This window comes from Neovison vison, chromosome 7 (assembly GCF_020171115.1).
Source record: "Neovison vison isolate M4711 chromosome 7, ASM_NN_V1, whole genome shotgun sequence".
Taxonomy (NCBI): Eukaryota; Metazoa; Chordata; class Mammalia; order Carnivora; family Mustelidae; genus Neogale; species Neogale vison.
In genome coordinates, this window is record NC_058097.1 from 49,026,829 (window position 1) to 49,098,917 (window position 72,089).

General features: G+C 46.7%; 2 protein-coding genes and 1 pseudogene across 2 annotated transcripts; all 3 read right to left on the minus strand.

Annotated features, from left to right (window-relative positions):
* Positions 1-2,580: 2,580 nt before the first annotated feature.
* PPP2R1A (protein phosphatase 2 scaffold subunit Aalpha) lies at positions 2,581-43,342 on the minus strand. The gene is made up of 15 exons (XM_044256688.1): positions 43,169-43,342; positions 28,324-28,414; positions 23,195-23,295; positions 18,897-19,129; positions 17,809-17,956; positions 17,540-17,695; positions 15,316-15,430; positions 15,138-15,208; positions 14,547-14,681; positions 8,308-8,481; positions 8,013-8,073; positions 7,224-7,378; positions 6,107-6,249; positions 3,228-3,319; positions 2,581-3,073 (listed from the first exon to the last, which is right to left on the minus strand). The coding sequence occupies exons 1-15, from the start codon at positions 43,244-43,246 to the stop codon at positions 3,057-3,059; spliced, it is 1,770 nt and encodes a 589-aa protein (XP_044112623.1). The 5' UTR covers positions 43,247-43,342; the 3' UTR covers positions 2,581-3,056.
* Positions 43,343-63,534: 20,192 nt separating this feature from the next.
* Positions 63,535-64,009, minus strand: LOC122913348 (annotated as a pseudogene).
* Positions 64,010-67,071: 3,062 nt separating this feature from the next.
* Positions 67,072-68,094, minus strand: LOC122911723 (vomeronasal type-1 receptor 4-like). Its single transcript, XM_044256710.1, has one exon. The coding sequence runs from the start codon at positions 68,092-68,094 to the stop codon at positions 67,072-67,074; it is 1,023 nt and encodes a 340-aa protein (XP_044112645.1).
* Between the last annotated feature and the right edge of the window lie 3,995 nt (positions 68,095-72,089).

Here is a 72,089-nt window from a genome sequence, read left to right on the forward strand (position 1 = left end):
GCCCTGCCCTTGCCCCCTAAGACCATCATCCCAGCCTCCTCCCCCGCACCCTGACCTTGTCTGACCCTGGAAGAATCTCCATCCCTATTCCCCACCACCAAGTCTTACTCGATCTTGTCCCTCAGGGTCACATTCAATCCTTTCGAGGTATATGGAGGCTCTTCAAGATCTGGCCCCTACATACTTCTCCATGCTTACCTATGCTACTCCGCCTCTTTCCGCACTCTCCATACTGAATTACTTTGGTTTCCCAGGAAGTGAGGAGGGAAAGCTTTCCAGGTAGATGTTCATGTTACATGTGAAAGGCTGGAGATGTTGAAGCACATGCAGGTTTACAGGAACCCTCCTTTCCCAGGGAGAAGCAGATGGTTGAGTCTCAGAAGACTTGAATCCTGGCTGCCAAGATGATTGCATCCTTCCCTTTACTCCCCTATCCAGGTGTCATCAAGTCCCAATCTGTCTTCTTGGGAAGCTTTGTTTCCCCTTTTTACCTACAACCTCCCCAACTCCACGGTACCTGCCTCCAGCTCAAAATTCCTCTTTTGCTTAGACCGTATCCTCCCAGGTCTCCTGGCCTCATGTCTCCCCCTTCAATTCTGATACTGTCAGTCCTTTACCAAAAACCCCTGTGGCTGCTCTGGCTTCAGGATAAAGTTTATATCTTCAGCTTGCTCCAAATGCTCTATACACTGTAATCAGCCTCAACTCCGTAAGCTGTTGATGCTCCACCTGTCTGTAGCAGAGCTAAGATGGAACCCAAAGTTTCTCTCTGGACCATGTGTGGCTGACCGTCACACTGGCATTCCCCAGTGAGCCACGTGACTTGTTTCAGCTTGTGATGCAAGCTCTCATAAACTGGGCCTTGTGCTGCTCAAAACTGCTTTGGAACCATAAGCTATCAGATAAAGAGATCCAGCCACACTGGAGAGGCCACAGTGAGAGATGCTGTACCAGGCCTCAGCTGAGGTGGTAACCCCAGACATGGGGGTAAAGAAGTCATCTTGAACGTTCCAGTGCCAGTAGATACCGTATGAAGCAGAGGAATCTTCCAACTGAGCTGAGCCCAGACTGCAGAATTATGAGGAATAATACATTTTCATTGTTATAATCACTAATTTTGGGGGGTGAGTTGTTATACAGTAAAATGTAAGTGAAACACAATGGGTCATTAACTCAATGTTCTTTCAGCCAATTAGTGGTAGACTGCCAAATGAACTTTAACACTCATCAAGCTGAAAGTGACCATACTGCCCCACCCCCCAACCTCATCAATTCTTCACTCAGGGAGTCCTTCAAATATCTGTATCCTAGGAAAGTACGGTCCATTTGTGTTGGGTGCAGGGTGGGGGACCGAACTTAAACCACAGGTCCTTCTCTTATGAAACGAACATAAGCCAATACTGGGAGGAATAGGATCTCCTTCACCCTCATCCCCCAGGACTCAGTTGGGCATAACAATCAATAGGAACTCAGTAACATGATGGCTGAGCTGGTTAAATCACCTTGCCACCCAGTACCAATTTCCCCTCCACCCTGCTGAGCAAAACTGTACTCAGTATCACGTCCTTTGTGAAACCTTACACGTACCACCATCCACTAAGTCTCCTGCTCCTCTCTCCGGGGCTCTTTGGCCCCTGCATCAGTTAGAATTCGGGTGACCTGCAAGTGATGAAACCCCAAATGAACAGTCACTCAAACAGTTTAACTCTCCCAGGTAACCAACATTGGTGTGGGTTTTCACAGCATCAGGGGCCCAGGCTCCTCTTATCTTGTTCTGCCACCTTGCTGGGCCTATGCTCCTAAGATTACTTCCTGGCCCAAAATGGCTGCTCCCACTCCAGCCATCTGGTCTACCTACTGTGCAGAGTGCAGGAAGGAGGAAAAACACGGGGCGTTTATCTCCTCCCTTAGGAACACTTCCTAGAAGCAGCCCACACCACTTCTGTTCATATATTATTGGCCCGAATTTAGTCACAGCACCACACCAAATGTTAAGAGACCTGGGAAAATGCCTTGAAGCCAGGCTGACATGTGCCTAGCTACACACTGCAGTGTCTCTATTAATTAGTGAAAAAATGGGAGAACACATGTTGAGGGAGAATGGGTTCCATCTTGCCAGGCCCCCTTCCATTCCCTGTTACAGCCCTGATTTTCCTGCGACTTCCTCAGGGACATAGCCTGACCTACAGGGAGTTCAAGTTACAGCTGACCCCGACTGCTTCTTGCATGCCATGCAGCACAGTTAGGCACTTTGCATGTTTTAACATTTAGTCTTCACGTTGCGATTTAGATTCCACCATTCTCTCCACTTGATGAAGTACAAAACAGAGTCAGAGAAACCGGGTAACCTACTCAAGGTCACACAGCCATTAACTAACAGAACGAGGATCTGGATCCTGGCAGTCGGGCTCCAAGGCACCTGCGCTGAACCACCACACACTCGACTGATGTCTGTGAAACTAAGCTGCACCAAAGGACTCTCCTGGCCAGAAACTGCATGGACCCGCTATCCTGGAGGCCTGCTACACTCCTGGTATGGCACCCCTCCTCCACGCTATTGACTAAAACCAGAGGACCAGCTATTTCTAGACCTTTATTTCTCTGTGAAAAGGGAAAACAGGAATAAAATAAAAACGGCACAGTTGACACACACACACACAAAAAAAACCCACTGAGGGAGAGGGGAAGAGGAGGGAGGAAGGGAGAAAGGAGGTGGAGAAGTAGATGGGGGAGGGGGTCCCCATTACAGCAGCAGGAACCAGTGACCTGGGATGCTCACATCTCTCCCCTGCAGACAAAAGTGGCCCCTTCCTCCCAGGGTCACTGCCCTGTTCCACCTTGTGCTCCCCCAAGCCTCTTGGGAGATGGATTCCCAGGTGAGAAGTCGGATTCCCAGGCTGGGGAGAGGAGGAACCGTGCTTAGGGAAGGGGCCTGGGGTTAGACCATGCACAGGGAGTGACAGCCAAAGTCCCCCCACTGTCTCCCTGAGGAAGGGATCTGGGTGGGGGAGGAGGGTGGGTGGACACCAGAGGCCGGCGTTGGCTCCTCTTCAGCATCAGGCGAGAGACAGAACTGGGGGAACAGGAACAGGCGGGAGTCAGAACCACAGCTAGCCCTCTGCCCACAAGTGCTCCTGCATATCCCCCTCCCAGGAGCTGCTGTTCTCAGGCCTAGGCCGATCCTTGCAGACCACCCTCCCAGTGGGGTCTCCAAGTTCATGCCTTACCAGTCAGAGCTTCCTGGGCAAAGTATTTGACATCCACGTCCTGGTCCTGGGTCAGCTTCTCTAGGATGGGCTTGACTTCGCTCTGCAGTGTGCTGGAAGGAGAAAGGGAAGGCAAAGAAAGGGATGAGCCAAGCTGGGAGGTGCATGCGAGGCAGGCAGGGGGCTCCTGGGCAAGGAGGGGTCCACATACACAGATGGCGTGTGAGCCCAGAGATGAAGTTAATTTGCAGGCTGGAAACAGAATAGAATAGACAAAGGGAGGTCAGCCAGTATGGGAGAATGGGGTACAGCATAACAGAATCCAAAAGTCTCTGAGGCTCAGCAAACAGATGTCTTTACTTATCGTATTTCCTGAGGCCTACTCTGCATTGGGTATGAGTAGAGTGGCAAACCCCAACACCTGATTCTTGCTCATGGAGAGCTTGGGCTAGGAGGAAGACACAGACCAAACTGACCCTAAGTGACAGAGAAGTCTCAAGAGCCAAAGGAGAAGTGCCTGGCCTGAAGGGAGCCAAGGGGGTTATCTGCTCTCAAGTAAGGAGCCCTAGGAAATCTACCCACACTGAAAGTCGGCTGTTGGGGGAAATGAAGACATGTCCCCTTCCAGTTAACAATCTGTTCCTCCACCCCACACAACTACCATTCTTAACTTTTACCATTTAGATCTGTTATGCCTGTTTCTGAGCTTGATATAAATGGAATCATGGACCCTGCTTTCCAGGGTCTGGCTTCACACCGGACACGAGGTTGTTGAGAATCATCTGTGTTGTGAAGCAGAGCAAGTCTTCATCACTGAACAGTCTTCCACTGCAGGAACAAACCCGTGTGTCCACTGCACCGTGGACAGGCACTTGGACTGTCTCTAGTTCACAGCTAGTATGAAGAAAGCTACCACAACCGTACTGGAAATAATTTTGCTAGAAATAAGCACTCACTTCCCCTGGATATACGCCCAGGAATGGACATGCTGTGCCGGCTCACAGCACACATACCCTTAGCTTCTCTAGATTCTACCAGTTTTCAGAGTGACGGCACCCATTTCGCACCTGGAGCCCCACCTGTGTATGAGAACTCCAGACATTCTACCAGCACCAAATGATCCTGACTTTTTTAGGATTAGCCATTCTGGAGTATCCTTTTCTCTTTTAAACATTTATTTGAGACAGAGAGAGTGAGGGAGAGTGCAAGTGGGGGCTGGTGGTGGCAGGGAGAGAGAAGCAGTCTCCCTGCTGAGGATCTCAATCCCAAGACCCCAGGATCACGACCTGAGCACAAGGCAGACGCTTAACCAACTGAGCCACCCGGGTACCCAATGGGGTATCTTTTCATTTACAACATCCCAATGGCTGATGACGCCGAGCATCGTGCCACATGCATATTGGCTACAGGAGATCTTTTTTTTTTTTTTAAGATTTCATTTATTTATTTGACAGACAGAGATCACAAGTAGGCAGAGAGGCAGGCAGAGAGAGAGGAAGAAGCAGGCTCCCTGCTGAGCAGAGAGTCCGATGCGGGACTCGATCCCAGGACCCTGAGATCACGACCTGAGCCGAAGGCAGCGGCTCAACCCACTGAGCCACCCAGGCGCTCCAGGAGATCTTCTTTTGCAAATGCCTGTTACAGCTGGATTCTGCCCATCTCTTTTTTTGGCCATTTGTCTTACTGATCGGTGGGAAAGTACTCTGGATGAGTCAGTCCTTGGTCAGAAATACAGATTACAAATAGGTCCTCCCCACCAATGTCTCACCATTTTACTCTCATAATGTTCACTCAAGGTGAACTCATCAGCCTTTCCGCTGGGGAGCTATTTAACAGATGAGCAATTTAACAAATCTTTGCAAGTCTTAAGAGTTTGTTCTGTTTTCTTCCAGAATCTTTTTTTATTTTTCTGATTCTGGCTGTTATCTCTAATTCACTTGGACAGAGAAGTGAGTGGTTCCCAATCACACCCCACCAGCACACCTAACTGACCCCGCTATCTATGAAAATACCTGCATTTCCCCCCAGAGCTGTAGGAGCACCTACTGCCCCTACTGTTAAGTACACACGGGTCTGTTTCTGTGTTCTTGACTCTGTTTTATTGGGCTATATTACTGTGCCAACACCTTACTTTTTAATTACTGTGGTGTCATTAAGTCTTGGTATCTGGTAGAAGTCTTCCAACTTTTTTCTTTCTTAGGACCATGTTTCCTACTCCAGATCTTTTCATTTCCATCTTCATTTTGGAGTTAAGCGGTCAATTTTTCAATAAGGAATCTGCTAAGACTGAGACTAGACTGAATCCATACTTAAATTTGGGGAACATCCCATCCATAAATGTTAAGTAGATCTTTAATTTCTCAAAGCAATGTGTCATAGTTTTCACTAAAGATGGTATACATCTTTCATTAAATTTATTCCTCAGTATTTGACGATTTTGGTGCAGTAATAAATTATGTACACACATATACAAAAATAATTTCTATTTCTTAATTTTATTTTCTTTCTTTTTTGAAAGATTTTATTTATTTGACATGGAGAGAGACAGTGAGAGAGGGAACACAAGCAGGGCGAGTGTCAGAGGGAGAAGCAGGCTCCCCACTGAGCAGGGAGCCCAATGTGGGGCCTGTTCCCAGGACCCTGGGATCATGACCTGAGCTGAAGGCAGACAACTGAGCCATCCAGGCACTCCTGCTAATTTCATTTTCTAACGTGTTGCTACCAGTACACAGAACTGCCCCCACTCTCCCCTCCTACTATGAGACAGGCCTTGAGAATTCTCATTCCACATTTGAGGAAACTAAGACTTTGGGAAGGTGAAGAGATGGGCCAAGCTCACACAGCAAGCGAAGAGCCACACTCAGTCTCAAACCCTAGACTCCCAACTTCAAAGGCCTCACCTGTTGTCCAAGATAGGCCCTATCTTCTGTAGGGACTTGGCCACGTTGAAGCGGACATTGGCGACAGGGTCCCCAGCCATACGCAGGACTGTAGGCAGCATGTGCTTGGTGGTGATGTCCTGCCCACAGACCTCAGACAGCACCTGGGGGTGGTGTGTGACAGAGGGGTGATTATACAAAGTTCATGGTTAACTCTCACTTCCCCCTTCCTCTGACCAGGCCACCTCAGAGAGGACTAGGCCTGAAGGTGACACTGAGCAATATGTAGACGTCTAAGCCCAGGGTGACGTGACCACCCCAGGGCCAGCTGATTCTCCTGAACGACCATCTCCAACGCCCTCCTAATGCCCTAATACCACTATCTCCCTGTCCTAGAAACCCCCAGTCCAGACTGTCCTGGTCCCATTTCCCCATCCTCACTCTTTAACTTCTGGGGATGCACTTGAATCCCAACCCTTGGGATGCCTTTCTTAGTGTGATGGTCTCCAGGGGGCAGTGTGGGAAGACATCATCAGAACACTCAGTTCTATTTATATGTTTTTAAATTCTATCTTTTACTTTCTAGTTCCGTGTATGGTTTACTTAAATGAACAGAAAGGAGTCCTTGCTCCGTATAAGATAATTGCTCTAAGCCCTTTGCATGGATGGCCAGATTACTCTTCACCACCTCCTGAGTCATACTGTGGTTACCAGCATGAGTGCTCTACTGGTTAAGTGCTTAAGTTAAAGCACTGAACAATTAGGAAATGTCCTAAGGTCCCTGACTAATACACGTTAGAGCTAGAATTAAAGAGAAAGTCTGACTCTAGAGCCTGCACACAAAACCAACTACCACAAACAAATACACACATACACTTTCTGGAGGAAAGGGATGCTTGGAAAGGTCTGGCAGTCACTGCCCAGCAGGTCAAGCCTCCCTCGTCCTGGGGTTCCCACCCACCATGCAGGTCCCTACCCTGTGGCCTGGAGTTCCCCAGGGACTCCTCTCTCCCCAGCTCAAACCTCACCATGTCCCCACTCCCAAGCCAGACGTCTTCCTCAGGACCCCCTCCCATCCCTCCTCTCCCAGGTACTCCCAGTTCCCTGCTCAGGCCAGCGGGCAGGCGGGTGTGCTCACATTGATGCAGAAGAGTGTTGTCATGCGGTGCAGGTAGTTGGGGTCCCCAGACATGGCCAAGACCTTGGGGATGATAGTGGCATGGGCCCACTCCTTCCCAAATTTCTCGACCAGCTTCTTCAGGTTGCTGGTGGCCGCCTCCCGGATGGCATAGACTGCAAAAGGGGAGGGATTCAGGAGGTGGAGGGCTGAGCAGGCAGGGACTAGCAGTCACTCGCGGACCCAGGCACTAGGCTGCAGGTGAACCAAAGGGTTCACTAAGTGCTACAGGTAGGCTACCTTACCAAGGGCTCCAAGACACAGGTTTTTCGATTGGTCTTCTTTTATAGATGGGCACACTGCAGCTCCCAGAAGCGATTTGCCCAAGCAAATCATTCAGTAATTAATACTTGGAAGAGTACGATACAGACAAATGTTAACTTTAATTTTCACCTGTCGGTGAAAGCAGTGAGTAGTTCTCACAATGGCCCTAAAAGACTGAGAAGCCCCCTATCTCAGAAAGGAGAAAGGAATGTGCCTGAGTTTCCACAGCCAGGGGGCAGGATTCCAGCCCAGGTCATCTGCCTGGTGGCCCTCACACTCTCTCCACTGTATCAGGCCACCCCTAGGTGATCTACTCTGGCCCCCTCCCATCCTGTACCTCTCCAGGATTCGAAAAAGCAGAGGAGTTGGTCCACATAAGCAGCATCTGGCCTGGGAGAGTGACTCCACACCCCTCCCGACCCTGGCCAATGTCCATCTATCCTTCCTAGAGCACCAACATCCTCCCCCATCCCGCTGGAGACTCACCATGATCCACAAGCCAGGCCATGCACAAGGAGTTGAGCTTCTCATCAAAGAACTCCACCCCCTGCAGGAGAAAATAAGGTTAACAAGCAACACTCCAGGGAAACACCCACCCAAACACACTGGTATTTCTCAGCTTCACCTGGGGGACTCCTCTCCCTTCTCTTTTCTCTTTTTTTCTTTTCTAGCTAAAGTCTACTCACCTTTACAGGCTCATGCCCCTTCCTCCTATTCCCCAGACAGCCTGACAGGCCCCAGTGACACTGTCAGAGCCCTGACCCCCGGCCACTGCACTCACCAGCTGTCCGGCCAGCAGGGGCATGTACTCGATGATGGCCAGCCGCACTCGCCACTTGGCATCTTCAGCCAGCTCCACAATGGCCGGCAGCAGGGACTGGGACAGCTGTCGGATGCCAATCACCTCATTCACGCAGTCCAGGTTGGAAATGATGTTCAGCCGCACCTCCGGGCACTGAGGAGAAGACAGGGGTCTGAGAAGATGCACCTGGCCTAAAACAGGGCTGAGAGAGTCACGCCGCATCAACTCTGCAGGAGCTGCACTTCCGGAGGGCCTGCTACTGCCCTGGCCAGCTCCACCGGAGCAAGCAACATGGGTTATTACGGGAGGCAGCTCTTCACATCTCCCCAGAGAGCACAGACATGTTCAGTCGTTCCGAAGAACCTGTGGGAATCACTGCAGAAACACGGCGCTCTGGAAAAAAGAGACGTGGTAACATTCCCGCTCTGCTCCGTGCCAGCTGGGAGCCCGTCCGCAAGGGACAGCACACCTCTGGCCATTCACCTGTGACAGGGAAGCACCCATCCAGCCTCCAGGGTGGCTGAGATCATTAAAGTGCCTGCTGGTGTCTGATCCCCAAGAGGCCTGATGTGTGGGAGCCCGTTAGCATCATATCTGTGACTTCTCTTCTCCCTGCTAGTCTCTGAGCCCTTTAAGGAGCACATGTCACATCCTCATGTCCCCATGGGACAGTATCTGGCCCACAGCAGGTGCTCAGCACATTTCTTCTTCTTCTCCTTTTTAAAAATATTTTATTTATTTGGCAGAGAGAGACACAGCAAGGGAGGGAACACAAGCAGAGGGAGTGGGATAGGGAGAAGCAGGCCTCCCGCTGAGCAGGGAGCCCGATGCGGGGCTTGATCCCAGGACCCTGGGATCATGATCTGAGCCAAAGGCAGATGCTTAATGCCTGCCTGAGCCACCCAGGTGCCCTGTCAACACATTTCTGCTGAAAGAATGCACAAAGGAATAAGGAAGTACTTCTGAGTCGCCAGGTGACTACCAGTATCATGAGCACTGACTTACTGTCATGTATACACATACATGTATGTTACTATACACGTATACACATGTACACACATATGTACCCCTACTTCCATAAAGCATGTGAACAACTTGTAAGAAAAGGCACATAAACTTAATGAGTTCTTGTTAATCATAACAGAAGCCCTACTAGATCCTTGTCTTAAATGACATACTCGTAGATGGCAGACATCACAGGTAGTTCTAGCTTTAACCAAGTGAGAAACCCATCACTGAACCAAGTAAACAAGTGTACTCTGCAATAAAGGGTTAACTCAGCAGGTCAAGGTTGCTCAAATTAGACACATTCCAAACAAGGGTTGGGCTTCTCCAGCTTCCAGGAGATCTCTAAGCCCCTGGTATATCCTGTCTGATGACAGTACATTTGTGGTTACCTGGGAGACTTGGGCTGTGCCAGACACTTCGCTAACAACCTGACATGACTTAGTAAGAACCGAGCTATCAACCTGACCTCTGGAGGGCGGGCAGACAGTCTACCTGGCTAACATGGCTCCAATCCATGGGTGTGTAACCAACCCCCAGTAAAATCCCTGGAAACCAAGGCACAGCTGGCAATTCTCTGTGGGTGCTGTCACATGTCATCCATGGGACTGCCCGGAAGAGGACACCTGGAAGTTCACCCCGAGTCTCCCCTGTGTAACTCTCCCTCACTGACTTTAACCTGTCCTTCCACTGTGACCAACAGCAACCCCATGTATAACAGCTGTCCCGAGAGGGATGTTCTAGCACGTCACTGAACCTGAGCACAGAGGTGGGGACGCAGATGCAGAAAGCAGCGAAGAGAAAGGCAACTGCTGAGAGGACTAGAGGGGCTCGGCTGGCATCTCTCTAGCAAAATCCCCAGAGTCCCGATGACGAGAGCCTCTTTCCTTCAGCAAACACAGTAAAGCTTTCATTTAGGAACAGAAGAGAGACAACTGCCTGCTGTAGTCCAACGGCTGAAGAAGAACTCTGAGAACCAACACCATTTCCCTCCCTACATGGTATCAATTTCTTTCCAGAGCCAAGGATACTGAGGGAGGGAGGAACTCTCCCAGTACTGACCATCCTGCTGGTTTCCTTTTCCTGTGACAGTTGCTTTAAATCTTACAGAGTGTATTTAAGCATTTGTGAAACACTGATTACATAAATTAAATCAACTCATGTAAATGATTGAACCTTAAGTCAACTTTTCTTTCTCTAAGAGACAGAGTTAAGTTCCCTGGTGGTCTAGTGGTTAGGATTCGGCGCTCTCTAAGAGACAGAGTTGGGGGGGGGGTGTTGGTGGAGGAGGCAGGAGGAGGGAGAGAACCTTAAGCAGGCTCCACACTCTGCATGGAGCCTGATGTGGGGCTCAGGGCTTGATCTCACAACCCTGAGATCATGACCTAAGCCATTTTGACCTAAGCCAGAATCAAGAGTCAGATGCTTAACCAATCGAGCCACTTTTTTTTTCTTTTTTTTCTTTAAAACGAACAAAAAGTGTCCATCTGCACTCCTCCCAAGAAGGGGGGCAGGCCCCAGAACCCTTCGTTCTTTCTACCTTGCTTGGCCTGTTGCAAGGGGTCCCCTGTTAGACCATCAACCCCATTTGCCTAGCTGAAGCTCTGCATACAGTAGGCACTCAACTCAGTGTTGGAGCAGGGTATCAACTCCTTCGAGGAGGGGCAGGGGGATCCCGCAGGCATGGGGCGTGGGGTCCTCAGTCCCCACTCAGCCTGGCCCCATACTCTGGCATCTTGGTGACTACCAGCAAGATGGGAGTCAGGCTGGGGAGACCCTCCCCTGGAGTGTTAGCCCCTAAATTCCTTTTTGAATCCGAGAGGAGATGCAGACCGAAAACCTTTAAACACTTTCCTTTTCTTTTTAAAAGTGATTCCTTAAACCATACATGCCCCCAGAGAGGCTGCCTTGGACTAGTGCATGGGAGACCGGAAGCAGAACTGACCCTATGGGGCTCCACTGTCCGGCGTGGGCCAAAGTGCCCCTCAACACTGCTTTTCTTAAAGGGACATTGTGCCCAATGTCCGAACTGTCATAATGTTAAGAGTCTGTACCTATTCCTTCTTTTCCTAAGAAAGATTTCTGGAGTGGGAACAGCCCCACCTGCCACCCTAACATGTGTCAGAATCAACTCTACAAGAATGTAAGGAAGACAATCCAAGTCAACTCGGTGGGCCAAGATGCGGTCAGAGTCCAGGCTGGCAAGTTTGAGGAGAGAGCCTTGCCTTATCGCTCACTTGGTATGAAGGCATCTGCAACACCCAATATAAACAGGGAAATTTCTTTTTTGAATAAACTGAAAATTAACCGGATTGAGGTCTCATTTGAATAAAAAACATTTGAAACGCACATAAAACCACTGCGATGGGTTTTTTGGACTGTGTGAAGACCCACGTGCTGTGTCTGGCCTGTTTTCAAATACGATGAAGAATTAAGGGAGTCAGCACCTGTCCAGGGCTGTGAGTGGAAATGTCCTGGCGGTGAAGGAGCTTCTTTCCCTTCCCTGAAGGTTAGCTAGACAGAATCCTCAAGGTGGAAACTACTACACGTACTCACATGGGAGTCTCCCCTCTGGAGACAGGAAGAAACGGGCACCCAACAAAGGACCACCTGACTGAGTATGGGCTCTGCAGCCGCCCAGGAGCCAAACCAAGCCTCCTGTGTCAACCGGCTTACCTCCCCCAGCTGCCAGATTACTCCCTGGTGCAGAGCATCAGAAAGCCCGTCTCAGGAGGCCCAGAGGAGGAACTCTGGACCACAGTCGAAGAGAAACCCTTGCTGGGGCATCTGAAAGGTCAGCCAGAGACCAGAGGAGGAGAAGCCTTTCTCAAGTGAGGGCTTTCCCACAAACCACCACTTATCCTCAGAAAAGGCAGAAAACTATTTCCTTGTTGAAACTATTCTGGTCCTAAAACAACAACAAAACATTGAAATGAGCCAATAAACCAAGTGAGCAAGGGTGTAGTGAAGGGTTAACTCAGCAGGCCTAGACTGTCCGAAACCTTCGCTTTTCAAAGACAGGGCTAGAGCTCCTGGGAGGTGACCTCTGAGGCCCTGGTGCAAAGGGCACAGTGTCTTGAACACATGAGAAGAGAAAGCACAAGTCAGCACCTTATACCATGTAACTTCAGGCATACCCAGAAAAAGGCCTTTTTATTTGGGTAAGTGTATAAACCTTAATAAATAGAAAAAATGAAGTTTACAGATTTAAACCTGAAATCTCAAATACAAGCCAGATGACTAACTCACACCAAGAAAACTGTGATTTTTTTTTTCTTTTTATTTTCTTCTTTGCAAGAGAAGCTGCGCTGGGATAGACCACGGCTGTGGGAGTATGACTGCCACACAGCACTTGCTAACAGTGAAACCGGCGCCAAAACCGGCTCTGGCTCTGGCGCTGTTCTAGCACATGTGGGCATACCTTCACACTCGAGCTCAGTGTGGATCTCTCCTTGATGCCAAAAAGCAAAATGCTCCCCCAGACCCTGGTGATGGGTTAAAAGGACACAAAATCCAATTCAAGGGACTCTCACTAGCCAAGCTGTCCCCATTTAAGCATGAGAAGTGAATACAAATGATAGCTACAAAAAGCATGCTTATTAAAGAAAACATGTGTGAAGCACCTTACTTGGGTCATAAAATTTAAGTCATTATAAAAATTATAAAATTTATTATTTATATATATAATTTATATATATTATATATATAATTATAAAAATTAATTATGGTTTAAACTGTAACAACAACAACAACAAAACTGATACAAATAAATGACCAAAAGTAAGATTACTAAGCTTTTCTTTAAAAGGCACACTATCTTCAATGTAAGAAACCCTGGTCTGTAATTTTGGGGCTGAGAGATTATCCCCTCATAGCAGAATTTATTTATAAAGATTTTATTTATTTATTTGACAGAGAGAGATCACAAGTAGGCAGAGAGGCAGGCAGAGAGAGAGAGAGGAGGAAGCAGGCTCCCTGCCAAGCAGAGAGCCCGATGCGGGACTCAATCCCAGGACCCTAAGATCATGACCTGAGCCAAAGGCAGAGGCTTAACCTACTGAGCCACGCAGACGCCCTCATAGCAAAATTAAAAAACATGACATTTGGGGGGCAGCAGCAGAGGACTCAAAGCTGATGTGATTTCCTAGCACTGGGTGTGTTAGGTGGGGCGGGGCATGGGGAGAGCAGGGAGGCAGGGAGACTGAGGCCTTTGGCAGCATGGAAGTTACAGACCAGCAAACTGTCCCACCATCTGCCTGGTCACCACCATGACACAAACCAGGAGCTTGCAAACCACCCCCACTGCACAAGGTCCTGTCTACATCTCTGCAGCCATACCTCTCCCACCAGTTTGGTCTCCCTGCACCTCTTCTGGCCTCTTTACTGCTTTCTTTCTTTGAAAGTACCCTCAGCATTTCTTTCTAACACCCAGATCTGTTCCAGGGCCTCTAGCTCCCCATTGTTCAAGTCCAGACTTCTTCCTTGGCTGTCACCCCATGACCTGTCCAGCCTTCACCCAGCACAGGTTCATCTTCTGTACTCCAGGCCAACTGAACAGCAAGGAATGGTCACATGACTGGCACCAGCCAATAGGGTGTGTGGGGTGGGAACAGGGTGATGGGTGCTCTCTTTTGCACCTTGCCCTTCCGAGGACCACACCTCCTGCTGTCTAATACCTTCTGCCTCCATGCTGGCTGGGGTGGTAAAAATCAGAACAGCTGTCTCAGACTCAGAGAGAGCAAAGGTCAGCAGGGCTAACCCTCAGTGTAGGCCCACCTAGCTCTGAACCGCTGTGAGAAAAATACTTACATCAGCCACTATACTTTGGGGTCTACATTACAGCATCTTTGCCTAAATCCTAAAAGACAAACATATCACAGCATCTGTGTGATCATGGAATCATGGAACTGCCCATCTGTCTCTCTCCACTGTCAGTCAGTCTATGAATGTCTCGGAGGAAGTGCAACCGTCTTAGGGTGTTTGGCATCCCTGACACCCAGAAAAAGCAGCAGCACAGAGCAAGGGCATGCACAATGATTGTCTAATAAGTGAATGAGTGAACGCGCAGGCCATGGTGCCCACCAGTATTCAACTCATTTGGGGCCTGCGCTGTCTGTTCAGATTCTAGGAGACTCCTGGCCAATCTGGGAAAGCAGCTGACCCAACCCGTCACCTCTGCCAACCTGGAGCTCAGAGCCTTCACACACTCTTACCTCATCCTTCAGCTGAGCCAGGAAGAGGGGCAAGAGGTGCTCAATGGTGTTGTCTTTGCCCAGGATCGGGGAGAGGCCCATGATGACTGAAGCCAGGGCCGATTTAACGTGTTGGTTGGCATCTGACACCAGCTCCTGGGAGAGAGAAGGAAGGGGGAGCCACAGGGTCAGGATGAGCCCTACAGCAGCAAGTAACCAAGCAGACACCCGCCCACCTCCTACAAGGCCTGAACCCTGGCCTGCTTTTGCCCTTCTCCCTCACGGAGAAGTGATGGTTTAGGGTACAAAGGTACAAGGCAGCTCCTTACCTGTCCCACCTGCTTCGAGCTCCATGAGCCCTGCTCCTGGAAGCCCCCCACCCTTAGGCCAAAGCTTTTGGAACTTTTGAGGGGAAGTACTCCCACCCCAAGCTCAGGCTCAAACCTCAGATTCTGCCTGCCCTCAAGGACCCCACCTGCTTCCCAATCCAAGACTGCCCGGTCCTAGACGACTGGGGACTGTCTGTCTCTGAATGTCTATAAAGCCCAATGTCCACCTCTCCTCTTCAGCAGGCCAAGATCTGCCCTATTCCTCCCACCAAACTCCTGTTACCTTGATGCAGGGTAAGATCTGGGTCATGATCACATTCTCCCGACAGTCAGCAGAGAGATTTTCACAGAATTCTGTGGGAGGGAGAAAGGAGGGAGAGGAAGTGAGACCTGTTGTCCTGGTTCTGCGTCGGGCCCTCGGATGCCCTCCCGTTTGCTGTGTTCTGGTCGCCAGCACCAACCTTTGACCTTGTGGGAGGCTGCGGCCCTCACCTCGGCCTCACAGTCTTTCATCAGGTTCTGGAAGGCAGGCACCAGGTCTGTCTTGGTGATCTCAGGCCCCACTGCTTTCTGGAGCTGCAGACAGAAAGCAAGGCGAGTGAGAGGGCTGGGCACTACTCTCTCTGGGTGAATGAGAGCAGAAACACAGTTAAAGGCACCAGAACTGGGGTTAAGAAGAACGTGGCCCTTGGGATCACTGCTGAGATCTACTCCCAGCACCACAGAGTGAGCCCAGGCAAGTCTCCAAACCTCTCTGAGCCTGGTTCCTCAAAAGCAAAATGACGGCCACGAGAGTACCTACCGCACCATGCTGTCGTCTGCGTTAACGGCAGTAACAGGTCTCCTTATTGCTCAGGGTACTTGGAGAGGTTTTCTGTTATCTGATCCGAAAACATTCTAGTGATATGGCTCTTCCTTTCTCATTTATAGTCTTCTGTATTTTCCAAATTGGTTACCCGACCCTGTATTACTCTCGTAATGAAATTAAACACATCACGACTGAGGGGGAAGGCAGCGTGCCAGGGAAGGCTCCTGAAGACCTAGCAGGGAGCAGGACAGCTCATGACTAAGAAGGCAACAAACAAAAACTCTGAAGGGCCCAATGCTGCCCCTTAGACAGACCACAGAGTATCTCCTGGGCATGGAGCAGCTTGAATCTAAAATCCCTGCCTTCACTGAGCTTTTATCTAAAACCCAGTGTGATCCAGTTCACGCTGTCCAGAGGCCGAGGACAGAAGCACGGTCCTTAACCATGGTGCTGAGCCTCCGGGGAGCAGCCGCGCTGTGCTAACATTCTCACAGGGAACACGGATGGTCTGGGAAATGCTATCCCAAGGCTGAGTCCTTCCAGCAAACACCACGGAAATAAGCACACTCACAGGAACAGGGAGCCATGGGGTTGAAGAGCACCCAAGCCTCAAGCCCGGTGCCTCTCTCCAGCCCTCTCGCACATGGGGCCCCAAGGGCAAGTCTGGAATGTTCTTACTCGCACTGGCTCTGGACTCCCAGAGCTCCATGGACATGCTGTCCTTTTGCTGGAACACAGTCCTATCCCCACTCTCAGATGCCCATCTTCTAGAACCAGTGGCAGCCCCACCTCCTCTTCTCAACACCCCATGCAGGACTGTCGGCTCTGGTGCTGACAGCTTCCCTCTCTCTCAGCGGACCCTCCTGTTCAGGCTGCCTGCTCCCTGGAGGCTGGGAATGTGCTGAATTCGCTGGATCCCCAGCACCCATAAAAAGGCGGGTGTGCAACAAACACGACGGTAGCATAAGCAAACGTGGTCTCTGTGAGCAAGCACCGTCTAGGATCTTGTCCCTGTTCTGCCTGCCTGGCGGTGTCATTCTGACCAGTTCTGAACTGTGCTACGGGCTGAACTACTGTGCCTCCAAAATTCCTATGCTGCAGGCCCAACCCCTCAGTACCTCAGAAAGGGACTGCACTTGAAGACAGGGTTTTAAAAGAGGTCATTAAGGTGGCCCTCACCAAAAAGACTGGAATCCTTTTGCGGGAGCAGGAGGGGATTAGGACACAGGCATGCACAGAGGGGAGACCATGTGAAGATATGGGATAAGACCAACTAGAAACCAAGAAAAGAAGCCTCGGAGGGGCACCTGGGTGGCTTAGTCAGTTAAGTGGCAGACTCTTGACTTTGGCTCAGGTCATGATCTCAGGGTCCTGGGATCAAACCCTTCGGTGGACTCTCTGCAGTCTACTTGTCCCTCTCCCTCTGTTCCTCCTCTCTCTCTCAACAAACAAATAAGTAAGTAAAATCTTAAAAAAAATTAGAAGTCTTGGAATAACCTCCAGAACAGCGAGGCAATGAAGTACCCCCAGGCTGTGGCACCTGGTCATGGCAGTCCCAAAACTAATAAGGCTATGCCCTCCCTTTTGTGAAAGAGATAGTTTGATTAGGGCAAGAGCACACCCATACCAGCCTTCTCTGCTCTGGGACTCTCCACAGAACCTGAACTTGGCTTCAGAACCCTTCCCAACACAGCACCTCAGTTGCGACAGTTACTCAACCGGGGCTGCCACTATGAAGCGAGATGCAGCCAGATGATCGGAGAGCTTACTGCTCAAGCACCCAGTGATTTGTTGGATTTAACCAAAAACCCCATTTCTACGTGTGGCCCCTCTGAGGGCCTCAGTCTCCCGCTCTGTGAGTTATCAACAGCCCCCACCTCTGTGAACTTGTCGGCCACCATGTATCGGACGCGCCAGGACTTGTCCTCAGCAGCCTGGCGCAGGGTAGGCATCACCAGGGCCTCCAGATCCTCCTGGGGCAGTAGCTGGGCGATGTTCACACATGCCTCCACTGCCAATAGCCGCACCGAGTCCTGGGAAGACGATCAGAGTGGAGTGAGGGCAACATGGGATTCCCTCTGAGACATAGGGTCTGCCAGGGGAAGGGGATGGAAGAGGGGCTTGGGGCTTAGGGAGCAGAGCCCACCTGCTCGTCAGAGGCCAGGTTGGAGAACATGGGGATGATCTCACTCTTGACATTGTCCAGCTCCAGCACCTTGGCGAACTCCCCCAGCTTGGAGGCTGCGGCCCGCCGCACCATGGGGGTGTCATCTGAGCACAGGTTCCGGAAGTACCTGGGGGTTGGAAGTGGGACTCAGGAGGAGGAAGGCCTAGGAGCCCACAACAGCACGCAGAGACAGAGAGGAGAAAGCACAGACTTTGCAGTCACGCAGGTTCTGGCTTTGCCTGAGTGACTCCACACAAGCCATGAGCCCTCTGAGTCTTCCCAGGCCTATAAAATGGAGCTGACAGTGATCGTTCCCACCGCACAGGGTCCTGATGAGGTTTAAATGAGATACGGTGTGTGAAAGAGCAGCCAGTCCACACATAGTAAGTCCTAGTGAATGGCAGGTGCGGGCTCTATCAGTCTGACCGAATCAAGTGGCTGAGCTAAGATGCTGCTCGGGGCCCCTCAAAGGTTTTACTTTTCAGGAGCATGGGGGACACACGTGCGCACACAGACCTCTAAGTACACGTGGGCAGCTGAGCACCACTGTTCCCACGTGTGCTCGAGCTCAGGGCCCGGGCTTGCTGCTCAACAGTCCCGGGAGCTGGTGAGTGAACAAAGTCCAGAGGGAAGGGAAGAAACGCGTACTACTGGGAAATTTTAACCCAGTTAGAAGCACTTCCACTCACTGTTCCTGGAGAGGAGTCTGACATACAAGGAATTCTCTGGGGCAGCAAGCCCAAGGGGAGGAGGGGGGGGTGGTGGCCAAACTGAGCCAGCGTATTTGTGAGGTTTCTGGCTGGGGCAGGCCCGAGATGGCACCACCCCTCACAGGTCAAGCACTTTCACGAGCCAGATCTGTTGTGAGCGCTATGTGTGCACTCACTCTTGTAAATCCTCACGAAGCTCGATGGGAAGGAGCGATCATTTCTCCATTCCCTAAATGAGCAAGAGATCATGTCTGGACCAGGCCTGGGACGCCGCTCTCTGAGAGGCTTGAGGGGGTGGGGAGGAGTGGGTGCTGAGCCTAAGAGAAGGGTCCAAGCAGAGGGGAGGCTGGGACTTACTGCCGAAGTTCTGCCTTGACGGCGCTGGACACGCGGGGGTAGCAGACAGAGAAGAGGCCACAAGCCGAGGTGCGGGAGGTGAACCAGTCGCCGCCCGCCAACCGCTTCACCAGTGGCACGAAGTGGGCCTCGAGGTCCGAGGGTGAGTGCTCGTGCGAGATGGCCCGCAAGGACTCCACCGCCTTATCCCGCACCACCGTCTCCTCCACTGTGGCCAGCGACTCCAGGGGTGGCTGAGGCACAGAGCACAAGGTCACTGCAGGTCACCTCCCTAATGCCCCAGCCTTGAGCCCCACCCCGTGCCCCTCATGACTCATCTCCTGAGAAACCTTCCTTGACCTCCCCATCCCCACCTTCACCCAGCAGACCTGCCTGCAGAGCCCAGAGAACCTCACAAAGACGCCCTTGAAGGAGCTCACAGTTCTATGTATCACTTTCTAGCAGAGCCACAGCTGTCACCGGCGCCTCACAGCGCATGGAAAATCGTGGCTGTTGACTGGAACATCTATTCGGTGGGTGTCCTAAGCAGGGTCACTGTGTCACACAACTTGGGACTGGAGGGCAGGGGGAAGCGAGGAACAGGGAACAATGCTGATGCTATGAAGCAGGTCCTGTGACGGTCTTCATTTTACAGAAGAGGAAACTGAGGCAGACAAGTCAAATAACTTGCCCATGCTAGTGCTAGCTAGTGCTAGACAGGATCCAAACCAGGCCACCAGGTTCCCGAGCTTGCAAAAGGACATGGCTGTGCTGACAGGCGACTGCCGCAGGAGCTCATGGCACGTGACTGGCAAACCTGTGGCTTGGGACTTCGAGGCCTGAAGGGGTCATGCTCCTTTAGGGACATCTGACTCGCTCATCACAATGTCCTCAGAGCCCAGCAGAGCATCTCAGACAGGATGGAAACTCAGCAATTACTGACTGAATAAGGGGAGGCTAACGTGATTCTAGTCTGTTCAAATAAAGGTGTGGAGACCTGCAGTCCAAAGTCCAGTGTGGCCTGACAGGTGTGGGAGGCAGAAGAACCACACATGGAAATGCCTCCAGGGCTTCAGCAGAATGGAGCAAGGAGCAAAGGTGGTGGGTGGGGACAATGGAAAGAGGCAGCAACTGTGGCAGGTAGCCTAGGAAAGGCAGGTGCTTCCTAGCTCCATCAACTGCCACAAGAAAACAGAGCTGGTAGAAGCAATCAGTTTTCCGAAAGCAGCCAAAGGGGCCAGGTGTGCATCTCACTGAACACACGCCACACCACGGATGAACACTGAGGATGTTACGCCGAGTGAAATAAGGCAGTCAGAAAAGGCCACATGTTGTAGGATTCCTTTATATGAGGATCCCAGAGTAACCAGATTCGTAGATGCAGAGAGCAGAATGGTGGGCCCCAGGAGCCGAGGAGCACGGGCTCCGGGCAGTTACTGGTTAATGGAGACAATTTCCGTCTGGGACAATGACAGATGGTGGTGGTAGCTGCACCGCAATGTGAACAGACTTAACGCTACAGAACTGTGGCATTAACTTAAAAATGGTTGTATATTTAATCAGAATGAAAATAAAAAATCTCATTTGCAAAAGACTGACAATGATTCAAGAGGAAAATGTGACACTATGCCAGCCCAGGGGTTGCTCGTGTGTGGCCTCTACCCTAAAGCCATGCCACCGCAGGGTTTCTGGTTCTGGACCGGCTCATGAAGTGTGGCTGAAGGTGGTGTCACTGGGCTACAACAGGGACCATTTTCCTCTTTGTTCCTGGTTTTCCTGCTTTCCACGCTGGCAGGTTGGAGAGGGGTACTCGATCAGTACTCGCCATTTACCTGTTCCACTTAGAGTAACCAGTCCTAACAAAGACCTGGGGACCAAGGCCACGTAGCACTTACGTCACGCCACAATGCCTGCTAGGATCCTGCAGGTGCTGCTGCAGGGCCTTGCACAGTGACGTCTGTGATCCCCCAGGAGGCCTAGCTCAGCACAGAGCACAGAATCAGACCCTCCCGGGTGGGGCCTGGGAAGGTGCAGGTTTAGGAAGCTCCAAGGGATGCTTTCCCACAGTGGAAAGCCATGCTGTGGGGCCTCTATAAGAAGGAGCGAGGGCGGAGTTCCTAATACCAGAGAACATGCAGGGGAGGGGAGACGTGCGAACTTCCAAAAGTCACTATACTTTCAGGAGAGGCTCCAGAGTTTGCAGCACATTTCGAAAGGGATCCAGGACTCCAAAAGGGTTAAGAGCTGCAGATACAGAACTGATCTTTGTGCAATCCTACAGGTCCCTGTGAAATTAATTCCAATTCATCTCTACAGAGAAGGAGGGCTGGGATTGGCTGTGACATGCCCCTGGGTTCCCAAGGCCCTTGGCTGGTACTCATGTCAGCGAAATGAACAAGCTGCCCAACAGCCATCTTCCATTTCTCTTTGTCAAAATCCAGATCCACTGCCACCTCCTCCTGGAAGCCTTTATTGACGGCTCCCCCTTTCCACCTGAAACAGGTTAGGTGCCTCCTCCAGGTTCTAATGTCCCCCAGGTTCCCTCTTGTCCAGCTCCAATCAGCCAGTAGAGCCCCTGGCAGGGCAGGAGAGAGGAGTGGCAGTGGTTAAGAGGCAGGGGCCTGGGTTCGAATCCTGACTCTGTCTCTTCCCAGCTTAGGCAATTCACCTAATCCAGACCTTGAGCCTCAATCCTCATCTGTGAACTGGGGCTAGGAGACACGACAGGTGACCATGCAGAAGGCACCTGCAGGCACCAAGGAGCACCAGCATTTGGACCTGACTGGCTTCTGGGTTTCCAGCACTCCCTTACCCAGGGCCCTTAGAATGTGTCTGCCAGCTCATGTGACCATCATGAGTATCGGTCCCAGACAACATGTGACTTCCCCCCCCCAAATAAGTGTGGGATAACCCAAACCGGGTAAGGGAAGGATTCCAGGGTTCCTGTCCTGCTCCCCCACAAGCATGAGTCCTACACCATCTGAGGGCCCTGGAACCCCTTGCTGAAGCTACAGCAACTGTGTTTTCTGCTCCCAAGTCCTCTGAGATGCTGCTGAAAACTACAAATTTGCTCGTCAATAAAACTGAGAAATTCCAGGTCTTGCAGAAAGTTCCATGAAGCTCAAGGGACCCCTTTTTCAGGCTGGCCCCCAGACCTCATCATGTTCCTCATGTTAAGCAACCCTCATCTGTGTAAATATAAGAAATTATCTCATTTGCATACCAATGTCTGCATGTACATACACACAAATTATACACGTACACACAGATGAAAGCTCACAGACCAAAATTTAATAACAATTATCCAATATCTTCAGACATAACACTGCTTAAAAGAAAAGTTACCAAAAAAAAAAAAAGAAAAGTTACCGTTATCTTTTCAAACCCCAAATCCCCCCAATTTTAAGAAGTGCCATGATTTTATACACCACTAAAAGAAGGCGGCTGCTAACAAAAATTGTTAAGACATCATTAAGCGCAAATGCCAAATATAAAACTGTGTCTTTAGAAAGCATGACACAGGGGCTCTGAAGAACAAAAAAACCAAGGAACTCAGGAACCCAAGGCTCCCCGTTCCTGGAAGGCAGGACAGGAGTCTTGCCCTGGTGACAATGGAGTCCTCCGTGCTCTTCTCACAAAGAGAAACTACTATTAGTATCTGACGCATTTCTGTGTCCCCAGCTGTCACCAAGCACATGGGTGCACAGGCAGGCACCTGGAATCGCAGCTCTGCTATTTATTACCTGTGAGCCCTGGGCCAAGTCGCTTAACCTCTCTCAAGTGCGCCCAGTGGCTCATCTACAAAAGGGAAATGTCCCTACCCCAGAGGTTGGATGTAACCTCATAACGTATGGCATAATGATCCTGGTGGCTAACACCTGATAGTCCTTACCATGTACAAGTGCCATGCCAAGGGCTTAAATCAATTAAAAAGATACATCTTAATGATTCCCATTTTATAGATGAGGAAAGTATAACACAGAGGTTAAGTAACTCTTACAAGTCACACAGCAAAAAAGTGACAGAACTCAGACTGCCTCCAAGCCCAAAGCCCTCTATGGACAGGGCCAGGCAGGGCTTGGTACCAGTCAGGCAAGTGTTCAGCTAACAGAAGGTATACAAGTGCGTTTTGGGTATTGCTATATGAAGTGCCACTACCAATCTGCTGGATTCAGGGAACGTCTGGGCTTGCCTGTTCCTAGAACGTGACCACCCAGCTTCTCTTGCATTCTTCCTGCCCTGCTCCTAGCAGGGCCATGGGTCTGACCTGCCTGGAAAGGGGAAAGGGGAAAGGGGATGCCCCTGCCTCCCAGACTCACCAGCAGGCAGTGCACGTACTCGGGGCCTCCCACCAGTGTGGTGAAGGTTCCCAGCTGTTCCGCCAGGGCCAAGAGCACCTCATCCTCATCGTAGATGGTATCTGTGGAACCAAGACAGACTGTTACAATCCCACCCCACGTCTGACCCCTGCCCCCGGGTGACCCAAGGTGGGAACAAACAGGCTCCATTTGGCTTCCTCCAACCGCAGCCCTCAGGCTCCCCACCCCCCACCCGGGCTGGTGCAGGCCTGGGTCGGAGGACAGCACCAAAGGCCCTCTTCTGCCCTTCACTAGGTGAGGGACACTGGGAAAGTGAGACCAGTCTGCAAACCCACCTCTGAGCCTGGAGAATGGTGCTAATGTCCCTCTCAGGGGAGGGAGAGTGAGGAGCAAACCAGACCATGCATACGAGCACAGAGCCGGTCAACGGGGGCTCTTCGCTGTGGTCCAGCCTCTACCCTCAGCACCACCTTCTCTGCTAAGAACTCATCTTTCCCTTCAGCCCGAGAAATTTTTCTCCATCCTTCAAGACTCAGTTCAGGTTTCCTGACCAGACCAGACCAGAGCAAGTCCCTTATCTACGCTCCCCTCAATCCCAAGCTACCTTTACCACCGTCCTTATCTTAGTGTCCAGGACTGGCTCCTTTCTGTGCCCCCGTTTCTACCAGAAATGAGCACAGCAGGAGCTCAGTCCTGGTGCTGGAAGAACGGATGACTGGGGAAAGCCAGAGCTGCTGGGTCCTAATGCTCAAACCAAAGGCCCTTCTCAACGCCTGACCAGTACGGCAGAAGACGCTTCCAGTAGGAACTGCTGACCTCTGTGGCAGAAGATGCTAACAACCTGGCATCTGCGCTGGCATTTCAACTCTGAGCTTAAGTCAAGCCTATGGCAGCCCCGCTGCAGTTGGCACAACATGGGGCCTGCTCTGGCCAGCGGGGTTGAGAAGTGGTAGGTGCAGGCTCTGGGTCACTTTGCCACCACGCGCTCTGCTCATGAGGCTGTCCTCCCCCTCCTTACCCCATGGGGGGGCTCTCTGCTCTACTGCTGGCTGGGTGTGAGGCCATTCACTTCACCTGAGTCTGTTTTCTCACCCCACATCCTGAGAGAGCTGTGTGAGCCCAAAGTGAAGTGATGTTTTCTGTGACGAGCTCAGTGTGGGGCCTGGCCCAAGTCAGTACTTCAGAGAAAACAGGCCAGTGTGGCTCCGAGCCTACCAGGCCTTTGGGTCCTTCCCAGCCTCGGTTTCCCTGGCCTTCTCTATACACCCTACCCATTTTCTCAAGCTCCCAGAGACCTCAACTTGTGGATGGCCTCACTTGTATTCAACTCAGCCCTCAGTCCAGACTCCTTGGCCAAGCCGTGTTCCTGAAAGCCAAATGCGTGGAATCTGCCAGCACCTATTTTCATGGTCCCCACCCCTATAGAACCACCTTCTCAGCCTCCCCAGCCTCCTGGCCTCAAAGGCTTAGGGCTGCCTCTTCCCCACCTCTCTGATGCAGACCTGTCCACCTTCCACCTCAGTGTCACTCTGATGACCACCATCTCTTGCCTGGTGACTACAACTGCTCTCTAACTGGTTTTCCTGCTTCTGCCCTGGTCCCCAAACCACCCAGCCTCCTTCCAGAACACCGAGTAATCCTTTAAATCATGACACTCCCCTACTTCAATCTCCCAATGGTTTCTAAAAACCATGAATTAAACTCTAGACTCCATGTACCATGAGTCCACGTGATGTGACCACTGTACCAACCTCCAACTCACATCTTCCCGCCAACACTGTGCCCATCCCATGCCCGCCTCTTCCTGCAGCTGGAACATTCTTCCCCCAAAGTCCTACAGGGTACATACCATTCAGGTCAAACCCCAGGAAGACCTGCCCTGACCCCACTGGAATATCGCTTAACCTTATTTCCACCTTGTGTGTCTCTCTGCCTTAGCACTACTTATTCCCCTGACTGGAACAGAAGCTCCATGAAGACAGAACTTCGACTTGTTCTCCTCACAGCACACAGTGCACAGTAGATGTTTATGAAACGTGCCCACAAACGGTCGCCTTCCAAGTATTTTCTAACCGTGCTGTGCAACAGCTTAAATGAACCCAGATCTTTTAAACAGAAAACACTCTTTCCTGAACTTGAAGAAATGCCACGGCCACGACGAAAGGCAGTATCAAGCCACTCTCCGCCTCAGGGAACCTCCACTCGTACACCTTCCCAACAAAACCACACGGTGTGTTTAAGGCAAATCTGGGATTTCTGAGGACAGTTTTCACTGGTGTTTGCCCGGGTTTAAGTCTTCAAACAGCAGGTGACTTTTCAGCCACGGGCACACACAGGTGACCTGACTCACCTGGGAACCCATCCACATCTCACTATGGCCGAAAAAACTACCAACACCTGTTTCTAACCCAGCGTGGCATCACATGGTGACTTCCTCCTCATAACACCGACTATGAAAGTTCTGTAGGTTTGAGCTCAGAGAGGGCTTTCAGCCTGTTCTCAAACAGCAGCACCTTTTCTGAAAGACACAGTGCTATCTACCATCTGCTGTTTTGAACATTTTGCAGTGGGTGAAGCCCAAAGGACAGAAAATCTGCCACCACTTAACGAAAGCAGCCCAGAGAAATCTGTCTTGAACGCCTGACTCCTCTTCCATCTCGTGGCTTGTGCAGTTCCTCTCACTTGCATTATTGTGATGTCCCCTGTGGCTCTGATGTAATAAAGATGACACGTATGTTAGATTTACTGAATCTTGGGGCTCCCGGGTGGCTCAACTGGTTAAGTGTCTGCCTTCAGCTCAGGTCATGATCCTAGGGTCTTGGGATTGAGTCCTACATCAGGCTCCCTCCACCTGCCGCCCTCCCTTGCCCCACGCTTGTGCTCGCTCTCTCGCGCACCTTCTCTTCCCCCACCTCTGTCAAATAAATGCATCTTTAAAAAATTCACTGAATCTTAACAATGGCCCATGTATTAGATGATGATTCTTGTTTTATAGAGGAAATGAAGCATGTCCTAGCTGGGACTGAACCAGGCGGCCCAACCCCAGGGTCTCTACTCTTAGCCACCGGCCCCAAGTCAACTGCCTCTGCTGTTCCACGCCCCCACCACCCCGCCCCGCAACCTTTCAATAAAATGCTGTGTGCACAGGAGGTTTATTTTCTACATGTCATCCGCCCACCCTCCAGCAGCTATCTCCAACAACTGCCTGCCTTCACCTACAGGATTAATCGCAGACTGCCGCCTGGCCCTCGGAACTGGCAAACCCAACCCCCTACTTGCATCCCATCACCACAGTCAGTCCTGACTCCATGTGCTGCTTACTCCTGCCAATCCCCTCCCCAGCGGCCTTCCCCACTACCTCACTACAGAGGGGCAAGCAGCACATACCGAGCGTTTTCTACAGACTCAGCTCTGCATGGAGCACTTCATCCTCAACAGCCCTGTGGGTTAGGTCTTCCTCTCACCCTCGGACAGATAAGGGAGCTGAGGCCAGGGGAAACGGAATGGCTTACCCAGGCTTGCCAGCAGGCTGGTGGCACAGCTGGCCTCAAACCCAGGTCCCAACAACTTCTTTACCCACTTGATTTTTTTTTAACCTTTTATTTACTCAAGAGTGAGAGCGCATGTGAGCAGGGGGCGGAGGGACGGGACAGGGACGAATGACAGAAGGAGAAGCAGGCTTCCCGCTGAGCAGGGAGCTCAAGGTAGGGTTCAATCCCAGGATCCCGGGGTCATGACCCAAGCCAAAGGCAGATACTTCACTGACTGAGCCACCCGGCGCCGCTCTACCACTGTTACACCACCGTGCCACACATCACACTCCCTGCACCCAGCTGCCCCGTCTCAGCACTCAGAGCTTCCAAGTCCTGCACACAGTTCACCAGCGGAAGCCGCTCGGTTCAGGTCACCTGCTCAGTGTGACACAGATACCTGGCCTGCCCAGGCAGATAAACCTGTGCTCCGCAGTCATTAGCCGTTGTCACCGTGGGCAATCCCTGTCCCTCTGTAGGCCTTCATGTCCCCAAGTGTCAAGAGAAGGAATAACCATCTCCGCTCCCCTCCGCCGTGGCATCACCACTGGGCCCAACTTACAGGATCACGTAAGAGTTTCACTAGTGACTCTGAGCCTTCAGCTGCCATTTCAATTAGTATAAAATAGTAGTGAGAATAGTGGGACAGAGGATTTACCTCCAACTGCCGGTCCGGTGCGCATTAGACACTGTGCCGAGTGCTCTGTGCGCATCTTCAGACGGGGTGAGTGGGGCGGCCGAACCACTAACACTTAGCAGTTCTTGCCGTGTACTGAGTGTGAACTGCATGTGCGTCACGCGGCATCTTATTTAATTTTCATATCCGCTTACACAATTAGGCCCATCTCACACACAAAGAACCAGAGGCAGGCAGATGGGAAATACCCTGCCCTAGGCCACATAGCTAGAAAGTGGTGGGGCCTGGATTTGAACCCAGGTCATCAGGACCCTGAGTCATTAACCAGGGCGGTCAAGTCCAGCTAGCCTGTCCAGACAGACAAGCCCTGCTGAGTCACCTCCTCTAGCCGCAGGATCTCAGGTGAATGCACTCCTTCATCTCTTCATCCTCAGGGTCCTCACCTATAAAATGGGGGCAGGGCAGCAGTACTCCCCACCTCAAGGCGCTGCTGTGAGATTAACAATGGGGAACACCATTGATGTGTCCTTACTGAGCACAGGCCCCCATTCTGAGGGCCCTGAACTAACCCAACGCTCACGAGGGAGGGTCTGGAGCACTGCCCAGCACATGGCAGGCAGAGGACACGTGTCAGCAACTACTCGTATTGTTACTCCACGCTCATACTGATGCCACAGCACGTGTGTGCTTACCTGTATTTTGTACGTAAAAACTCCAAAGAACGGTTAGGTTAAGTGACTCACCTCACGATACTGGCTTTTAACTGTTAGTGCTGATTCAAAGCTGGCTCCAGCTGCCTCCAGATCCCGCTGACCGATCCTGCCCCCAACCCTGCCATGCCGTACCTGGCACAGGGCAGACGCTATGGTATGTTAGATCCCTAATGAGCCCTCTGTCACCTAACAAGAAGCAACCCCCGACAGTCCCCACTCCACTTGGACCCCAGGAATCCACCTCTTTACCTGTCAGAAAGGGCAGGAGCTCGCTGCGGGTCCTTTCCACACCCAGGGCTAAAGCAATGGTGGACAGTTTCTTGATGCTGTTGAGACGAAGCTGGTGAGAGAATGAGAAGAACAGGGGAGAACATTAGTGTGCCCGGACTTAGGGGAGTGTGTGACAGTGCCGGAACCAGGCAGCCTCTGGAAGCCTAATGTAAGGATGTGGCACAGTAACTTGGCACACACCTACCAAGTGACTGAGTCACTAAATTACGGTGTTAGCAGCGGCCTCAGTGAAAGCACCCACTGAGTCCTACTGAGCAGATACCCCTGCAGTGGTGTTTCCAAGACCACTCTCTACAACTGCACACTGCGTCCCCACACGGCTGGTCCCCCTCCTCTGCTTCGTCCCCTCCCGCACTCAGCATCATCTGACATGCTCCAACAGAGGTGGCCACATTCCGGCATGTTTACTCTGTGCCAGGTCCTAGGCTAGGCACTCACACGTACAGGTTCTCACAACAACCCAGAGGTCAGATGTGTTACAAGCCCTACTCTGCATAGGAGGAAACAGGCTTAAGCAGCAAAAGTCCCTTCTAAGGGTCACACGGTTCAGATGCTATGGGGCAGGGACTGAAACCCGGGACCACCAGTGAGCAGCGATGACAACAGAACAAACAAGGTAACAACATTGCTACACAAGCAGCAGCACTGTTAGCAGTAGCAACAGCACCAACATAACAGGTTGAAGAGTGGCCCCCTGAAGATATGGTCTGGTCCTAACCCCCTGTACTCAAGAATGTGAAAATAAGGACTTTGCAGATGTAATGAAGTCAGCATCTCAAGATGAAATCACCCCCAATTTAGGGGGGAGCCCGTGAAACAGTGAAACAGAAAATACATTTAATGGTCTCTGCCCCTGGTTCCTGCTGAGAGCTCCTAAAGCCCTTGGAATTTCCTGAGCAACAGCACTGTCTTTTGTTCCAATGAAGCGTATCTTGGTGGGCTCCTGGATGGGGACTGGTCACCGGAAAGACCAAGCCATCGTCAGAAGCTTGGAACTTTCAGCGCTATCCTCAACACTGGGAAAGTGGCTGGAGATAGACTTAATGTCAATCATGCCTATGTGATGAGCCTTTCATAAAAATCCTCAAAGCACAGGGCTTGGGGAGCTTCCAGGTTTGTGACAACATCAGGGTACCAAGAGGATGGCACACCCCAACTGCAGAGGAACAGAAGCCCCTGTGCGTAGGACCCGTCCCAATCTCACCCTGCGTCGCTTTTCATGTGCATGTTCATCTGAATCTTTTATTAGAAATAAGCTGATAGGGGTGCCTGTGTGGCTCTGTGGGTTAAAGCCTCTGCCTCCAGCTCAGTCAAGATCCCAGAGTCCTGGGATCGAGCCCCACATAGGCCTCTCTGTTCCATGGGAAGCCTGCTTCCTCCTCTCTCTCTCTGCCTGCCTCTCTGCCTACTTGTGATCTCTGTCAAATAAATAAGTAAAATCTTAAAAAGAAAAAAAAAAAAAAGGCTGATAAATGTTAAGTGTTTCCCTGAGTTCTGTGAGCTATTCTGGAAAATCATCAAATCCAAGGACAGGATATGGGAACCTCCAATGTGTAGGCAAGTCTGACAAGTTGTAGGTAACGTGGGGACCTATTACTTGAGACAGGCACCTGAAGTGGGGGCGGTTTCGAGGGACAGAGCCCTTCACCTGCAGGGTCAGCACTGCTTCTGGTTAGCATTACAACTGAAATGAACTGTAAGACATCTAGCTGGCATTGCAGAGAACTGCGTGGCATGGGAAAAACCTCACACATGTTATCAGAAGTGTGGAGTGTGGTAGTGATGGAAGAGTCAAGGAGACAAACAGAAGAGCGAGTTTTCTCTACACAGCCAACGACTGTGTCCTGATGAAACAGAAAAGGGGGAACCTCGGTGGTTAAGCCAGTCAGTAAAGCATCTGTCTTTAGTTCAGGTCATGATCCCAGGGTTCTGGGATCGAGCCCCACATCGGGCTCTCAGCTCAGTGGGGAGTCTGCCTCTCCTCCAGTTCATTCTCTCTCCCTCTCTCAAGTAAATGAAAATCTAAAAAAAGAAAAGAAACAGAAAAGGAGTAGACATGGAGACACAGGGAGCAGAAGGCCACTTGAGGATGGAAGGAGAGATAGAGGGAATGTGTCCACAAGCTATGGAGCACCAGGAATTGCCATCAGCTACCACAAGCCAGCAGATAGGAAAGGAATCTTCTGAGTCTCCAGAAGGAAGCAAAACTGCTGACACCTTACTTCAAATTTCTGGCCTCCAGAACTGTGAGAATAATTTTTGTTGCATTAAGCCACCAAATGAATAGTGCTTTGTTGTGGCACTGAGGACTCTAACACATTTGGCTAACACAGGACAGGTCTCACATGGAGCATTTAGGTGTTACGACCTCTCTCAATCCTCGCACTCCTAGGGAGGTTGGTATCCAACGCCCCCTTTCAAGACTGTGAACACAGGGACCTGAGAGAGGCAGACACATGCCGAAGCCAGCGTCGAGACAGAGCTGGGACCCCTGATGTGTAAGCCCACCGGGAATGGAAACCCTTGTTTCTCCAGCACAATAGTGTGGCCTCTCCTCCTGGCTCGCAGGGCTATGGCAGAAAGAGGTGAGGTCATGCGTGTGGGGGTGAAGGGAAATACCCTGGAGAGTGAGTAAGCCACTGCTGGGCACAGAGAAGGCATCCTCTTCCTGGAAGGGGAGGCACAACAAGAAGGGACGGGACTCCCTCAGCCAGTGCTTTTCCCAGAGAGGTCTGTGAGTGACTGCGATCCTACATCAGTTCCCTGGTCCTGGGGTTTAAAAATCTCAGAAATCACAGACAATACTATCACTCCAAGGAAATGCCATGGTGGCCTCTCCTTTCAGAAAAATGCGTTCACATTTCTCATACAGTCAATGGGTATTTGGGTATAACGCAGTCCGAACACTCAGCTCTCCAGCACCAATGAACCTAGAGATGAAGTATTATGAGAACTTCATCTTATTTAGCCAAAAAATAAATCATCCATAGAGACAGACCAACAGAAACATAACGAAACATGGTGAGCACTAACGGTGAATGACTACAGGTGGTGAATATAAACCTTCCCTGTAAACTGCTGGCAAGTATGTACTTTCAGCATCTTGGGCCAGAGTCTCTGTCCTAACTACTCAACCGTGCACTGACACAAAAACAGCCACAGAACCACACAATATGCAACCCAACAGGCAAACTGCATTCGCAAAAAAGCAGACCAAGGGTGGAATTCGGTCTACGGATCGCAGTCTGCTGGCCTTTGTCCGACTCTCAATGTTCTGCAGGTCTGAAGTTCTCCATAATAAAATATGGGGGGCCTACTGACTTAGATGCTTGTTTCCTTCCTCTCTGTTGCCTTCCAGTTAGAGCTTTGGGTTCCTCTCTCAGCTGGGCAATGGGGAAATGCATCCAAGGGCCACGACACTAGCAGGGGATGAGTGTAAGCGTAATGCTAACAAGAGCCGCTGACATCTGATTGCCTACTACATGCCCGACAGCACCCAAGTGCGTGACGTGGAGAAGGAACACATCTGATCCTTAGAAGTGAGCTCTGAGGCAGATGTTGTTCTAAGGGTGAGGATGCCCATGCACAGAGAAGCTGTCATTTGCCAGAAAAGCAGCAAGAGCCCAGATCGGAAGCCAGGCACCCAGACTCTTCATCTCAACATCTCTATATTTAAACAAGGTGCCCAAGGGGCGGGTGCCTAAGAATCAGGCCATCTCTGCCATGCTAGAGAGCCCCCTTCCCTCCTGCTGTCCCCGGAGACGCTGGTTTTGGTGTCACTGAAAATGTCAGCTTGCCTTTCTCAGCACAGACAGCACCAGGAACACTCAAGAAAGGCAGGGAGGCGCTCTGGGGTCAAAGCCACCTTTGGCTAAGCACCTTTACATATTAGCTATGGGATCTCGGGCCACTCTGTACCTTTCTGGGTCTCAACGTCCTCACCTGTGAAATGGGGATTAAATATCACCCATCCTCAAAAGGTTACTGTGACTACCAAGTGACATAAACCTGGGAATACCCTTCGACTAGCAAACACAATGACAGCTTTGATCTACCCTGTCGACAGCACCCTGAGTTTGTTCAGGCATCTCAAGAAGGGCACACATGGCAGCAGGCCAGCTTTCCCCCTGAGGTCTCCTTTCCTTTCTCTCCCAGTAAAAGTAAAATAACAGCAAATACTCCATGGTGCATACTGTGTGCCAGGCACTGTTCTAGGAGCCTTCATGTCTTAACTTATTTGATCCCCAAGACAACCGCATGAAGATTCAGGATCACCCATCACGTGGCCGAGGAAACAAAGGCACAGGGAAGTTAAGTAACCTCTCACAGCTTATAGGTGGCAGAGCCAGGATGAACCCCAATCACCTGGCTGTTAACCAGTTGCATCAATTTGTATTTCTGTGTTTTTAATTTGGGGGTGTGTGTGCTCACAGCAAGTCTAAGAACCATAGTTTTATTTTTATTTTTTTAAAGATTTTATTTATTTATTTGACAGAGCGAGATCACAAGCAGGCAGAGAGGCAGGCAGAGAGAGAGGAGGAAGCAGGCTCCCTGCTGAGCAGAAAGCCCGATGCGGGCCTCGATCCCAGGACCCTGAGATCATGACCTGAGCTGAAGGCAGCGGCTTAACCCACTGAGCCACCCAGGCGCCCAGAACCATAGTTTTAAACGGAGGAGAACACAGACAACACTAGAAGTACCCGCAACAGATGCCAAAAGATGTGAACAGTCATGATTCCCACAGGCTTTTGCTGACACTTCCTATATTTTGCTATTGTAATACTACAATTCCTAATGGGAGGAAAGTTAAATTGGAGTTACAGGTTATTGAAAATAAAGGTGTTATTTTCCCCACCCGAATTGATGGACCTGTGCTGGAATCTGAGATGGGCCCCAGGTTAAGGGCTTCTGCACTGACATTTTGCAAAGATGACAGTCAAATGGCCTGCAGACACATGAAAAAGTGCTCCACATCACTCGGCATCAGGGAAATACAAATCAAAACTATAGTGAGATCCCACCTCACACCAGTCAGAATTGCTAAAATTAACAAGTCAGGAAACAACAGGATGCGGAGAAAGGGGAAACCCTCTTACCCTATTGGTGGGAATGCAAGCTGGTGTAGCCACTCTAGAAAACCGCATGGAGGTTCCTCAAAAAGCTGAAAATAGAGCTACCCTATGACCCACTCTGGGTATTTACCCTAAAGATACAAATGTAGTGATCCGCAGAGGCACATGCACCTCAATGTTCATAGCAGCAATGTCCACAATTGCCAAACTGTGGAATGAGCCGAGATGTCCATCAACTGATGAATGGATAAAGAAGATGTGGTATCTACATACAATGGAATATTATGCAGCCATCAAAACTGAAATCTTGCCATTTGTAACGATGTGGTTGGAACTAGAGGGTATTATGCTAAGTGAAATAAGTCAGAGAAAGACAATTATTATATGATCTCACTGATACAAGGAATATGAGAAACAAGACAGAGGATTGTAGGGGAAGGGAGGGAAAAGTGAAATAAGACGAAACCAGAGAGGGAGACAAACCGTAAGGGAGTCTTAATCTAACGAAACAAACTGAGGGTTGCTCTCATGGAGGTGAGTGGGAGGGATGGGGTGGCTGGGTGATGGACACCGTGGACAGTATGTCCTATGGTGAGCGCTGTGACTGTCTAAGACAGATGAATCACAGATCTGTAACCCTAAAACAATATACATGTTAATTAAAAAAAAATTAGAGCTCCTGCACCGGGTTATACTGCCGCTCATAACCCCTGGTTTTCAGCTATGCACATGACCCCCAGGAAAAGACATTTCTGAATCGCTTTTTCATCCAACGTGAATTTAACGCCTGGCCAGTGAAATCTCAGTGGGAATGGTGTATGTGACTTCTAGGAAGTGTCCATAAGGGGATCTGTGGTCACACTCATCTTCCCTCTTTTCTGCATGGAATGCATGGAATGGGGCTATGATGGCTGGGCTTTAGCAGCCACCTTGGGATCATAAGGTGAACCTGGAGATGGGGAGGGTAGGATGGGTGACATGCAAGCAGTGTACAAAGTGGAAGAGCCTGAGACCCTGACACCAGAGACAGAAAGAGTGCCATACCAGCCGCATTGCCTTCAGACTTTTTGGTCATAAGTCAGAAATAAACCTCAAGCTATTTAAGCCTCATTTAGAATTTTCCCCGTTATTTACAGCCAAACTGATTCCAGTGAACTCAGCACATGACCTAGTTCTGGACAAAGAGACAAGGGCAAGTCAGCCTTCAACAAAGACTCTCCTCCTTGGGAAAAAAGGGAGGATGACAAGGAAAAAAAAAAACTTCTCTGTCCGAGGTCAACCCCTGCTTCCAGTGTGGTTCTGTAAGGACTTAACAACAACAGACAGAGCAACGATCTTGTGGCCACACGAGGCAGCTCAAAGGAACAGCATACTCTGACCCAATTCTGTGACAGCCTTGAGCTGCCGAACTGGTCATGTAAGGAAAAAATGAGCCCTTAACTTGCCGGAACAACTGTTGGTCGGGTTCTCTATGATATTCCTGTTGGAGCAGCTATTAATAATATCAACGAGAAATCCTTGCTGTCCTTGATCGTGGCACAGTGCTGAAGTCTACCCTGTGCACTGTCTCCCGAGCAGGTTCCTATCAAGTGCCCATGACGTTCCACATACATGGTTTTGCGACAGCCTGTCACCCCGGGCTGGGGCTGCCTCTGTGCCCAGTGGTCCTCAGCACAGAGCCAAGTACATGGGGACACACATACAACATCTCCCTTCCAGCCACCGTATCCACTGTAGAAGCACTACTCACTTTTTAAGGTCAGTGTTTCCATTGGATCCACCAAGTTTCCCTGACCCAAACACGTACAGTGTGAGCCCAGGGAGCTTCCCTGTCACAAATGTGTATGGTGCGAGCCACAGGCAATCCGCCTTCCCTTTGGAGTGAAATCCAAAGGCCTTGCTATGGTCTATGAGGCCCAACAGAATCTAGCCCCTCCTCACCCACTCTCACTGCCCACTGCCCCCATACCCCTGGAAATCCTGTCAGTGGCTTCCTCGACCGTAAAACCAATGCAACACCACCCTCACCCAGCTCTTCGCACTTGCTGATGTACCGTTTCCTCAGCCTGAAACACTCTCCCTCCAGTCACCTCAGGACTTCCCCCACTTTACTCAGGCCTCTGCTGGATCCTCACACGCGAGCACCCCGGGGAAACAGCATGCCGTCTCTCCCCACATGTAAGCGCTCTCAGCAGTCCTGACACAGACTTCTCCGCTCAGTTTGTCCTTCCCCACTAGAACACCAGCTTCACAGGGCAGGGACACTGTCTTCTTTCCCCCGCGCCCCAAGAATCTAGGACAACACCTGGCATGGAGTTAGAGCCCACTCAATATCTGCAGGATTCTTTTTTCTTTTTTTTAAATAAAGGAACTACAAATGTGAATACAAGCAGAGATAAAAGTGTCTAGGGGCGTATGCTCCAGACTGCTGCTGTCTGGAACAGGTGGTGGCCAGCAACGGGGCACTGGGGTCTGTAATGTAAGGTGTGTACCTTAACACGGAGCCTTGGCCGGCCAGGAGAAGTCTTTCCACCTCCTACAAAGTCCTAATCTATGTATCTTTCTTCCTTGTTCCACAAAGGATCACGTTTTTAAATGAACATAATGTGTGTGGGTGGGAAAAACCCATAAAAATATATGATAAATGAGCATGCACTCTGGCTTTACCTACTAGCTAAGGGTCCCGGGCCAGTCTGGGCACCTTGGAGCTTCTGTCTCCTCCCTGTAAAATGAGAATTAACAGCAGAGCTGACCTCCCGGGACTGCTGGAGTATTTGTACAGGGAGAGCCTGGAGACAGAGCCTCACAGGCGGCAAGCACCTCATTGTTTGCTCTCCTTCACCATCGCTCCTTACGTATTTCACATTTCAGGGGCGAGGCAGCGGGTACTAAGTGCTGCATGCTCAGAAGCCACCGCGCCAGAGTGAGTTACTTCTCACAGTTTGCCTGGCATGATAACCGCTCATGGATGTGCCTGCTTCCCTTATCTGGAAGGTGACCTGTCTCCGGGATAAGGGTCAGGACTGTAACCAATGGTGATTCCTGAACCTAGTACAGGGCTGGGCTCACCAAAAATCATAAAAAGAAACAAATTCAGTTTTTGAACACCCAACTACACCTTAGACTACTTATGTGCCAGGACCACAGCTAGGTGCCCACACATGGTCTCCCTGTAATTGCTACCACAACGCCAGAGGCACACAGCAGCCCCACAGGCATTCCACAGCCAGGCAGGCGGGGCAGAGAGGAGCGTGCAGCCATCCAGGGAACTGCGGCGCACACTGCAGCGGTAGCCCGCTTCTGCACTGCCTGCCTACGCAGCCGTCCCCCAGTTTAACCGCCCAGAGAGCAACCTTGGCTCTAAGTTCCGCATCACCGGTTGCCCGCGCACACCATGAAAAGAGGTCAGAGCTTTAGGTCCATGCTCTGGAGACACGGGGCGAGCTGCCACAGGGTCCCGGAGAGTGGCCAGTGACTGCAGGGTCTTTCCACAGTCCGCTCCACTAACCCCACACCACCCAGCCTGTGAGTCTTCCACCCTTTCTTCACCTAACAAGAAAATCAAGGCCGAAGGGCTGAGGAACTTATGAAGTGGCCAGAAGAGCAGAACTCAAAACCCAGGTCTGCTTCCACCGTGGCACTGTCGCCCTGTGTTACTTTCAATCCTAGACTTTGTCTGCACAGGGGCCTCAGCCTGGTGGTGAGGACTGAGTGCTACCCTGGAAACACAGTGCCCTTGGCTATTTCCTAGCGTCGTTACTTACATAAATGCCACGACTCAAAAAATAAATAAATAAATAAATAAATAAATAAATGCCACGACTCGCAGTCAAATTCATAAACTGATTTAAACATGCCCAATGTAAAGGAGACTTCTGAAGCCCTTGGGGAAATCTGAGGTTTAGAGGAGCCTGAGGGATCAGAACAGTCTGGTCTGATGCAGATGACAGCAGTGCTGTCATTCAGTGTGATTGAGACATGCGTAACAAAGCATGTGGGAGAAAATGTCTGAAGCCTGGAACTGACTTTTAAAACACTTAAAAACAAACAAACCCCCCACAAACCTGAGGGAGGGTGAGGAACAGGTGAAAACATGTGGCCATTTCTGACAACAGATATTTAACTATTAAAAAACTTCTAGAGGAAAGTAAATTAGCACCTATCTCTGATGTCGTTTGCGAGGACTTAACGAACACAAAGTACTCATGGCGCTGCTGGGTGCACAGCAGGGTCTCTAAACTGAGGCAAGACTGACATCTGGAGCAGGAGCACCTCCGTGGTGGGGGCCGTCCTGTGTATCAGTAAGACACTGGGCAGCATCATAGGCCTCTCTCTGCAGGATTCCAGATGCACTCCCCCCACCAGTCCTGACCACCAAAAATACCTCCGGACATGTGTTTTCTGGGGAAAAAAAGTCAGCCAGAGCTGAGAACCACTGCTCTAAAGGAATCAGGAAAAGAAAAGTCTTTAAAGGGCACCTGGGCAGTGCAGTCGGATGGGCGTCCAACTACAGATGTCAACTCAGGTCATGACCTCGAGGTCCTGGGATCAAGCCCCACATCGGGGTCTGCGCTCAGCAGGGAGTTGGCTTCTCCCTCTCCCTGCTCTGGCTCATGCACGCGCTCTCTTAAAAAAATAAATACAACAGAACAGTCTTCGAAAATACTCGGGCACCTCGCCTTGACAAAGTCCCCATGATCTCATCCCCACCATGACTACTATAGGCCAACACTTACTGAACATTCACAACACGTCAAGCACGGTTCTAAGCATTTCCCATGTACCATACTATTTAATCCTCACAAACCCTTACAAACTCCTAAGTTACACAATCACTCCCATTTTATAGATGAAAACAGAATCTAATAGAGACATAGCCTCTCACCCAACAGACCATGCTGTAAGTAACACGGGGCCCTGAACAACTGGATACTGCAGTCCGGCCTCTGCTTCTTACTGACTGGGAAGGCCTTAGGTAAGGGATGCCATCTCTTTGCACATCACTTTCCCAAGTATAAAACACAAAAAGCTACCACTACAGAACAAGGTCATCACATACTGAATGCTTACTTCCAAGCAGCCACTTAATTTGCCAATTCCACTGCATCTTCACAATCTCCCCAGCAGATGCTTCTTCCTCATCATCACTCCACTCCAGACGAGGAATCCCAGCCCAGTAAGAAAAAGGAATTGGTCCAAGGACACACATGGGACAAACTAGGAGAAGTGGGATTCAAAGCTGTCACCCCTGACTCCCCACTTTACCACCCAACACATTACATCCCACCCACCAGCAAATCCCACCTGCCCTCCTGTCAACAGACCCAGAGTTTAACCTCTACTCCTTACAACCATGCCAACACCAGTCCTGGGTGCCAGCTCTGCACGGACACCCCAACAGGTCCATATGCTCCTGCCCGGCCCCTACTCAATAGCCAAGAGGATCCTTTAGAATTAAGCCAGAACATGTCATTTCTCCATGAAAAGCCTTGCAAAGGAACTGAAACTTGGCATGGTCCGCAGGCCTTCACTTGATCTCACTCCAGACTAGTTCTCACCTCTCACCACTCTGCCGTTCTTCCTGCTTCAGCCCCGCTAGCCTGCTTGCTGTTCTCTGAACACAACTAGCACGCGCCCACCTCAGGACTCAATATCACCTCCCCAGTGACCCTCACTTCCTCCACTATCACCTCCTTGACTATCCTATCTAAAAAGCAGGGATGAGGAGTGTCTGGTGGGGCTCAGCTGGTTAAGCAGCTGACTTCAGCTCAGGACATGATCTAAGGGTCCTGGAACTGAGCCCCACAATGGGTTCAGAGAGGAGTCTGCTTCTCCCTCTCCCTCAAATAAATAAAATCTATAAATAAATAAATAAAATAAAAAGCAGCCCTGGGCTTGCTCTAGGCCCTGGAGCCTGCCTTATTTATTATTATTTTTTATTAACCTACCTTATTTTTCCAGTAAGCAATTACTGCCACTGACATCACACTCTCGACCTACTGTTTACCTCCTCTACTAGAACACAAGCCCCATGAAGCAGCAGCTTCGCTGTTTTACTCCTTGCTGTGTTCTAGCATTTAAAACAGTCTGGTGCATAAAGGTGCTGAACAATTATTTGCTGAGCAAATCAATCAAGACTAGAGGGTGCCCAAACCCATGTTCATTCTAGTATCCTAGATTGTCTCATTAAAGACCAATCAAAATATCTGGCATATGAATATAGTCAGCAAGTTTCTGTCCGGGCCAAATTCCATTCTCTCCTTAGGTCTTACACGTCCTTTGGGAACCTTTCCTGGGTCCTCCACTTCTCAGCCGCATGAATCTGACCAAGCTACATACTCGGCTGTGCTTTAGTTTCCTGCTCAGGAAGACACAGGACCTACTTCAGAGGGTGGCGATGAGAATTCAGGAAGCTCATAAATGCAATGCCCTCGGTAGCAGTTAGCTTAGAGCAAGCACCCAACAGATATCCACCATTATCATTATTCATTCAATCCTTTCTGCGCTCCTCTATTCTGAGGCCTGTACTGAGCCGCTGAATCCTGAGATGAATCAGAGCCAAGTCTCAGAGCCGAGCCCTGCCCTCACAAAGCCCATACACATGGGCACAGATGCAATTTCTGAGATTTTTGTCTCTGATTCTTGGGAAAACGTTCAAACTCCTTTTAAACACAGATCTGTATGTACCAGCATGAAAAGATAAGGAAAAAATACTAAGTGAAAAGTGTAAGTTGTAGAACAAAATATTTAGTGTTTTAAAAAATAACCCACTGGCTTTTTTTTTCTATATATGAATACAGCATGACCTAGAGTCAGCACACACTGACAGATATATAATACAGACAAAAAAGAAACAAACAATGCAGACAATAAATACAAGCCATACAGATAAGTTTATATTTTCTGGTAACATTAAAAAAAAAAAATACTAAGCATACAAAATTAATATATTTAACCCAATGTTTTTATCATTTCAATGGGTAATCAAGATGAAAAGCTTCACCCTGATGTTTAACATTCTCCATAGCATGTCTCTTAAATCTGGTATTGACTTACAAGTACATCTCAACTCAATTCAGCCACATCTGATGTGTTCAAGAGCCACAGAGTGGCTACTACACTGAAGAGCACATGTCAGCCAAGGTCTGTATGGACCTGGTAATGGGCTACTCTGGGGGCAGCAGGTGGGGGCAGCAGGTGGGGGCAGGTTGAGGAAGAAAGGGTGGGGTTTAATACAGAGGTGTTTAAGTCTAAGGCAGACACTCTCCTTACTGTAAAGAACTAGGTAGTAAATATTTTAGCTTTTAAGATAAAAGCCTCAAATATTTGTCTCTGTGGCAACTACTCAACTCTACCCTGCTGTTGTGTCACAAGAGCAGTCATGGATAATATGTAAATTGAAAGATCTGTGTTTTCAATAATACTTTATTAAAAAATAAAAAGGCAAAGGCCACCCCTGGCCATATGCCAATCCCTGTGATGAGGGAAAGAAGCAGAAAATGTTCACCTTTAGCCCAGAAGGCTGACCTACAGCCTGCATAGTTTCAAAAAGGACCAGAAATTAGCTGTTCGTTATGTTCTTAAAGGGTCTCATGACTACCTATACATCTCACCGATAGTTAATACTAAGCGAAATGACAAGCACCAGAGAAACCTTGTGAAAGTAGTTTTATGAGTAGAAATTCGAAAAAAACATTTATGATCTAATATTCCCTGCACATCCTGCCCCTTGAGCACTAAGCATAAAACCACTAGCTTCACAGAGCAAAAGTACAGCTTCTTCTGTCCACAGGTCCCCATGCTATTTAAATAAACTTGTTAAGCTGCATCGTAAACACCTCAAGAACTCTTTCTTGAACTGTGCTCAATGATCTGGCAACCCCTGGTTTAAGTCACTGCTCCTAAGATCCTTCTGAGTCATAGCCTCCTTCATCTTCATCTCCCAACACCAACAGCTCATTCTTTTGGCTCCAGTCACACTGGCTTCCTGCAGTTCGCTGAACATGTGTTGCACAGTGCTGCCATAGAACCTTTGCACTGGCTTCCTTTACCTGGAATGTTATTCACCAGATACCTATGAGGACCTGTTCCTCATTTCGCATCTCTGCTCAAATGTTCCCTTGAAGGCCTTGCCTGGCCATTCTCTCTAAACTTGTAACACTCCCCCGTCTGCCACATCCCTGCTTCCTTTTTCTCCAAAGCACTTACTGCCATTTTACACAGTACACGCTTCAACTGTCTCCCCACACTATAACATAAAGCTCCATGAGGCCACTAGTTTTTGTCACCTTGTTCCCTCTTGTATACCTGTGCCTAAAATAATGCCCTATTCAGAGCTGAGGCCCAACACTGATTCACCGATTCACCATCACAATGCCCTGCTGTTGCCTTCCCACATCTCACACCTGTTAATAATGTATTCAGCTGTTTCACATCTGCTTCCTGTATAACAACGGTGTCACCATTATATCCTCAGCACCATAACTGATATGTGGCAAGTGTTTACTGAACAAATGAATTCACACAAGAGCCCTATGAACTAGATAATTACCTCCATTTGAGAGAAGAGGAAAGCAAGGACTAAGGAGATTAACCGACTTGCCCATGTCAATTAGCAAGAAGTGGAAGAGCCAGGAGTACAACAGCAGCCTGTCTGACTCTACAACTTGGGATGTACCTCGAACTTCAGAGGCTGGGCCCAGTGCCATCCGCTCAATTTTATAAACAAAAATTGAGGCCCCTATAAAGGGAGAATGGGGCCTCTTCAATTACTACTCCCAATAATTGCCGCTAACATTTATTGGGCCCTTAACAACAACGAGGCACCGTTCTATTTCACTTGTAGTCCTAACTCATCCAGCCCATCACAACCACTAAGTGAGGCCTGAACTATTATTAGCCCACATTTCAGGGAAAACAAGCCCAGAGCCGTGAAGTAATTTGCACAAGGTCGCACGGCGGGTGGGAGGTGGAGCTGGGATGGGCAAACCGGGGAATCCTTAGGCTTCTCAACCACTCGCCAGCACGGCTTGGCCGTGCCCCCATCCCACTCACCAGAAATATGTTAACCTGTTGAATAAACTGCCCACCCGCTGTTCGGCAGGATCCCAGAAGCTGGGTGCGTAAATCCGCGCTTGAATTTGGCTAGTTGCCCCCTTGGCAATCGGAGTGTTTTCGCCGCCCCTCCCCTTCGGGAATCTACATCAAAACTGAAGAGGGAGGGAGAGCAGGAATCGGAAAGGCAGCGTCATCTCTCAGACCCCATTTATAAGTTCACCCCACAGTGCTGAGGCCCAGCCGCCGGAATATAGGAAAGAGAAAACCTACCAGAGCCCCAATAAACCCGGGGCCCCTCCCCCACTCGGAGCGAGCCTCGCGCCCCCATCCCCAAAGGGCCATTCAGGGGCCGCCGCCAACCACCGAGCCCTTTCCTCTGCCCCAAGTGGCCGAACCCCCTCCCCCGCCGCTGCTTCCCAGGACCCGGGCCGCCACGCGCACTAGGCAGGCCTGGGACCCCTCCAGGGTGGCCTGCCTCCCGCCCTCGGGGGGCTAATACCCAATCCCGGGCGCCGTCTCATCCAGTCTTGAGACCTGGAGACGTGAGAACTGGGCGCTGATTGGCCGCTGCCCCCTTCCGCCACTCCCAGCGAACACTGAGCTTTCTCCGCGAGGGCCGTCCGTGCCCCCATTACCCCTTCCCGTATTCCCCAAGACCCCCGGGGCCTCCGGACCTGAACATCCTCGTTGCGAAGCTCGTCTATCAACACCGCAATGGGGTACAGCGAGTCGTCGCCGTCGGCGGCCGCCATCTTGGCTCCGTCCCGTCCCTGTCAGACTGCGGCCGGCGCCGTGCAGAAACGGGGGCAGGGAGGGGTCGGGCTGGGAAGAGGACGAAAGACGAGCGTGGGGGCGCCCGAGCCACTTTACAGGGGCTGCCCCACGGTCATTGGCCGCGCTCCGCCGGGCCAACCCCGCATTTCGTTGGTCCGGGCAAACGAAGCCCCGCCCAGTGCCCATTTGCCATTGGTCGAAGGCACTGAGGTCGGGCTGCCTCCGTTTAGCAGAGAACGGAAGGAAACGGAAGTATGCGGTATCTTAGCGACCAAGATTGTACCCGCCTACGTCACCGCTAACAACGAGCGAGACGAGCAGTTGTTCCTAGCCAATAAGTGGAGGGATTCAAAGGAGGCAAAACCTGTCCTCCGGCGAGTCCGGCACAAAGTTTCTGCGCATGCGTCGCTAGGTTTGCATGACGTCATGTGGGGGGGGACCCAGACGGCCTGCAAGTTTTGGCTCCCAAGCTAGTGGCTCTGGTGGTTGGCGGCTGTGTTAAAGGCAACTTTGTGAGGGAGGAGACGCGAGTGAGTCTTTGTTTTTTGCCTTATTATGCAGCAGCCTAAAGAAGAGTGGTGACTTTCCTTACTCTGGATGAAATGCAAACCCCTCAGACTGATATTTAAGGTCCTTGTAGATCTGTAGATCTGGTTCCTAAACCGGCTTTAAGCACATCTTCTACTCCCCGTTTTACATTTCAGCGGTCTTGGAAGGGGCGGCTTGATGGCTCAGTAGGTTAAAGCCTCTGCCTTCAGCTCAGGTCATGATCCCAGGGTCTTGGGATTGAGTCCGCATCTCATCGGCCTCTCTGCTCAGCAGGGAACCTGCTTCCCTTCCTCTCTCTCTGCCTGCCTTTCTGCCTACTTGTGATCTCTGTCTTTCAAATAAATAAATAAAATCTTAAAAAAAAAAAAAAAAAGACCCTCAGCGGTCCTGGAAAATTAGCTCCCTCTCACGAGGTCATGCGTTTTCCCCTCAAACAGCATTTAAACACCATCCCTTTACTTCCAGAGCAGTTTCTATTTAATGCTCAGATCTCTGCATAAAATGTCTCCCCTTCACTGCTTCTCTTCAGCCTTGGTCCTCCAGCCCCCAGAACCACATACAACGACGACCACCACAGCCCAACCCTGTGTGTCTGTCTGTCTCTGTCTCTGAAAGTCCAGCCCTAGGGCTGGCACTGTGACCATGCGTTGGAGTCTGTCTCCTTACACAGAGTGGAAGAAGTGTTATGTCTGACTAATATATGTTCCACGCCTCACTCATCAAAGCCCCCACTCACCTCTGAGAACCACCTTAACAGAGGGATTTGGAGGATGGGGGAGGGAAGCCTTGGGACGCTTCTTCCCCCTTCATCGAACCTCTTGAAAGGCAAGGCTGAGTGAGCAAGGACTCCTGGACATGTCTGAACTTCAAACCCATGTTTCTTTTTAAAACACCCCTCCCCATTCTACTTCGGAAACTGCTCCCCATAAAAATGGGATGGTGGTGGCATTGCATATTTCAATTCTTGATCTCCATGTTCCCAAGATCTCCCCACCACCCTACCAGCTCACTGAGACTATGCGTCTTCATAGCTAAGGGTACATTTTGAATATCATACAATTTTATTTCCCAAGTATACCTCAGTAATGCTGGGGAGGACGGCGGGGTGTCACAAGTGTGCCCTGCAGAGAACCTCTGCGTCATAAAATGGCTCAATCAGCAGCTTGATTCTAGTAATCTCTGAAGAACAGACCCTTACTATAGGCATCTAAATGTGTGACCCAGACAAGTATTTCAGCACTGCAATTGGTTTCCACAGTTCACAGCCCAAAAAGGAAGTGGATGGAGGGGGTCCTTAATCTGCCAGTCTATAGTTTTCAAATAGCATGATGAATAGCTAGACCCTTGGCAGCAGCCCAGGTTTCTGAGATGTGACCAGTGAAGGAAGGACCTGCTTCTGATTTCCGTTCTGCAGAGCGGGCACTGAGACTAACTGGACCCTGTGGCTCCAGGGACACTATTAGGTTTCAGCTGACCTAAACCATCAGTGTCAGTGCCATGCATTTAGGGCACTCTCAGAGGACTGAGGGTTCCTAGTGCCAGTGGCTTTGGCTACAGCGTGGAGCTTAAAATTTCCTGTGAAGGGATAGGCACCACTTATTCCTGTCAAGCTGAGTTGCTGCTAGAAAGACCAGCCTTTGTTCCTGAATATGGCCTTTCCATGGGGCACAGGACTTTGGGGACCCTTCCTACACTGTTACAATTGAGTCCATGTTGATGCATTCTAAACTTGGAATATCAGGCCAGACAGTTGATGTAGTTTTTGAATGTTGGTGAGGTCTGAAGCTGATAGCTAAAAAGGAATTCTTTTTTTTATTAATTTTTTTAAAAGATTTTATTTATTTATTTGACAGAGAGAGATCACAAGCAGGCAGAGAGGCAGGCAGAGAGAGAGAGGAGGAAGCAGGCTCCCCGCTGAGCACAGAACCCGATGCGGGACTCGATCCCAGGACCCTGAGATCATGACCCGAGCCAAAGGCAGCGGCTTAACCCACTGAGCCATCCAGGCGCCCCTAAAAAGGAATTCTTGAGACATCTTTGGTGCAAAAAGGTGATTTTATTAAAGCATGAGGTTTTCAAGAGAAATTCCATACACTAAAGAGGACCTGTAAGATATCGGAGGACTTGCTGTTTGTCAAATTAAAGTTGTTTTTTCCCTCTAGCAAAGCTTTAATATTAAGACACTGCCTTCTGGAAGTTAGGTTATTGGTAAGAATGCTTTTTTCTTGTAAATTTCATGTAAGACATTTGTAGACTGAGGGAGACTCATGTCTTGCAGGACTGTAATCTCTCTAAGTTAATCATTTGTTTTTCCTTCCCTTAGTTGTAGGATAGCCAGGATTTTCCCAGTCAGGGTGAGGTTCAGGTAGAGAAGTGTTACTGGGACACAGAGTCTTTCATTTGCCACCAGTGGGGTGGGGTGGGTCTGAGATATGAATCTGGGTATAAGCTACCCAGCCTATGTACTTATCTTTTTTTTTCCAATTTATTTATTTTCAGAAAAACATTATTCATTATTTTTTCACCACACCCAGTGCTCCATGCAATCCGTGCCCTCTATAATACCCACCACCTGGTACCCCAACCTCCCACCCCCCCGCCACTTCAAACCCCTCAGATTGTTTTTCAGAGTCCATAGTCTCTCATGGTTCACCTCCCCTTCCAATTTACCCAAATTCCCTACTCCTCTCTAACGCCCCTTGTCCTCCATGCTATTTGTTATGCTCCACAAATAAGTGAAACCATATGATAATTGACTCTCTCTGCTTGACTTATTTCACTCAGCATAATCTCTTCCAGTCCCGTCCATGTTGCTACAAAAGTTGGGTATTCATCCTTTCTGATGGAGGCATAATACTCCATAGTGTATATGGACCACATCTTCCTTATCCATTCATCCGTTGAAGGGCATCTTGGTTCTTTCCATAGTTTGGCGACTGTGACCATTGCTGCTATAAACACTGGGGTACAGATGGCCCTTCTTTTCACAACATCTGTGTCTTTGGGGTAAATACCCAGGAGTGCAATTGCAGGGTCATAGGGAAGCTCTATTTTTAATTTCTTGAGGAATCTCCACACTGTTCTCCAAAGAGGCTGCACCAACTTGCATTCCCACCAACAGTGGAAGAGGGTTCCCCTTTCTCCACATCCTCTCCAACACATGTTGTTTCCTGTTTTGTTAATTTTGGCCATTCTAACTGGTGTAAGGTGATATCTCAATGTGGTTTTAATTTGAATCTCCCTGAGGGCTAATGATGATGAGCATTTTTTCATGTGTCTGATAGCCATTTGTATGTCTTGATTGGAGAAGTGTCTGTTCATATCTTCTGCCCATTTTTTGATGTGTTTGTCTGTTTGATGTGTTTTGTCTCTATCCCTGGAGTCTCATGTCTTCTCCCAGCATCTATGCAACTGAAAGGCTAACTTACTGGTCTGTAAATGGGCTAACATCTTACACTTTTTACCTTTCTTGACAGTCTTGGCAGTGAGGATGGGATAGCAATTGAACCTTCCAAGCACTGACATTTGGGAGTTGCCATAGTAACAGAAAGAAGCTGAGTTGATGTGGTCTTTGGGGCCTCCCTCAGGCTGTGTGGAGTGATATAAGAAAAGTACATAGGCCACAGCAACTTCTTTCAAGATACGTCTCCAAAGGCAAAGGAAACAAAAGCGAAAATAAACTTCTGGGACTTCATCAAAATCAAAAGCTTCTGCACAGCAAAGGAAACAGTCAACAAAACAAAGAGGCAACCCACGGAATGGGAGAAGATATTTGCAAATGACACTACAGACAAAAGGCTGATATCCAGGATCTATAAAGAACTCCTCAAACTCAACACACAAAAACACATCAAAAATAGGCAGAAGACATGAGCAGATACTTCTCTAATGAAGACAGACAAATGGCTAACAGACACATGAAAAAATGTTCATCATCACTAGTCATCAGGGAGATTCAAATCAAAACACATTGAGATACCACATTATACCAGTTAGAATGGCCAAAATTAACAAGACAGTAAACAATGTGTGCTGGAGAGGATGTGGAGAAAGGGGAACCCTCTTACACTGTTGTTGGGAATGTACATAGGTGCAGTCACTTTGGAAAACAGTGTGGATATTCCTTAAGAAGTTAAAAATAGAGCTACCCTATGACCCTGCAATTGCACTACTGGGTATTTACCCCAAAGATACAGACACAGTAAACAGAAGGGCCATATGCATCCCAATGTTTATAGCAGCAATGGCCACAGTCGCCAAACTATGGAAAGAACCAAGATGCCCTTGGATAAAGAAGATATGGTCCATATATACAAGTATACAAGTATACAATACATAATACAAGTATTATGCCACCATCAGAAAGGATGAATACCCAACTTTTGTATCAACATGGACGGGACTGGAGGAGATAATGCTGGGTGAAGTAAGCAAGCAGAGAGAGTCAATTATCATGTGGTTTCACTTACTCGTGGAGCATAAGGAATAACACAGAGGACATTGGGTAAAGGAGAGGAGAAGTGAGTTGGGGGAAGTCAGTGGGGGAGACAAACCATGAGAGACTGTGGACTCTTGAGAAACAAACTGAGGGTTTGGGAGGGGAGGGGGGATGGTGGGTTGGGAGGGCCTGGTGGTGGGTATTAAGAAGGGCATGTATTGCATGGAGCACTGGGTGGGGTGCATAAACAATGAATCTTGGAGCACTGAAAAAATAAAATAAAATTTAAAAAGAAAAAACAAAGGACAAGAGTATCATTGTAGCCTCAGAATAGGAAAGTATTTCTTGGACAGAATAATAAACATTATGTATAAAGGAGGGAATAGTTGTATTAATATTAAGCTTTTTTCCTCATCAGAACAAGCACAAGACAGGTGCACAGAGAGGATGAAAAAATTAACAGAAGAAAAATGTCCAACACACATACACAATCACTATAAATCAATAAAGACAATGCAATAGTAAACACGGACAAATTAAACTAATATATATTTCAAAAAAGGTCGCCCAATGTCCAATAAATATCTGAAAGGATGTTCAACTTCCATAGTATTTCAGGAAATGAAAATAAAATGACGACTTGGTACCATCACACACCAACCAGAAGTCAAAAATAAAAATAAAATCAAACCTGTTGGGCGCCTGGGTGGCTCAGTGGGTTAAGCCGCTGCCTTCGGCTCAGGTCTTGATCCCAGGATCAAGTCCTTCATCAGGCTCTCTGCTTCAGCAAGGAGCCTGCGTCCCCCTGCCCCCTCCTGCCTCTCTGCCTACTTGTGCTCTCTGTCTGTCAAATAAATAAATGAAATCTTTTAAAAAAAGATCAAACCTGTTGGCAAAGATGTGGAAAATCTGAAAATCTCCCACATGGCTGGTGGGTATGAAACTTCCTACAAACATTTTTCAGACCTGTTTGGCACTGTCCTCTTTTTTTAAAAAATATTTTTTAATTAATTAATTTTATTAACTTGTATTGTAATATTTACCCCAGGGGTACAATTCTGTGAATCATCAGGCTTACACATTTCACAGCACTCACCCTAGCACATACCCTCCCCAATGTCCATAACCCAACCACCCTCTCCCTATGCCCTTCCCCACAGCAACCCTCAGTTTGCTTTGTGAGATTAAGAGTCTCTTATGGTTTGTCTCCCTCCTGATCCCATCTTGTTTCATTTTCCCCCTCCCTACCCCCCAGAGCCCCACCCTACCTCTCAAATTCCTCTTATCAGAGATATCATATAGTTGTCTTTCTCTGATTGACTTATTTAACTCTGCATAACAGCTTCTAGTTCCATCCTCGTGGTTCCAAATGGCAATATTTCATTTCTTTTGATGGCTACATAGTATTCCATTGTGTATATATACACACCAGACCTTTTTTTTTTTTTTTTTTTTTTGGCTTTTAGATCCCTGCTGAAAGGGTGGCCTTTATTAACCTCCTTGGCTTTTGTCAAGAAGAGATGTACTTCCAATGAGTCTTGATTCATCATACTTGCACAGTCATACACACGCACACTACAAAGAAACAACAAAACAATTTTTTCTACTTTTCCTTTTGCATTATTAATCACTGTTCTGCCTGGTGTTTATTTAACCACTTTGAACATATCTACATACGAATTATAGAAGTATGTATTGCATTCTATCTTTTAATGGCATTTTTTCTTTATTTCCTAATAAATAATGAACTTCTTGAATAGCTTAATCCCACTTGACAGTCTGACAATCCTTCCATAAGATTTTCATATAGTAAATGTGTGATAATTGTTAATTAGAACTACACATAAAAACACTGAAATGGGGGCACCTGGGTGGCTCAGTGGGTTAAACCTCTGCCTTTTGCTTGGGTCATGATCCCAGAGCCCTGGGATCGAGCCCCACATCGGGCTCTCTGCTTGGCGGGGAGCCTGCTTCTCCTTCTCTCTCTGCCTGCTGCTCTGTCTACTTGTGATCTCTCTCTCTCTATGTCAAATAAATAAATAAAATCTTAAAAAAAAAAACTCAAGCATGGAGAACACTAATTAAAAAAAAACACTGAAATGTAAAAATGTTTAAAAATCAGAAGTAATTTCTTCTCACTTTGAAATACTGTTAGCTATTCTTTTTTATTTTTAAAAAGATTTTATTTATTTTTTAAAATTTATATTTTATTTATTTATTTATTTTTAAAATTTTTAAAATTTATTTTCAGCATAACAGTATTCATTGTTTTTGCACCACACCCAGTGCTCCATGCAATCTGTGCCCTCTCTAATACCCACCACACCTTCTTTAAACATTCTTCTGTTGATGGACATCTAGGTTCTTTCCACAGTTTGGCTATTGTGGACATTGCTGTTATAAACATTCTGGTGCACATGCCCCTTCGGATAACTACATTTGTATCTTTAGGGTAAATAATCAGTAGTGTGACTGCTGCGTTGTAGGGTAGCTCTATTTTCAACTTTTTGAGGAACCTCCATGCTTTTCCAGAGTGGTTGCACCAGCTTGCATTCCCACCAACAGCGTAGGAAGGTTCTGCTTTTCCACATCCTCACCAATATATGTCATTTCCTGACTTGTTAATTTTAGCCATTCTGACTGCGAGGTGGTATCTGATTGTGGTTTTGGTTTGTATCTCCCTGATGCTGAGTGATATGGAGCACTTTTTCATGTGTATTTTGGCCATCTGGATGTCTTCTTTGCAGAAATGTCTGTCCATGTCTTCTGCCCATTTCTTGATTGGATTATTTGTTCTTTGGGTGTTGAGTTTGATAAGTTCTTTATAAATTTTGGACACTAGCCCTTTATCTGATATGTCGTTTGCAAATATCTTCTCCCATTCTGTCAATTGTCTTTTGGTTTTGTTGACTGTTTCCTTTACTGTGCAAAAGCTTTGGATCTTAATGAAGTCCCAATAGTTCACTTTGCCCTTGCTTCCCTTGCCTTGGGTGATGTTTCTAGGAAGAAGTTGCTGCAGCTGATGTCAAAGAGGTTGCTGCCTGTGTTCTCCTCAAGGATTTTGATGAATACCTGTCTCACATTAAGGTCTTTCATCCATTTTGAGTCTATTTTTGTGTGTGGTATAAGGAAATGGTCCAGTATCATTCTTCTGCATGTGTCTGTCCAATTTTCCCAACATCATTTGTTGAAGAGACTTTTTTCCATTGGACATTCTTTCCTGCTTTGTCGAAGATTAGTTGACCATAGAGCTAAGATTCTATTTCTGGATTCTCTATTCTGTTCCATTGATCTCTGTGGCACCGTAGACCCTATATACCACTGCCAATGAATGATCAATAACTGCATGCAGCAATAAATTCACAAACAGGATAGGAAATGACAAAAGCTAAATAGAAAAGAGTTCATGCTCCATTACTTCCTTCTCAAACTCAACACCCAAAAAATCAGATAACCAAGTCAAAAAATGGGCAGAAGACATGAACAGACACTTATCCAAAGAAGACATACAAATGACTAACAGTCACATGAAACAATGTTCATCATCATTAGCCATCAGGGGAATTCAAATCAAAACCACATTGAGGTGCCACCTTAGACAAGTTGGAATGGCAAAAATTAACAATGCAAGAAACAACAAATGTTGGAGAAGTTGTGGAGAAAGGGGAACCCTCTTACACTGTTGATGGGAATGTAAGTTGGTGTGGCCACTTTGGAAAACAGTGTGGAGTTTCCTCAAAAAGTTAAAAATAGAGCTTCCCTATGACCCTGCAATTACATTACTGGGTATTTACCCCAAAGATACAGATGTAGTGAAAAGAAGGTCCATATGCACCCCAATGTTCATAGCAGCAATGTCCAGGATAGTCAAAATGGGGAAGGAGCCAAAATGCCCTTCAACAGACAAATGGATAAAGAAGATGTGGTCCATATATACAATGGACATATTACTCAGTCATCAGAAAGGATGAATACCCAACTTTTGCATCAACATGGATGGGACTGGAGGAGATTATGCTAAGTAAAATAAGTCAAGAAGATAAAGCCAATTATCATATGGTTTCACTTATATGTGGAACATAAGGAATAGCATGGGCATTAGGAGAAGGAAAAAATGAAGGGAGAGAAATCGGAGTCGGAGATGAACCATGAAAAACTATGGACTCTGGGAAACAAACTGAGGGTTTTAGAAGGGAGGGGGTGGGGAATGGGTGAACTGGTGATGGATTGTATGGAGCACTGGGTGTTACACACAAACAATGACTCATGGACTATTACATCAAAAACTAGTGATGTGGAAAAAAAAAACCACTAGTGATGTGGGCATCTGGGTGGCTCAGAGGGTTAAGCCTCTGCCTTCAACTCAGGTCATGATCTCCGGGTCCTGGGATTGAGTCCCACATCAGCTCTCTGCTCGGCAGGGAGCCTGCTTCCTCCTCACTCTCTCTGCCTGCCTCTCTGCCTGCTTGTGATCTCTGTCAAATAAATAAATAAAATCTCAAAAAAAAAAAACAACAACAACTAGTGATGTACTGTATCGTGACTAACATAACACAATTAAAAAAAAATGCAAAGCAGGCTAAAGTGACCTATGATGTTCCATACCAGGGCATTCATTACCCAAGAAACGTCAGGGAGTTTGACAATATTCTGTTTAATGAACTAGGTACTGAGAACAGAAAGGTGATATCTTTCTTTTTTTTTTCCTTTTTAAAAAACTTTATTTTATTTTTTCAGCGTTCCAAGATTCATTGTTTATGCACCACACCCAGTGCTCCATGCAATATGTGCCCTCCTTAATACCCACCACCAGGCTCACCTAATCCCTCAAACCCCCTCCCCTCCAAAAACCTCTGTTTCTCAGAGTCTACAGTCTCTCAAGGTTCATCTTCCCCTCTGATTTCCCCTAATTCACTTTTCCTTTACTTCTCCTAATGTCCTCTGTGTTATTCCTTATGCCCCACAAGTGAGTGAAACCATATGATAATTGACTCGTTCTGCTTGGTTTATTTCACTCAGCATAATATCCTCCAGTCTCATTCATGTTGTTACAAAAGTTGGGTATTCATCCTTTCTAATGGAAGCACAATATTCCATTGTATATATGGACCGTATCTTCTTTATCCATCCATCTGTCAAAGGGCATCTTGGCTCTTTCCACAGTTTGGCAACTGTGACCATTGCTGCTAGGAACACTGGAGTACATATGGCCCTCCTTTCACTACATTTGTATATTTGGGGTAAATACCCAGTAGTGCAATTGAAGGGTCATAGGGTAGCTTTATATTTAATTTCTTAAGGAATCTCCACACTGTTTTCCAAAGTGACTGCACTAACTTGCATTCCCACTAACAGTGTAAGAAGAGGGTTCCCCTTTCTCCACATCCTCTCCAGCACATTTGTTTACTGTCTTGTTAATTTTGGCCATTCTAACTGATATAAGGTGGTATCTCACTGTGTTTTGGATTTGAGTCTTCCTGATGGCTAACGATGATGAAGATTTTTTCATGGGTCTGTTAGCCATTTGTATGTCTTCATTGGAGAATTGTCTGTTCATGTCTTTTGCAGAAAGGTGATATCTTTCTCAACTTATGACTCGTGCAGGTGCCTTTTAGATTTTTTAAATACATCTCACCAATAGAGAAGATGGGATGTGAGAAGAGAGGAAAAAAATGGTGGAGGAGTAGGGGACTCCATTTCAACCGGTCCCCTAAATTGAGCTAAGTATCTACCAGACCATTCTGAGCACCCACAAAATCAGCCTGAGATGCAAGAAGATATAACTGGATCTCCACAAACATAATTATCTCCAGCGGTTGGTCTTGAACTATAAAGTGGGGATCCGTGACTCTGTGGGCAGATATCAGAAGATAAACGGAAGGGAGGGAGCTGCCATAAGTGCCTGAGCTGGGAAGGTGAAATAACACAGGAATTCGCAAAAGCCTCCCACACTGGGGACCGTGCACAGATTTGCAGACCCCAGTAGCAGCAGGGAAAGGACTTTAGGGTAGCCCCCTAGACTGAAACCTGGAGCTTTGGAGGTACATGTGTGAACTGGGGGCAGCTTGTGGTTTTAGCACAAAGGGCAGAGAAGTGCCCAGAATGGAAGTGAGGGCTGTGAGTACTGCAGTGGGGCACACACCCTAGGACAATGCAGGTTTTAGCAGCATGGACAGAAACAGAGACAGTGTAGCCTGAAAAGCTCAGTGAAGATCAGACTGATCTCTCTGTTTGGAGACAGAGCTTTGGATATGGTCATTTCTGCTCTGACTCTTGGAAGAGATGCAGAAAGCTGCCAGAGAACAAAAGCCCCCCCAGCAACAGTTTTCACTGAGCCCATCCCCCCCAGGGGGCAGGGCAACTCTGCCCAAACAGGGTTGCCAGAGTAACGGTGAGGCAGGCCCTTCTCCCAGAAGACAGGCTGGTCCACAGATAAGCTAAACCATATGATAACTGACTCCCTCTGCTTGACTTATTTCACTCAGCGTAATCTCTTCCAGTCCTGCCCATGTTGATACAAAAGTTGGGTAGTCATCCTTTCTGATAGAGGCATAAGACTCCATAATATATAAGTCAATCAGAGAGAGTCAATTATCATATGGTTTTGCTTATTTGTGGAGCCTAAGGAATAACACGGAGGACATGGGGAGGGAGATGGAAAGGAGAAGACAGTTGGGGGAAATTAGAGGGGGAGATGAACCATGAGAGAATGTGGACTCTGAGAAACAAACTGAGGGTTTTGGAGGGGAGGGGAGGTGGGAGGTTGGGTGAGCCTGGTGGAGGGTATTATGGAGGGCATGAATTGCATGGAGCACTGGGTGTAGTACATAAACAATGAATTCTGGAACACTGAAAAGAAAGTTAAAAAATAAATAAAATTAAACAAAGGAAAAAGAATACAGGCTAGAAGAACAAGAGGCCAATAGCCCTGAGGTCCTTATAAAATGGGTGCATCTTGCTTGGGTTGTGGTCAATAATTTGGGCTCTTTACATTCCCTCAACCACCCCTCAACAGAATAACTAGGAGAAACCCCCAACACAAGAAAGAACCAGAGAAAGTGGCCTCTGCCACAGAATTACTGGATATGGATATAACCAAGATGTCAGAAATTGACTTCAGGGGAACAATTATCAAGGTGACATCTAGGCTTAAGAAAAATACTAATCTAAATATCCACGTAAGGGGATAAGATAATAGCTAGTTACTGGTTACCTGGAAACTGTTTTCCACAGTCTTTCTTTTTTTTTTTTTTAAGATTTTATTTATTTATCTGGGGGGGGAGCGAGCACAGGCAGACAGAATGGCAGGCAGAGGCAGAGGGAGAAGCAGGCTCCCCGCTGAGCAAGGAGCCCAATGTGGGACTCCCAGGACACTGGGATCATGACCTGAGCCAAAGGCAGCTGCTTAACCAACTGAGCCATCCAGGCGTCCCCCACAGTCTTTCTAAACAAATAAAAATTATCTTTTTATTATTACAGTACTCTAACTGGTTTTAGATGGCTGTCGTGAATGTTGTGAATATTTAGCATAGTTTAGTGTTAGTTATTAATTGTTTTTAGGCATTGAGCTCTCAGAGTCAAAATTAATACCTGTTTTAGGCTGAAAACACTTAGAATCATCTTAGTAGTTTAGCGCTTTAGCTTGGAGTCAAAGTACTGGATTTATTTTCAAGTTACTTAGAATTCTACATAGATCAAATATTATTCTGCTCACGGAAAAGCATACTGTGGAAGCCCTTTAGCTGGAATGGTCCGAAGGCTCACCTTCGGTACTTGGGGCTGAAAATGACCTGCGAGGAGGTTCCAGAAGGTTTATTTGAGGGTAAGTCCCAAATTCTTTAAAATATTTTGTGTGTTTTACAAGGGAGTGGAAAGGGAATGTTTATATTCTGGTAAACCTTAGGGCTCTTTTGATTATTGTGTTTTGCATATATGAATAGACCTAATATTCAGTGACCACCAACTAATTCTGCCACCTGTGCAGGTGGTGAGAGTATAGTACTTCGTTACAAAGCCATCTGGGTACAGTCCACAGATACCTGAAGATGTCCTAGTTAAATGTATAATAGCAGAGACTTCCCAAGGTTGAAGTGTGAACAGAAATGTAAGCAAACTGTAGATATAAATTGCATTGCTGGGAAGTTAAAGAAATTGTAAGGCCTAAAATGCCTGTAAAGGAAACCTCTACAGAGCATAAATATTTCTATCGCAGAGAAAGGAGGAGGTCAAATAAATGAGGCAATACTTTTGCAAACTTTGGATAATTTTTTTTGCTCCCTGTTTAGCTTTACTTCCTTTTTGTTTTTTTAATCTTAGATTTTTATAAATATATGTGCTGAAAAGAGTCCTAAGTGAAATGGGATGGAAGTTTTATTTCTTTGGGATTTTTCATGACTTTAGAGTACCATTATTGTGTTTAGATGTTGCTATGTAAGTGCAACATGAATTTCACTTTTATTTATTTATTTATTTATTTATTTTTTTTTTTTTAAGATTTTATTTATCCATTTGACAGAGAGAGATCACAAGTAGTTAGAGAGGCAGGCAGAGAGAGAGAGGAGGAAGCAGGCTCCCTGCCGAGCAGAGAGCCCGATGCGGGACTCGATCCCAGAACGCTGGGATCATGACCTGAGCCGAAGGCAGCGGCTTAACCCACTGAGCCACCCAGGCGCCCTTTTTTTTTTTTTTTTAAGATTTTATTTATCCATTTGACAGAGAGAGATCACAAGTAGTTAGAGAGGCAGGCAGAGAGAGAGAGGAGGAAGCAGGCTCCCTGCCGAGCAGAGAGCCCGATGCGGGACTCGATCCCAGAACGCTGGGATCATGACCTGAGCCGAAGGCAGCGGCTTAACCCACTGAGCCACCCAGGCGCCCTGAATTTCACTTTTAAATAAACATTTGAAGGGTGCTTTACGGCACAGTTAAAAAAAAGAAAAATATTAATGACAATATAGAATCTCTAAGGGCAAAAATGAGATGTAACCAGGCCAAACTTAAAAATGCAATGAATGAAATGCAGTCTAAGCTGGATATGCTGACTGCCACGGTAAACAAGACACAAGAATAAATTAGTGAGATAGAGGATAAAATGATAGAAAAGATAGAAATTGAGGCCACATGGGAAATACAAATTAAAACCCAAAGAATCAAACTGTGAGAGATTAGTGACAGAATGAAACTTTCCAATATCAGAATTATTAGGATCCCTGAGGGGGTGGAGAGAGAGAGACATCTAGAAGATATATGAGCAAATAATACCTGAGAACACACCTAATCTAGGGAAGGAAACAAGCATTCATGTCCAAGAGGCAGAGAGGATCCATCACAAGATCAATGAGAACAAACAGGTGCCACAACATAAAATAGTATAATTTGTAAATCTTAGATTCAAGGAAACAACCTTGAAAGTGGTGAGAGGGAAGAGATTTCCTATGTACAGAGGGAGGAACAATAGAATAACATCAGACCTATCCAAAGAGATCTGGCAAGCCAAAACGGGTGGCAAGACACATTCAGGGTACTAAATGGGAAGAACATGCAGCTAAGGATACTTCATCCAGCAAGGCTGTCATTCAGAATGGATGGACAGACAAGCACCTTCCAAAAATGGCAGAAATTGAAAGAATATATGACCACCAAGCCAGCCCTGTAAGAAATATTAAGGGGGGTTCTGTAAAAGGGGAAAGACCCAGGAGTGATATAGAACAGAAATATACAGAGACAATCTATAGAAACAAAGATTTCACAGGCAACACGATGACAATAAGATCATATCTTTCAATAATCACTCTCAACGTGAACCACCTAATGCTCTCATGAATTGGCACAGGGTTGCAGATCAGATAAAACTACAGGATCCATCCATATTCTGTCTACAAGAGACTAATTTTGAACCTAAAGATACATTCAGACTGAAAGTGAAGGGATGGAGAATCATTTTTAATGCCAACAGACTGCAAAAGAAAACTAGGGTAGCAATTCTCACATCAGACAAATTAGTATACTAAAGGCTGTAGTCAGAGGTACAGAAGGATACTATATCATGCTTAAAGGGTCTATCCAACAAGAGGATCTAACAATTGTAAATATCTATGCCACCAGTATGGGAGCAGCCAATTACATAAGCTTAACCAAAATAAACATACTGATAATAATATGCTAATTGTAGGAGATGCAACACTCCACTGTCAGCAATCCACAGGTCATCTAAGCAGAAAATCAACAAAGAAACAAGAGCTTTGAATAACAAACTGGACCAGATAGACCTTATAGATATATACAGAAAATTCCATCCCTAGACAACAGAATACTCTTTTTCTTGAATGCACATGGAACTTTCTCCAAAATAGACCACATACTGGGTCACAAATCAGGTCTTAACTGATACTGAATGACTGAGATTATTCCCTGCATATTCGCAGATGTCAATGCTTTGAAACTGAGACTCGATCACAAGAAAAAGTTTGAAAGAAATTCAAACACTTGAAAGCTAAAGACCATTCTGATTAAGAATGTTTGGGTCAAACAGGAAATAAAAAAGAACTTCAACAATTTATGGAAACCAAGGCGAATGAAAACACATCGGTCCCAAACCTATGGGATACTGCAAAGGGGAAATACATAGCCATCTGAGTCTCACTAAAAAAAAAAAAAAAAGAAAGAAAGATTGATTCACCAACTTTACACCTTAAAGAACTGGATAAACAACAACAACAACAAATGAAATCTAAGCCATGCATGAGAAGAGAAATAATTAAGATTCGAGCAGAGATCAGTGAATTATAAAGCAGAAATACAGTAGAGCAGATCAATGAAACTAAAAGTTGGTTCTTTGAAAGAATCAATAAGCTCAATAAACCACTGGTCAGATTTATCCAAAAGAAAAGAGAAAGGACCAAAATCAATAAAATTATAAATGAAAGGGGAGAGATCATGACTAAGACCACGGAAATATAGACAATTATCAGAAATTATTATCAACAACTATTAGCCAATAAATTAACCAACCTAGAAGAAATTGATGCCTTCCTGGGAACCTACAAACTACAAAGCTGAAACAGGAAGAAATTTATAACCTGAATAGACCAATAATCAGTAATGAGATTGAAGCAGTGATCAAAAAATGAGAGTCCAGGACTGATGGATTGCCTAGGGATTTCTACCAAACATTCAATGAAGAAATAACACCTAGTCTCCTGAAGTTGTTTCAAACAATAGAAAGAGAAGAAAAACTTCCAGACTCTTTCTATGAGGCCAGCATTACCTTGATCACAAAATCAGGCAAAGACCCCATCAAAAAGGAGAATTACAAACCAATAACCCTCATGAATATAAATGCCAAAATTCTCAACACCTAGCTCATAGGATCCAACAGTATATTAAAAGGATCATCCACCACCACCAGGTGGGATTTATGCCTGGCACGCAAGGGTGGCAACATTCGCAAATCAATTAATGTGATAGAACAAATTAATTAGATAATTTATAGAGAATAGAAAAGAACCACATGGACCTTACAATTGATGCAGAAAAATAAAACAACCTTTCCTGATTAAAACTCTTGAGAGTGTAGTGATAGAGAGAACATTCGACAATTTTATAAAAACCACCTATGAAAAGCCCACAGTGAATATCATTCTCAATGGGGAAAAGCTGAGAGCCCCCCTCTTTTTAAAAGATTTTATTTATTTGGCAGAGATCACAAGTAGGCAGAGAGGCAGGCTGAGAGGGCGGGGGTGGGGGGCAAGCAGACTCCCTGCCAAGCAGAGAGCCTGATGTGGGGCTCAATCACAGGACTCTGAGATCATGACCTGAGCCGAAGGCAGATGCTTAACCCACTGAGCCACCCAGGCGCCCCTGAGAGCTCCTCTCTTAAGATCAGGAACACAAGAAGGATGCCCACTCTCACCACTATTGTTCAACATAGTACTTGGAAGTCCTAGCAATAGCAATCAGACAACAAGAGAAATAAAAGATATTCCAGCTGGCAAAGAAGTCAAACTCTCTCTCTCTTTGCAGAAGACAAGATACTCTATGTGGAAAACACAAAAGACTCCACTCCTAAATTACTAGAACTCACACAGCAATTCAGTAATGTGATAGGATACAAAATCCATGCACAAAAATCAGTTGCTTTCATTTCATTTTATATTAACACTGTAACTGTTGAAACAGAAATTAGAGAATCAATTACATTTACAATAGAACCAAAAAACTTAAGGTCCCTTGGAAGAAACCTAACCAAAGAGGTAAAGGATCTATACTTAAGAAACTACAGAACACTTAAGAAGGAAATTGAAGCAGACACAAAAAGTTGGAAAAACATTCCATGCTCACAGATTGGATGAATAAACATTGTTAGAATGTCTATGCTGCCCAGAGCAATCTATACTTTCAACACAATCCCAATCAAAATACCATCTGCATTTTTCAAAGCGCTGGAACAATCTTAAAATTTGTATGGAACCAGAAAAGACCCTGAATCACCAAGGAAGTGTTGAAAAAGAAAAACAAAGCTGGGGGCATCAAGTTGCCAGATTTCAAGCTATATTAAAAAGCTGTAATCATGGGGGCGCCTGGGTGGCTCAGTGGGTTAAAGCCTCTGCCTTCGGCTCAGGTCATGATCCCAGGGTCCTGGGATAGAGCCCCACATCGGGCTCTCTGCTCAGCAGGGATCCTGCTTCCTCCTCTCTCTCTGCTTGCCTCTCTGCCTACCTGTGATCTCTGTCTGTCAAATAAATAAATAAAATCTTTAAAATAAAGAAAAAGGCTGTACACATGAAGACAATATGGTACTAGCACAAAAACAGACACATGGACCAATGGAACAAAATGGAGATCCCAGATATGGACACTCAACTCTACAGTCAAATAATCTTTGACAAAGTAGGGGAAAATATCCAATGGAAAAAACAGATTCTCTTCAATAAATGGTGCTAGGAAAATTGAACAGCTATATACAGAAGAATAAAACTTGACCATTAGCTTAGACCATACACAACGATAAACTCAAAATGGATGAAAGACCTCAATGTGAGACAGGAATGCATCAAAATCCTAAGGAAGATCATAGACAGTAACCTTGTCAACATTTGCCACAGCAAATTCTTTCAAGACACATCTCCAAAGGCAAGGAAAACAAAAGTGAACGCAAACTTTTGGAAAGTCATCAAGATAAAAAGCTTCTCCACAGCAGAGGAAATGGTCAACAAAACTAAGAGGCAGCCCACAGAATGGAAGAACGTATTTGTAAATGACAGTACACATAAAGGGCTGGTATCCAAGATCTACAAAGAAGTTCTCAAACTAAACACCCAAAAAACAAATAATCAAGTCAAAAAATAGGCAGAATACATGAACAGACACATCTCTAAAGAAGACATATAAATGACTAACAGACACATGAAAAAATGTTCAACGTCATTAGCCATTAAGGAAATCCAAATTGGAACCACAATGAGACACCGCCTTATACCAGTTGGAATGGCAAAAATTGACAAGACAAGAGACGACAAATGTTGGTGAGGTTGTGGAGAGAGGGGAACCATCTTACGCAATTGGTAGAAATACAAGTTGGTGCAGCCACTTTGGAAAACAGTGTGGAGATTCCTCAAAATGTTCAAAATAGAGCTACCCTATGACCCAGCAATTGCACTACTGGGTATTCATCCCAAAGATACAGATGTAGTGAAAAGAAGGGCCATGTGCACCTCAACGTTCATAGCAGCAATGTCCATAATAGCCAAACTGTGGAAAGAGCCAAGATCCCCTTCAACAGATGCATGGATAAAGAATATATACAATGGCATGGATTGCATGGAGCACTGGGTGTGGTGCAAAAATAATGAATACTGTTATGCTGAAAATAAAAAATAAATAAATAAAAAGAATATATACAATGGATTATTACTCAGTCATCAGAAAGGATGAATACCCCGCTTTTGCATCCACATGGATGGAACCAGGGAACATTATGCTAAGTGAAAAACGTCAAACAGAGAAAGCTAATTTTATCATATGGTTTCACTTACTTGTGGAACATAAGGAATAGCATGGAGGACTTTAGGAGAAGGAAGAGGAAAGTGAAGAGGGGAGATCAGAGGGGGAGATGAACCATGAGAGACTATAGACTGGGAATCAAACTGAGGGATTTGGCAGGGGAGAATGGATGAGCCCAGTGATGGGTACTAAGGAGGGCATGGATTGCATGGAGCACTGGGTATTATATGGAAACAATGAATCATGGAACACTACATCAAAAACTAATGATGTATTGTATGGTGACTAAGATAACATAATAAAACAAATGTTTATAAAATTTTGAAGTAAAGCATGCTAGAACATAGTCTTTACTTTGCACAGTAGTGTTGGGTCATAAAAATGACGATGTAAGAGGAAACCATAAAGCCTTATTACCAATGGGTAAATAACAATGGTTCTGAGACCCTTAAACTTTTTTTCCAAACAATAAAAATTCTCTTTCCAACAGAAAAAAAAGGAGATGGTATGTGAGAAATAGATTAGTGTTGTCCTTATACTATAAAGGTGAGAATTCATATGAATCTCTAATGAAATGATAATGTTGTTAACTTTTAAAAGTTTGCATAAAATTTTACACAAAACTAAGAAATGAGGATACAACTTCCAAAAAGGGGTCAACTAGGTAGAATTACAGCATAAACACTATATTTAAAATTCATAATGTTAGCACAGATAAAGAGAAAACAACACCCATTAATAATCAAATGTACACATTATATTAACCTTAGACTAATAACTATTTTTATAACTTTGACAGAAAATACACATTTAATATAAAATGATGCTTGTTTCATGAAGAGAATAGAAAAATAACACCACGAGCTTCTAAAAAGTTCTGGAGCTCAGTCTCAGGAATGAGTGAGAAGCTTTGGCATCACCCCGAAAGCTGACCATCCTGAGACTCTTTGCATTCGTATGATAGGGGTGGCACAGCACATATGGGAGTATGTGGTTTTGGTCCTTTTAGAAGTATAAGGAGACTACGCAGTCCACACAAGATGCCTTGGCCAAAATGATCAAAGAGAACCAGAGGGCAGCAGGAAACTGCTTCTAAGAAGGGACAGGATGTGATAACTTTGCCTCTCCCAACAATGGAGTGTAGAACAGTCCTTAGATCTTGGTCTTGTTTTAGAAGAGGACACCCAGTGGCCTTGTTGAGGAAAAGCTGTGACCTTTCCCAGGGCAACCTGACCCACCAAGTCTCACTGTTATGGCCAAAGATCAGAAGTATCTGTGGTCTCAGCCCATGATGGCTGCTGGCTGAAATTTTGTACTTGAAATCCTCTCCATACTGGAGAAAACAGGCAGGGTGAGTACCTAAAGCGGCAGCAGCTCCAAACCACAGAAGAGCAAGATGCTGTTCATGATGACATCCTGGCAGAGCACGGAGGTCTGCAGCAGCAGGCAGTAGGAGGACAGCATGGTAGACGGGAAGGTCAAGTCCATTCTATTACCAAGTAGCATCTTACAATGGCAGAGAATTCCTTTTGTACCAAAAAAGACTCACACTCCTTCAATTCCAAAGCTCACGAGCGGTATCACCACATCCTCTACTAGATCAGCTGTTAGCAGATGGTAGCAGGAGAACTTCGTACAGAAATATGAAGAGTTCCAGCAGGAATAGGTAGCATAATACCACCCACTCAGAAAGAACAGGTTTTCCAGGGGGTGGAGGACAGCCCTTTTCCTCTGGACTGTCACCTGGCAATGCCATCTTCACTCTAATTAGCCTTTTTAAATTTTTTTTATTTTTTTATTTATTTTCAGTGTAACAGTATTCATTGTTTTTGCACCACACCCAGTGCTCCATGCAAGCCGTGCCCTCTCCAATACCCACCACCTGGTTCTCCCAACCTCCCACCCCCTGCCCCTTCAAAACCCTCAGATTGTTTTTCAGAGTCCATAGTCTCACATGGTTCACCTCCCCTTCCAATTTCCCTCAACTCCCTTCTCCTTTCTAACTCCTCTTGTCCTCCATGCTATTTGTTATGCTCCACAAATAAGTGAAATATATGATAATCGACTCTCTCTGCTTGACTGATTTCACTCAGCATAATCTCTTCCAGTCCTGTCCATGTTGCTACAAAACAATCTGAGGGTTTTGAAGGGGCGGGGGGTAGGAGGTCGGGATACCAGGTGGTGGGTATTATAGAGGGCACGGATTGCATGGAGCACTGGATGTGGTGCAAAAATAATGAATACTGTTATGCTGAAAATAAATAAAAAATAAATTTTTAAAAAGTTGGGTATTCATCCTTTCTGATGGAGGCATAATACTCCATAGTGGGTATGGACCCTCAACTCTATGGTCAAATAATCTTCGACAAAACAGAAAAAAATATACAGTGGAAAAAAGTCTCTTCAATAAATGGTGCTGGGAAAGCGGGACAGCTATATGTAGAAGAATGAAACTCGGCCATTCTTTTACACCGTACACAAAGATAAACTCAAAATGGATAAAAGACCTCAATGTTAGACAGGAATCCATCAGAAGCCTAGAGGAGAACATAGGCAGTAACCTCTTCGATATCAGCCACAGAAACTTCTTTCAAGATATGTCTCCAAAGGCAAAGGAAACAAAAGCGAAAATAAACTTTTGGGACTTCATCAAAATCAAAAGCTTCTGCACAGCAAAGGAAACAGTCAACAAAACAAAGAGGCAACCCACGGAATCGGAGAAGATATTTGCAAATGACAGTACAGACAAAAGGTTGATATCCAGGATCTATAACGAACTCCTCAAACTCAAAACATACAAAACAGACAAGCATAACAAAAAATGGGCAGAAGATATGAACAGAGACTTCTCCAATGAAGACATACAAATGGCTATCAGACACATGAAAAAATGTTCATCATCACTAGCCATCAGGGAGATTCAAATTAAAACCACATTGAGATATCACCTTACACCACTTAGAGTGGCCAAAATTAGCAAGACAGGAAACAACGTGTGTTGGAGAGGAAGTGGAGAAAGGGGAACCCTCTTCCACTATTGGTGGGAATGCAAGTTGGTGCAGCCTCTTTGGAGAACAGTGTGGAGATTCCTCAAGAAATTAAAAATAGAGCTTCCCTATGACCCTGCAACTGCACTCCTGGGTATTTACCCCAAAGATACAGATGTCGTGAAAAGAAGGTCCATCTGTACCCCAATGTTTATAGCAGCAATGGTCATGGTCACCAATCTGTGGAAAGAACCAAGATGCCCTTCAACGGACGAATGGATAAGGAAGATGTGGTCCATATGCACTATGGAGTATTATGCCTCCATCAGGAAGGATGAATACCCAAATTTGTAGCAACATGGACGGGACTGGAAGAGATTATGCTGAATGAAATCAGTCAAGCAGAGAGAGTCAATTATCATATGGTTTCACTTAATTCTGGAGCATAACAAATAACGTGGAGGACATAGGGAGATGGAGAGGAGAAGGGAGTTGAGGGAAATTGGAGGGGGAGATGAATCATGATAGACTATGGACTCTGAAAAACAATCTGATGGTTTTGAAGGGGCAGAGGGTGGGAGGTTGGGGAAGTCAGGTGGTGGGTATTTTGGAGGGCACATATGGCATGGGGCACTGGATGTGGTGCATAAACAATGAATTCTGTTATGCTGAAAAGAAATTAATAATAATAATAATAATAAAAAGAATACCGGGTGGGGGGGAAATCTCCTACGGGGCCCCTAGGTGGCTCAGTGGGTGAAGCCTCTGCCTTCGCCTCGGGTGATGATCTCAGGGTCCAGGGATTGAGCCAGGTATCTCACTCTCTGCCCAGCAGGGAGCCTGCTTCTCCCTCTCCTTCGGCCTCCCACTCCCCCTGCTTGTGCGCTCTCTCTCTCTCTCTCTCTCTCTCTGTCAGAAATAAATAAAGTCTTTAAAAAAATACACCTCTCCTAAAATTGAGGAAAACTGAAAATCAAGGAGCCACAAACTCCACATGAACAGAAAGGATTTATGTCTCTGCCTTTCAAATGGCTCTCCCTTCACAGCTCTAAATTCACTGGAAGGCCCCACCATAAACTAATCTCAGAACCTCAGGGACATGAGTGTTCGCCACCAAACCCCTTTCTTGCCAACAGGCCCAAATCCCCTTCACAAAGGAGAGAAATATCTGCCTTCCATAGATGCCAATTTTATGGAATTCATGTCATTTAAAACTGTTACAATCACCTGATGTTGTTTAAGAGTTAGGTAATATGTAACTCTATGCTCTCCACTACCCATTTCAGTTCAATCTGTCTGTTTCTACCTGAAAATATTTACAATGCTCATCTACCAAGCTCCCATGACATCATACATCACATGACTAACTATTGCCCCTCTAGTAGGAAAACTACAAAATGATCACTGGCTCCCCAAAACCGTACTCACTGCCTGAAAATCCACTCCAGTACAATTCTCTTCTTTTCACTGATGACCTGTCATTCACTGATCCATTTTCATGTTCCTCTTCCTACACTTCATTTCTTACTTCAATTCTGGGAAATTTAGGTTACAAATTTACCTGACACACTCAAAGACTTCTCTATAATATCCAGATCACTTCAGGACATGGAGTTGCATAGTTTCTGTGCTCCTCCACTGATCATCATCAAAACTTCAAACACATGAGTATTTATAAGATAATTATATAGTATCATATTACAATTACCATTATGACTTATTGTTAACTTTGAAGGAGATGATGTTCTGTTAGCTTCTCATCATTATATTGGGGACCCTAAGGGGGTGAGTGAATTACCAACATTAGGAACATTAAGGAAATTCCTACAATTTACATATTTCTCATAACATGAGGGGATTTTACATTCCTTATCCATGCAAAGCAGACCACGGATATCCTGGGGTCGCGGCTCAAGAGCAGAAAGGGGCTGAGGATTGGGAAACACAGAGTGATTATCAAACTGGCGTTCAGAATGTACCAGCTGAGATAATCAAAAATACCCAAAATAATACGAAATATAGAGGAGAGAGTGTTAAAGTAGACAAAGGTGCTCACCAGGAGAAGGATGGTTTTGGTGGCTGTAGACTCAGGTGACGATGAGGAGATGTTCATCCTAAGAATGTTTTGGACCCTCTGCTTGTGCCTGTACAGGTAAAAGACCATGGAGCTGCTGGCCGAGAGCATAAGCCCCAAGTATACCACATCAGGGAATGACAACAATGCTACATACAATAGGTCATTATTTTTCTCATGACGAAAACTTGAACAGTGCCCAAAACTTTTCCTATTTGTGATGTTTTTGTTCTTCAAAGTGATAGTCATAAACAAAGGATACATGATATTTACTAGTATCTGTATGACCCAGCACAATACAATTGAAGGGACAATGCACTTGGGAGCTTTCCCTTTAAGTGCTGCCCACCTGGAATTCCTAGGGCTGATGGTGATGGCCTGGAAGATACTCAGGAGGCAGGTGGTGCCAATGGACACTCCCCTACCCACCCCACGAACATAGAGGAAAAATTTGCATCCAAAATCACTGACGATATGATACCACGCAAAAGATGACATTGACTCATATATTCCAAGAGAAAACAGGACCAAAATGTTGGCTACAATCAGATTTTTAACAATCAAATCTGTGGACCTCGGCCTACACCCAGTGAAATGGAGGAGGAGATAATGGTAAAGAAGACAGAAGTTCCCCAGGATTCCAACCACAGTCTGTATTAAGATGATCACTCCCACTGCCAGATCCCTGGTGGCCATCCTGACAGTACTCAGTGACTGATATCTGTCTTCTCGGGTAGAGGATCCTGCATGGGAATATGAGGAACGGGCCACACATATCATGTCATATAATTTAATATTCTGCACTTAGCTACACTTCCTACTTTGAAATACTACTAAAAGTTCTTCTGTCATTTAGAGCCTTCCAAGGTTACATACATAACCATTACCAAATACTTGCATGTGTGAATCGCTGGTTTAATGGTCACCCATGGGGATCACTTCTTATTTCTCACAGATTCAGGAGGCATTCCTCACTGCATTCCTCATAAAGATGAGGATAACACAGTTACACAGAGGTGAACTGCTTTGTCTAAATTCACTCACCAATTCAGGGTGGGGACTGGAAACTGGCTGGGCTGGTCACAAAGTTAGTGCACTGAATCCATAATATATAAAAATGCTAGTCAGCAGTGGTCTTTAGATAAACCAGATCTCAATTTAGTTTTACGTTAGCACCTTGCCATCTGAATTGAGACAGCTGCCTTATTTAAAATTTTGTTTGCATATATCACCCAGTGCTATATGCAAATAATGAATCATGGAACACCACATCAGAAAATAATGAAGTACTGTATGTTGACTAACATAACAATAAAAATGTAAAAATAAGTAAATTTTTGTTAACGATGAGTTTTCACTTATTTAGGAAGACTGCCCTATAATCAAATATGAACTTAAATAAAGCTTTAGACTTAGTAATAAACTGTAGATCCACTGACTACATTACTACAAAGACTCAGGACCCTGCCCCAAAACAAGCAGGACTAAATGAATGCAAGACTGACTCAAAATTAGCACAGCAACAGAAAGAATCATTTGCTTTCATTCCAAGAGCAAATGTACAAGGCATAGACTCTGCACAAGGAGCACAACTGCCAGATTACGTTGTGTAAAGTAGAAACAAAATAATGACTACATCCAGATTATATATGTATGTATTTACAAATACCTGATGAAATAAAATTAGTAGCTGTAAAGCAAGATCTGTGAAAGATACTGAAATACCAGACATGCAAAATGCAATGTAGAGCAAAAACCTTGCATGTTGTAAAAGTGACATAGTTTTTGGATTCTGATATTTAATAGCAGCATACACAATACAAGATACATTAGAGTGTAAAAATCATGTCTGAAATGCATTAAGTTCTATTTTTCTTAAATGATGCTTCCCTACTTTTATGGGAAAAGTCCTTCCATAACCAATTGATCCATTAAGCACTTCATAGACCCAGATTTAGAGAAAACATATCCACTCCAGCAACTGTGATCTGACACACTGTGTCTGCACATGATCACATGATTTCTACACATTCGTCCAACATTTATTACAGACATGGAGGTACTATGCCTGCACATGTCAAGATCTGAAAATTATGCTATGGCTCCTGTAACAAAGACTCAACAGCAGACTCACTCCAGAATGACAGTCCTCAGGCACATTAAAAATCAGAGATCTCTGGAGAAAGTGTTGAACTACTATATACCTCACCTGAACATAATATAACTCTGTATGGTAAGTAAGTGGAATTAAAATTAACACTTTAAAAAGTCAGTTTTGACCACCCCTCTGATGAAAACACAACAGTCACTGTCAGGGAGGGTTCTACTCTGTGGCCTCAGGAGCCATCAGGGGTGGGTGCTGGTCTAGGTCCACATCTCTCTTTACTGACTCAGTTCCTGCCTCGGGATGGATTCCACTTCCATACCCGGCTTCAGCACTGGACCACATTCATACACAGAAATCCCCCTTTGTCCACTATGCTCCCTTACCTGGACTCCTGAGACAACTCCTTGCCTTCCAGATTGTACCTCTCAGATAGAAAGATACAGAAAACCCACCAACTTCTTCCTGCTGCCCAACTGGAGGGCTTAGGGTGATGGTCAAAGCAGGCAGTATAGGTGGAGGAGGGGCAGCTGGGCCCTGAGATGTGTTTTTATGACTCTGGGAGCTCCCCTCCCTTCACAACTGCAATTATCATTTCACCTGAAGCAGCATTGGCACTGATGGGCTTGGGAGCTGAGAATATTTTTAAAAACCTTTCTCCCAGGTGCCAAGTGTGAAGAACAACTACAAGTTTCTAGCTAGCAACTCTCATGATACTGCTGGCATGTGGGAAAAGGACACAAAGCCTGGGGGTAATAAGAAGCATGGGTAGAAAACAGGCACTAGGCCAGAGAATGCTGGAGAGGAGAGTGGTTATGAGGGAGCCAAAGAGCCCAGGGGAAAGGGGCAGGGTGACAGCGTTGAGAGACAGAAGTAAAGGTTTCCAAGTTATGAACACATGGTCTCTCAGGAGGAAGGAAGGAAACAGCATCTCAGCTGGAACGCATTACTGGTCTGAGAAAGACCTTTTCTCTTTGCTCCCCAATTTCCAGGCTTCTTTCTCATTATCTGGAAAAAACACATTTTTAATGATGCCCTTTTCTATGGCATCAACTTACTCCATCTATAATGGGTTGCAATGAATCTCATCAAAATTAATATCCTGAAGTCTTAACTCCCAGTACCTCAGAATATGCCCTTCTTAGGAATTAGGGTCACTGCAGATGGATTCTGTTAACATTAGGTCAGGTGGAGTAGGTTGGCCACTAGTGCATCATGACTGGTGTCCTTACACAAAGGGGAAATCTGGAGGAAGACAAATTTTATTGGCCACAAGCAAAGGACAGAGAGCTGGGAGAGAGGCCTGGAGAGATATACTGACAATGAGGGACATTCTGCAAAACAAAGAAAGCATTCCTCAATACTGTCACTATCACTGAGGACAAAGACAAAGAAAGAGTGGTACCTGATCTTGATTAAAGACTAAAGAACGAAGCCAATAAAAAAAAAAAATCCCTGACATGACTGGATCCAAGATTTCTGAGAACAAACAAAAATGACATCATTGTGTCACTGCAGGAAATCTGTATATGGACAGTCAGGGAAACGAAGGCATGACACTAGTATTGCTCATACATGTATGATAGTTTTCTTGTGTTGGGAGAATGACCTTGGGGCACCTAGCTGGCTCTGGTGGTGGAAGGTTTGATGCTTGATCTTGGGGTTGTGACTTCCAGCCCCATGTTACTTCACAGTTTACTTTTTTCCCCATTTATTTATCTGTGTACAGTTAGCCAACAAATAGTACATCATTAGTTTTTGACTTAGTGTTCAAGGATTCATCAGTTGTGTGTAACACCGAAGTGCTCATCATAAAACATTCCCTCCTTAATATCCAACACCTGGTTACCTCATCCCTCACCTCTCTCCCTTCTGTAACCCTCAGTTTCTTTCCCAGAGGCCAGAGTCTTTTATGGTTTGTCACCCTGTCCGAGTTTACTTTTAAACAAATCTTACCAAAAAAAAAAAAAGAAAGAAAAAAGAAAGGAGAATACCTTTGACATAAGAAGGTAAATATCCAGAGATTATGGTGAAAGTGTCGAGATGTTGGAAAAGTATTGTCACATGTAACAGCAAAAGCATATAAACAGATAAAAAGGAATTTGTGATAAAACAGCAATGCTTGGTGAATCTGGATAAAGAGGATGCTTGGCTGTAGGTTTATATTTTTTTCCTTTACATTATCTGTTAATTTTTTTCAACATGCAAAGTGACCATTGAATGACAGGCAGAGAATTGTGGGTACGCAGAAGCTGGGATATGACATGGTACAGACATTCGCAAGGACAAGTTCAGAAGTGTAGAGCCATGGTAAAAACAAGCATTAATTGTGGTAAACTGATCCCATATCCAGAACCACTGAGACAATCGACATCAGCAATAAGCACCTTGACCAATTCTCTACACCCCTGAGGCATAAGACATCCAATATTCAACTCTATCTTTTTTTTAAAATTTCTATCTTTATTTTTTTTAACAATCTGAGGGTTTTATTTTTTTTCAATTTATTTATTTTCAGAAAAACAGTATTCATTATTTTTTCACCACACCCAGTGCTCCATGCAATCCGTGCCCTCTATAATACCCACCACCTGGTACCCCAACCTCCCACCCCCCCGCCACTTCAAACCCCTCAGATTGTTTTTCAGAGTCCATAGTCTCTCATGGTTCA

What these genes read in the sequence shown, in the direction of transcription:
- PPP2R1A (XM_044256688.1), bottom strand. Translation starts at nt 43,246, where the DNA reads ATGGCGGCCGCCGACGGCGACGACTCGCTGTACCCCATTGCGGTGTTG. An exon ending in GGCCTGGCTTGTGGATCATG is followed by an intron (nt 7,379 to 8,012) that starts GTGAGTCTCCAG and finishes CCCCTTTTGCAG; the next exon opens with TCTATGCCATCCGGGAGGCG. An exon ending in CAACACTCTTCTGCATCAAT is followed by an intron (nt 6,250 to 7,223) that starts GTGAGCACACCC and finishes CACCACCCCCAG; the next exon opens with GTGCTGTCTGAGGTCTGTGG.
- LOC122911723 (XM_044256710.1), bottom strand. Translation starts at nt 68,094, where the DNA reads ATGATATGTGTGGCCCGTTCCTCATATTCCCATGCAGGATCCTCTACC.